At 36.4% G+C, this 59,994-nt stretch overlaps 1 protein-coding gene across 4 annotated transcripts; it reads left to right on the forward strand.

Moving 5' to 3' along the window:
• Nucleotides 1-1,549: 1,549 nt before the first annotated feature.
• On the forward strand, nt 1,550-59,695 carry Scaf4 (SR-related CTD associated factor 4). Of its 4 annotated transcripts, none has more exons than XM_076868140.1 (20): nt 1,550-1,978; nt 23,993-24,076; nt 24,922-24,966; nt 26,371-26,532; nt 28,131-28,266; nt 28,875-29,014; nt 29,561-29,737; nt 33,704-33,903; nt 34,234-34,342; nt 35,987-36,154; nt 36,761-36,846; nt 37,427-37,617; nt 38,373-38,473; nt 38,823-38,936; nt 39,978-40,134; nt 41,518-41,675; nt 43,301-43,466; nt 43,550-43,636; nt 43,794-43,985; nt 58,394-59,695. In XM_076868140.1, exons 1-20 carry the CDS (start codon nt 1,949-1,951, stop codon nt 59,329-59,331), a joined length of 3,441 nt encoding a protein of 1,146 aa, XP_076724255.1. In that variant the 5' UTR covers nt 1,550-1,948; the 3' UTR covers nt 59,332-59,695. The 4 variants fall into 4 exon arrangements, with proteins under 4 accessions (XP_076724255.1, XP_076724257.1, XP_076724256.1 ...); XM_076868142.1 differs by having other exon boundaries at nt 43,860-43,985; XM_076868141.1 differs by having other exon boundaries at nt 36,761-36,834.
• The last annotated feature ends 299 nt before the right edge of the window (nt 59,696-59,994 follow it).

Genomic DNA, 59,994 nt, shown 5'->3' on the forward strand with positions numbered 1-59,994 from the left:
TCACTTATTTGTCCCAGAGGCAGCTCAAATGCCACAGGTCTGAAGCAGAAATCATCCAGCTGTGTGACCTTGGGCACTTCAGTTAACTGCACTGGGCATTACTTCTACAACAAAGGCATTACTGATAGCCACCTGACAGAGAAGTCTGTTATAAGATTAAATAAAACAACAGAATTCTACATCAGGTACCCTGGCACACAATAGGTGACCTACAAATGTTAACCATTTTCTCTCAATCCTACTCCTTCCCATAAATTCTAGATGTCTCATAAACCTCTCATCCTGCCATTTGTTAAGCCAGAACCCTGGGCATCCTCTTTTACATCCTCCTTTCTTCTTCTTCTTTTTTCTTCTTTTGGTGGGTGGTGGTTACTGGGGATTGAACTCAGGGGCACTTGACCACAGAGCCACATGCCAGCCCCCCCCCCTTTTTTTTGTCCCACCAAGTACCTATGTCTCTTCTCTGCTGTGCCACCACGCTTTCTCTGCCTCTGCTCTTGCTACTCTACACCATTCTTCAGAGAGAGAGCATTGCATGACACCACTCTCTTTTCAGTGGTTCCCCACCGCCTGTCTTTGGAAGGACAAAGGCTCCTCAGCACCTGGTCTTAGTCACTAAATTTCAGCTGGTCCTCCTTCATGGGAAGGTGATAACACAGTTATCAGCAGGCTCCCCTTGGCTCAGAGGGTCCTCTCCTGACGCTACCTCTCCTTTCATCATGGGTGCCACTTCCTTTAGGAAGTCTTTCTGGACTTCTAGTTGGATAAATACGTTTCTTCTCAGCTTCCCAGGCCCCCTGTGTTTTATAACACTTTCCTCACTTGCTTGTCCTTTCCACCAAACTGGAGTGTCTAGCAAACAGTAGGAGGAAAGTGAATCAGGGCAGTGTTTCCGCCGAAAAGGAAACTTGGTTTGAGGAACCAACGTCATGGTGTCCGGAATACACTCCTCCCATGGCACAAGAGGTTGCTTTATGCCTGCGTGGGTATCCAGAGCCTGCACGTCCTTCTCGGGATTTCTATCGCTCAGAATTAACCCGAGGGCAGGCACAGAGCTGCACGGGAAGAGGGTCCCCTCACCGTCCCCAGCCATGCGCACCGGAGATTGTAAATTCGGGCGAGGTTAAATTCGGAGCCCTTTGTTCGAGGCAGTGGCGAGCCGTGCCTGCCCGCCCCGGCCCAGTGCAGGACTCGCCTGGGCACAATGGCACAAAAAAACGCACCCCGTGAGCTCCGCGTCAGGCGGGGGCGCGCGCGCGCGCACCAAGGCCGGCTCAGCCAGCCTCGAAGCCCGGGAACTCGCGCTCCTCGATGCCCTCGCCAGGCCCGGCCTCGGTGCTAGGCTGCTTCCCGGGACCGCGGCCGCTGCCGGCGGGAAAGCGCCCGGCGTCCCGTGGTCACGCGCCGGCGGCTAGGCGCGCGGCGCGGGCGGGGCGGGGCGGAGCGTGGGCGGGGCCGGCGCGGGCGGGAGGGGCGGGGCGGCGCCGGGCACAGGAAGCGCTGGGAGGCCCGAGCCGTCCCAGGGTGCCCCGCGCGGCGTGGACACGGGCCGCTGCCGCCATCCCGCTGGCGAGAGGGAGAGAGAGGCCCGCCCGCTCGCCGGCTGGGCCAGTGTGGGCCACTGCGTGAGGGCGCGGGGGGCCGTGTCAGCGAGACGCAGAGCGCAGCCGCCACCCCCGAACGGACATGTTGGAGCCCAGCGCCGCCGCCGCCTCCTTTTCCTCATCCAGCAAACGGGACTGAGAAGGGGCCCGCCACCCCTCCGCCGCTGCCTCTGCTCGGCCGCTCGCCTCGCCGCCTCGACCACAGCCCCTTCCTGCCCGGCCTCGGGCTCCGCAGCTCGTCGCCTCTCCCGCCCCAGGCCCGGCCGGCTCCTCGGCCCCGCTCCGCCGCGGCGCGAGGTCTATGTGACCGGCGGGCCCGGAGCAGCCGCCGCCGCAGCGCGAACATGGACGCCGTCAACGCCTTCAACCAGGAGGTGAGAGCTGCTCGGGGCAGGGGTGCGGGCCCGCTGCGGGAGCCGGGGCCCGCTTCTCCCGCCGCCGAGGTTTGAAGCTTTGGTCGGGGTGGGGACGCTTCCTGCCCGGGTTCCGGGGCAGCGGGGCCTGCGCGGAGCGGCCTGGCCCGGGAGAGGTCGCGGCCACACCACGGGAGCTGACCCACACCCCTCCCCCACCGCCCACCCGGCGGCGACCCGAGCTGCCCCCTCGCCCCCTTCCGGCCTGCCCGGCCGACGTCGGCCCGCTGCCTCCAACTTCGCCCGCTTTGGTATCCCGGCGTTCTGGCTCCCGGCTCCCAGACCCGTTATCGGCTGCGCGGTGCCGGGAGCCCGTAAGGGTCTAAGAAAGAAGCGCGGGCGGCCGTGTGGGCTTGGGGGCGGGGGAGCTGGAGCTTCTGCCCGTCTGGAGCTGGCGGAGCGGCGGCCTCGGCCCTCCTGTTGCTCAGGCCGCGGCACGTTGGCGGCTGGACTCTGATCCCGGGTCGGGAGGATTTGGAGAGGGTGCTCGTCCCCCTCCTCCGAATGTCACACACTTGGGAAAGGGAGTTAATAAGTGGAGAGGGGGTGGCCTCTTACCTTTTCGAGTCTTTAACATACCCGTCTTATAGGCTCTATGGCCCCAAAGTGACACCCAGAAAGTTGAATGGGAGAGCAGAGTATTTGCTCCGCCTTAGTCCGCTTGAAAGCCGGTGTTGGCCTCTAGTTCCCCCACGCTCGCACCCGCCTCCCGAGGTAGTTAATCCTCTGCTCTCTCCTGCGGGAAAATTTACATCTGAAAACCTCCCCAAACTAGGAACAAAGCTGACTGCCCCTTAAAGCTCTTTAGTTGTATCTCCAATCATCATCCCAGGTGCTCTTTTGGCCAATGGAGTTCACTTCACGAAGTGTATCAGAATGGATTTGGGAGGAAGGGTACTTGACCATTGATGCTTTCAAATGCAACTACAGAATAGAAACTATTGTCGCGGATTGATTTGGATTTTCTTTCTTTTTCAAACTACAACCAACATCGAGGAAATACGATGTAGTAGTACTAGATGTGTTAATGTGGCTTTAAAAACTTGCTGCATCTATCTCACGATAAGATTTTGGTAGTTCATTTGTTGGTTATTATTAACAGATAAATTATTTTCCTATTTGTAGTGCAATAATTTGAGACCTTCTAGTTAACACTCTTTAACACTCAGGTCGAGACCATTTATTGCCATGCAAATTATCCTAAAAAATATTTTCCTTCACCTAATGGATACATAAAATGTTTTAACTACAGTAGTTGCAATTAGGATTGGGCAGTGCCTTGGAAAAGTTTAGTAGTGATGATTTTCAAAATAATATATTATTTACAAATTTTTGGTTGCCAGATAATTTAGGATAATGCTCCAGATATTTCAAGGTTGGACATTAACTTTGTTTCCTGAAGGTAAAATTCCCTGGAATGTTGGCTCCATGAGGACAGGTGGTTTCTGTTCTTTTCCCTCTTTACCTCCCCCACCATAGCAGATGCCTGACAAATACTTACCTTACACAAATGGCAAAATAGTTGTTAAATGATTTTAAGCCCATTTTTTTTCCCAAGATAAAAACTTAACTATTGGATGTTTTTAATGAAAAGGAGGACTATTTTGAGTGTATTCTTAGGATTAGAAGTATTTAATACTACAAATCCCAACATTAAGGACAATTATAATGCATCAATAAAAAATGTGGGGGGTAAAGCATTTCTAATTTCAAGTATTTATGGAAGTTGGCATCAAGCATATTAAACACAGTATATTAACCCTAAAAAAGTGCAGTCAGTAGTTGTTGCCTTGGAAAGCCAAAATAACATAGTATTGACTCCTTGAAAGGGGGAAATGGTATTGCAACCTTTTAAATGTGCTAAATAAGCATTTGCTTATCATTGTTTATTTTCCTTTATAAATTTTCATTTCAGTTCCTAGTCTTTATTAACTACAGATTGCATTTATGTTAGGTGTATGTTGTCGGTGTCAACTCTTTTCTGCTAAATGGCAACTTCTACTGAAATTTATCTGACTTTAAAAATTCATATTTTTTGGGCTGGGGATGTGGCTCAAGTGGTAGCGTGCTCGCCTGGCATGCGTGCGGCCCGGGTTCGATCCTCAGCACCACATACAAAGATGTTGTGTCTGCCAATAACTAAAAAATAAATATTAAAAAAAAATTCATATTTTTGTGCCCAATGTGTAGTGCTTTCAACTGTTTCTCCTCGTTTATGAAGTGTTAATAATTAGTTCCTAGTAATCTCAAATCTCCCAATTTAATCTTCATTTGACAAGCATTCAAGTGCCTGTTCAGCTGTGTCTGAAATAGTGTGAGAAGGTCTCTGTCATCTAAGTTTAATAGAAGTCACAAGACTTAGATAAGTTTAATCTGTGGTAAAATAGCTGCAAAATGGCCATGGATGATCAGTGAAGGCTTGGGAAGAGAAGAATCCTCAGTTTAGGATATCAGAAGGTATAGGAAAGTCATCAGAGGGCAATGGGGCTGAGAAATAGGTGAGTAGAAATTTGGCTCTGGAAGCTTTTAAAAAGTAGGGTTCCTAAAGTAGTTTGGGGTCTGACTTATGTCTGTCTAATGTTTAAGAATTTCATTTTTAGGGTATGAGTAAACATTGAAGATTTTAAAATAGTGGAATGATACAATCAGAATTGTGCTTGATTTGTGGTGATATGTGTTGTAGGAAGCAAAGACTTGGGAAAGATTGACGGGTTGAATACCAAAGTAGGAGAGGTAAATAAAATCTGAACTTGGAAAATTTAGTTCAGAATAGGAGGGAAGAATGTTGGCTAAAGTAATCCAGGAACTTTTATAAGTACCTTTTGCCTCTGCATTCTACAAAGCTGACAGTAATGGTACCGTTAATAGTAGAGTAAAACGTTGGAGAAGATGTATTTGGTATTTTTTTTTAATATTAGTTGGAGATGAATACACAGTATCTTTATTCATTTTTATGTAGTGCTGGGGATTGAACCCAGTGCCTCACACATGTGAGGAAAGCACTTTACCACTGAGCTACATCCTCAGCCCCTGTGTTTGGTTTTTGAAGAGGTTGAGTTTGAATTGTGTGTGGAACAGTTACGTGGATATTTTTGGCAAGCAGTTGGACATATAGGACTCAAATTTGGATGCAACGAAGAGATAGAGATTTCAGTTAATCACTCTCAGATGTGCCCTGGAGAAAATTTAGAGGGGGAGAGGAAAAAAAAGAATCCTTAATATGCCTCTGTGGCATGTCAGGCACTTTATACATTCATATCTAATTTAATAGGTATGGATGTCTACAGCCATTTACAGATAGTTACAAATTAGAAAAACAATTTTTGAAGAAGTTAAGTAATAATTTACCCCAGGGCATATGGCTAACTAACAACAGAGCTGGGATTTGAATGCAGATCTCTCCAACTTAATTGGTGCCTGAAGATAATATTTTGTACAATTCCAGGGAAGTGGTCATCACAGGTTAAAGACTATAAAAGGTTGCTAATTTTTTTTAGGGTAATAGGATTGGAAGCTTAGGGTTGAATGATGATGAGAGGTAAGGCAATAAGAGGTAGAAAATGTAATCTTTTAGAGGTTTGGTTTTAAGAATGGAAAAGTTGCTCTAAGGATGCAGAGAAAGAAGGTCAGTTAACAGTGTACAAAGCACTGCTACTAGTCAGTTTGTATGTTCATTGAGACTAGGTTTAGCCTTAGTAAGTGATGTTCAGACCATTGCTTCTGTGAGATGAAAGTGGAGTCTAAGTATTTTCAGCAAAGGGAATGTAGAAAAGCATAGTTCAAAGCAACAAGAGGCAATGGTTAACTTAAAGCAAAATTGTGTATGAAAGAAAAAGGACAGATTGGAAGTATAGATAAAATGTCTATCTCTGATATAGAAGGACAAGATGAGGAGAGTGAGATTATTAGAAACCCATTTAACAGGATATTTAGAGAACTTTATGTCAGGACACTATAAAGTGCGTGAAAAAGAATCAGTTATGGCCAATACTTAATTGTATTTTGCTGTGTTTAGGCATTTCTTAATGTGAAGAGTTGGATGTTGTTGAAATGTTTTGAATGAATGGATAAAAGCTATAAATTAAAACAGTTGATGATTGTTCTATTTTTGTATTTTAAAAAGTTGTGAATTCCTCTTTCATGCCTACTCCAACCCTTCTTACTGTCAGAGGCAATCAAAATAATGATTTGGTGTTAATCTCTCTATGACATATACTTATTTATATAGTAACTTTTCCCTTCTTAGAACCATATAATGCTGCTTTGCAGTGTAATTGCTAAAATGTGCTTTTTTAAAATCAAACATTAATGACTGTAAAGATTTACTTTATTTTTGCTGATAGACTGCAAAGGACTTTCTTATGTACTTTCTGTAGGACAGCTTTTATCATTCTTTTTGGCTTTTGACCCTTTTAAGTTCATAAAAATTAAGGACCACAGAGAGGTTTTTTTTTTTTGTATCTGTGATTATCTATTGATATTTACCACATTAGAAATTTAAGCTGAGAAATGTGTTTATTAAAAAATTAATCATTACATATTAATATAGGTAACATTTAAAAAGCATTTTTTTTTACTTGTAGGATAGGCATAATACCTTTATTTTATTTATTTTTATGTTGTGCTGAGGATCAAACCAGTGCCTCACACTTGCTAGACAAGCGCTCTGACACTGAGCTGCAACCCCATCCCTTAGTATAGGTAACATTTTTAATAAAAAAATAACATTACCCATCCAAAAATGAAAAGTGGCTTTATTTGACCTTTTTTTGTTAAACTTTGGTTTAACAAAACCTGCATCCTTGTATCTCCTTTTTTATTCATTCTCTTGGAATAATACATCAGTTAGCCTTCTGAAAACACTGCTGTATACTAGTGAGAAAATTGATGAAAAAGACATGAAATGTCTTAGTATTAATGTGAAAAAATCTTTTGACCTCCAAGACCCCAGGGGTCTTTTTGAGATCTGCTCTGAGATACAGTGCATATAATGCTGCTCTGCAGTGTAGGAAGAAAATTAGTTAATATTCCTTTTTTGTCTTTGAAATCATATAAATTAAGTTTTGTGAATACTTATATTAAGTATATTAAGTATACTTATATTAAGTATATTAATTGATTTGGGTCTACTTTTTCATTTTGGGCTCTCAGTCTTGACCCATGTTATCCTGAAGGAAGAGTTGAGTTCTACTTCTCAGTGGGGAGTTTGCTGCCTCTTCCCTTTTTTCCCCCACTATAAATTGTTCCGTGTGACTATTTATATTTTGCCTGTTGATTACTAAGTGTGATTGTCTTCTAGAAATTTAGACCTTCTCATGAGGATGATTCGGTTTGTTGGTTGGTTTATTTATTTATTTTTGTGGTGCTAGGGATTGAACCCAGGTCCTTGTGCATGTGAGGCAAGAACTTTGCCAACCGAGCTATATCACCAGCCCCAGTTTTTTTTTTTTAATTTGTTATATTAATCTTTAGTCTTTTTGTTCTCTGAGCACTATTTCTAAAGACATTTAACAAAGGGTTCAAATGAAGTTGTCAGTGTGTGGAGGAAATACATAGAACTAGATCAGTGATTAAAATAAAATTAGAGGTTTATCTAACTACATTTGACCATATTGTACCATGACCATGGGCTTTTGAATACCAAAAGTTAAGTTTTCTCCTTTTGTTCTTTCTTGTCTCTCAGGGAATTCTTAATCTCTGTCAACACAATGAGGGATAGATTACCTAATAATATGAAGTTGACAAAATGGTAGGGATAGACTACCTAATAATATGAAATTGACAAAACCAGACACAAATTGTAGGTTGTTTATCAGTGTAGTCTCCTATAGTGACAAGTGCCTTGAACCTGGTCTACTGGCCAGCGCATGTCTGCTTTTGCACAGACATGATCTTCAAAACTTCATCCTGGAGTGATTATGACTCGATCATGCTCTTGACCAGGTGGCTGAGCTTGATGACAGGGATCCACGCCTTGGCCTTGCTTCCATGAGTTCCACAGAGAAGCCTGCTGAAGCCTCTGCAAGAAGCTGGCACACCCTCTGGGCCCTCCCACTGTACCAGTATCATCTGCCATTTGTTGTTTTCCCAAAGAAGCTGGTTAATACTTATAAATTGCACTAATATGTATATTTTTAAGATGGAAAACTTACCTGTGAATTGGTCTGTCATGAAACTGAATATCGGTATTCCTGTTTCAAGTCTTAGGTTTGTCAATGCATGCACATTAAACTTGATTCTCACATATTTGTGTTAGTAGACAGCCACATTTGTCAGTCTGTACCCATAATTAAAGAGCCTTTTTAAAAAATATTTATATATTTATTTAGTTAGTTTTAGGCGGACACAACATCTTTTTTTGTATGTGGTGCTGAGGATCGAACCTGGGCTGCACGCATGCCAGGCGAGTGCGCTACCGCTTGAGCCACATCCCCAGCCCAAAGAGCCTTTTTTAAAGTTAATTTCAATTACAAAAAAAATGTACACAAAGCAGCAAATAAGAAATCTTGTATTTGATAGGGATTTATAAAAAAACATTTCATAATGACCCCCACCCCACCCCCCAATATGCTGGGGATTGAACCCAGGCCCTTGCACATGCTAGGCAAGTGCTCTACCACTAAGCCATATCTCCAACCCCACAGTGACATCTGGCCATCATAATTCTGAATGTGTCCATGTTTACCATTGCTTCTAGTGACTTTTAGATAACTTTTTGGTCAAATTGTTTCATTAGAATGGTTTTTTACCCCCCCCCCCCCAAAATGTAAATTTCGACTATATTTTGTAAACACTTTGAAATTCTGTGTAAATTTCTACTTCTTTACACTTAATTGCTTAGTAATGGTGTTCTCCATAATTCCTGTTCACAAGTCTTCAGTTTTAAAGCTTTGTTTTCCGTTAGATACTTGTTCAATACTGAGTCTTTGTAAATATTTCTGTCAGAAAAAAGAGGTATCTCAGCAAAGAAAAACTGCGTAGATGTCATGTTTTCATGTATTATTCAAGCACAGAAGTATGTATAGGTGCCTCAGGATTAGAAACTGAACCTGAAGGAAGCTCATCTGTCCTTAGACTTTTTGTACTTAACTCCTCACATGAATAAGGACAGTGAATCTGGTTGTATTGGAACTGACAATGTAACTAAGGGGTTTCCTAATAGTCTTGATTGCTTTTTAAGGGCTACATAATAAAAACATGCAGATTTGACATTTATATGTTAAAAACTCAATAGTAACCACAGAAACAGTTTACAACATAGAACAGGGTGGATATTTTATTCTTGATTATTTAGAATTGCCAGTGCCTAATAATAATAATAAACAAGTCTGAGAGTTTTATTCTTGTACTTAGAGTATTGAGCTAGTTTGCCCCCAGACTGCCTACACCTGGGTGCCATTGCCCCACTCTAAATATGCTTTTGCATTAGAAAGTAATAGTTGATCAACCTTGTAGTCTGTAATCTTCCTCTACAATATCTCCAGTATATCTTTATTCACTTGTTATGAGTTTACCACATTTTTTTCCTTGAGACTGTCAGAATGAAGTTTTACTGAACTAGAATTACAATGCCTTGTATAAAAGAATCTTACAGTACAGAAACTTCCTGTAATGTTCCTTGTAACCCTTTAGGAAGCACAGTATTCTTCAAACTTTAATGATTATACAGCACCCAATTTAACTTAATTAAGAAATATTAAGTGATAAATCACTTTAGAAAGGACATCCAGGTTTGGGATTTAATCAAGAGATGTGTCCAAATCTTTATGAAGGCCTTTCACTATTATCTAATAAATATAGGGATATTGTATAAAATTATATATATAATTATATAAAATTATGGAACTGGAGAACATCGTGCAAAGTGAAATAAGCCAGATCCAAAAAGTCAAGGGTCAAATGTTTTCTCTGATATGTAGAAGCTAGAGCAAAATAAGGAAAAGATTGGTGGTGGGGCTGGGGGTGCTCATCCCATGAAAATAGAAGGGAGATTAGTGAAGGTAGAGGAAGGGAATTGAGGGGGAAAGAGGTGGAACATGAAAAGAAAGGAACTGAGGAATGAAATTGACCAAATTATGTTATTATGTACATATATGAACATAGCACAGAGAATTTCACCTTTATATCAATAAAGCACCGATTTAAAAGACAATAAATAGAATAACAGTGGTAAATAGAATAACAGTGGAAGAAGGAGAACGGTGGTGAGAAGGGAAGGAAAAAGCTTTAAGATTTGTGTGTTTATATTTTTTTATCTAATTTATACTCAGAACTTTAAATTGATTTGGGACTTTATAAATGCTAACTGTTATTTTTCTTCCAATCAAATGATTTTTATATCCTGGAAATATTTTTTATTGCTCCTATTGAAGTCTGTGAAGAAATATTTATTTCATAAAAATGTTTATGAGTCAACTTGGAGGGGACACAAAGTTCACTAGCGAGGTGCAATACAAGTGATCTTGAAATCTGGCATCTGTGTAAGAAGTAGAGCAGTGGCATGAATAGAATACTGAGATTTCCTAAAATCACCTCTCTGCATATTTCTTGAGCAGTTAAAGAGGGAATACATTGCAAGTTGATTCATAGTGGAGTATCCAAAATAGAGTAAGGAATAGAAAGTGACCCTTTGTGATAAGCTGGAGCAGAGTGGATTACAAGCCCTGGTTAGGGAAGAACAGCTTGGCTATAAAGTGAAAAGACTTGAGTGAAGAGTAAATCTTTGGAAATTACAGGGGAGATAGTCTAAAATGAAAAGTTAGGGCATACTTTATAGGGGAAGTCATTAGAAATTAACTACTTAGAAAAATTACTCTTCCCCACCCCCACTAGAGATTGAACCTTTGGGCACTGAATTACTGAGGCTAGCCTCAAACTAGCAGTCTCCTGTCTGAGCCTCCTGAGTTGCTGGGATGATAGACATGTACCACTGCATCCTACTAGAAAATTTATTCTGACAGCATCAAATGGTAACAGAAATATGGCTTGGTGATGAGAAGTGATGCAGATGAAGTTTTAACTATATTTTGCTATTACTATCCCTATTTTAGTGCACATAGAAATATGTAACGGAAATGTCAGGAATGATGTACACGTGCAAGATAATGTTGGTGTCCAAAGAGGATCCTTTTTTCCTTATCTGATTAGTACAGTTAATGTTCCAAGAGTAAAAAATGGTTGTCTTACAGTTTAGATTGTGAGATGGCAAAACTGATTTTTTCAACTATGACCTGCATGAGATAAGTACCCTAGGAAGTCTTTAGAGTCTCATTTGTTCCAAACTTATTTGAAGCTGAGCTATGAGTTTGGGGTTTTATTTGTTTCCTCTTTAGTTTGGACAGGTGGGGGGGGTAGGGAGAAAGGATTTTGTACATGGAAATGGAAATTCTTTTTTTTTTTTTTTTTTAATGTTGACAGGGACTTTTATCTTTTTTTTTTTTTTTTCCAGAGAGAGAGAGAATTTTTTAATATTTATTTTTTAGTTTTCGGCGGGCACAACATTGTAGTTTGTATGTGGTGCTGAGGATCAAACCCGGGCCCGCACGCATGCCAGGCGAGCGCGCTACCACTTGAGCAACATCCCCAGCCCGGAAATGGAAATTCTTTATGGTTTAAAGCAAATGTCCCACTGAAAGCAATTCAGATATCAACAGAATTATATCAGGTTAAAATAGAAAAAAAAATAATTAACCTGAAAACATTTTCATTTTTAATATTAACTAATTTTGTACTTACACATGTTTATTTTGTAAAACATTTCTCTAAATTCTGAAGCTAGGAGAAAAGTTGGCGAGTTTGTGGAATAATGTGCTTAAAGAAAAAGAAATTTAGGAAAAAGCATGAGGATTTTTTAAAAAATTGACTTTGAGAGTATGTGCAACTTTGTTGCATTTGGAAAATATCTGGTTTGGAATCTTTAGAAATCTGAAGTAGATTTTATGGAGAAGAAACTATTTTTGTTGTGTTTACATCAAACTAAAGACTGCTCAGTAGTAGCAAGGAAACTGCAATTTATTTTCCCCAACTCTTTAGAAAGCTCTGAAATTTTCTGCACTTTGGGAGTATTTCCTATTAATGCTAGATCTGTCTTGTGTTCATATTTTCCTCTAAGCAATGTGAAGATACCAAAGGGTTTGATTCTTGTAAAAGTTAAACGATTTACAATATGTATCTGTAATAATAAGTGTGCTTTCTTTAGTGCATAGATAGCAACAACAATATTTAAAGTACATTTAAAAGAGTGGTCTCCTAGATTTGGATTTCATATGTACAAGAGTTTCAGTTATGTAAGGACTATCAGGAGGAATTTTATTAATTTTAAATTTTTTATAATAATTGTAAAATGTTTTATTAAAGATTTACTAGTGACATAGTGACTGTTAGCTTCAAAGATGATTTATTCCATGGAAAGGTCATTTCTGATCTTCTATATAATCATTTATATGTTCTGTATGGTTAAATTACATTTATAACCAAAGGTTGAAGCTACTTTTTTTTTTTTTTTTTTTTTTTTTTGGTCTTAGACACTTTGAAGTTCATTTTAAATCCGTGAATTTTAATATATTTCATCTTAAAATTAATGCAAATAGGTATGTTTAAACTTGAAAATGAAAAAGATACCATAATCCCATCAAATTCTGTGCCATTCACAGTTTAGAGTATTTCAGTATTCATTACCTTTCTGCATCTATTCGGAATTTTTTTGTTTTGTTTTGGAAGTGGAGTCACCTTGTTACCTAGGCTGGCTTCAAACTCCTGGGCTCTAGCCATCTATCCTCCTGAGTAGATTGGATTGCAGGTATACCGTTGCACACCAGCCTTGTGTTTGAAAATTTTTATTTATTTGCTTATATATACACGGTACTGAGGATTGCACCCGGGGCCTCACATGCCAGGCAAGTGCTGTACCATTGAGCAAACAACTCCAGTCCCTACCAAGTTTTTTTAATAACATGAAATTATTCTGTTTATTATTTTCTGAAGTCATTGTGGAAATTTTAAGAACTATTATTGCCTTAGATACATTTCTAGGAGAAGTAGAATTATTAAAAGGTATGGGGATGTGGCTCAAGCGGTAGCGCGCTCGCCTGGCATGCGTGGTGCGCTGGGTTCGATCCTTAGCACCACATAAAAATAAAATAAAGATGTTGTGTCCACCAAAAACTAAAAAGTAAATATTAAAAAAAAAGATATGAAGGCCTGGGGTTGTGACTCAGTGGTAGAGAACTTGCCTAGCATGCGTGAGGCCCTGAGTTCAGTTCTCAGCACTGCATATAAATAAATACATACATAAATAAGTAAAAGATCTGTTGACAACTAACTAAAAATATTGTTTTAAGAAACAGTATGGACATTTAAAAAATTCTTGTTAGATGCTTTTAGATTTCTTTCTAGAATTAAAATTTGCCACTAGGTGCAGTGGCACACACCTAAAAGGCTGAGACAGGTGTGTCACAAGTTCAAAGCCAGCCTCAGGCACTAAGCAACTCATTGAGATCCTGTCTCTAAATAACAGGGCTGCAGATGTGGCTCAGTGGTTGAGCCTCCAAGTTTAATCCCTGGTACCAAAAAAATTTTTTTTTTGCCCACTAGGTCTCATCAGTTTGCTTTATGGCAATCAACATTCATGTCAGATAAATGAAGAATTATCTCTTTGTTTTAATTTGCACTTGTTTGACTATTGATTAGTAGATTTGAATTTTTCTTCTATGTTCACTGTTTTAACTATTGGGATTTCCTTTGTTAATTGAGTTGTCCTGTATACATTTTTCAGTTTCTTTGTATCTTATATTATCTGTTCATGCTGTTGGTTAACACAGGGAATTCTACTTTCATGTGGAATGGCATGGTAGTACTTGTTTAACAAATGATTGTCCTTCCGTCTTCCCCCTACTATATACTACATTGCATTGTCCTTTTTCTGTCTTTTTTTGGGGGGGAGGGGTTTGGGGGGTAACAGGTAATTTAACCCAGAGGTGCTCTGCTACTGAGCTACATCCCCAGCCCTTTTTATTCTATATTTTGAGATATGGTCTCACTAGATTGCTGAAGCTGGTCTCAAAGTTGATGATCCTCCTGCCTCAGCCTCCTAAGATGCTGGCATTATAAGCATGTACCACGGTACCCAGCTGCATTGTCCAGTATTAAGAAAGGATTTACTCAATAACACACTTTTGGTAAATTACACACTAAGAGCGTAAAACGAAATGCTACGTTAAGAGGGGACTGTAAACTATCCCTTACCCAATACAATAAAATAAGTATTTTATGAAGTTATCTTTAAGTTGTAATTAGATGGGTAAAGCATCTTTTCAGAAAAGATAGACATCTTTTATTAAGAAGTTTAGTGTGTCTTTTATAAAGTGTTTTTATGTTACTAGTAATTATTAATAATTGGGTTAGTTTTAACTCTTGGTTTGGATTAAGCCAGTGTATCTGTATATATAAAGTCAAATGAACAAAAAAGGAGAAGAGAGTATAGAATTAAGCATTGATACCTGTATCAAACAGGAGGGAGGCTTGAGTGTCCATCACTGTGAAGTATTTTAATTTCTTTTGGGAAGCATTCCTATTTTTTAATTAAATTTTATACATTATTAATAACAGGAGCTTAAAGAAAATATTTTACCATCTTGAAGGTCATAATTGCAAAGGAATGAATACTACAATATAATCAGTAAAATTCTTTCCAAAATAAATTGGAGGAAAACATTTTTTTAAAGTTTCAGGGAAAAGATGGGGTTAGTATCCATTGAGAGAAATTCAGGACGAAAATTATTGATTGAGGTAATTAAAGTTAAGAAAAATTAACTTGAACTAAAGTGTAACCTTCCAATTCTTTTCATTGCCTTGATAGCTTAATTTCAAAAAGTAGGAAAAGGTGTATTCTAGAAATTGTAAACTCTATGCCAGTTCACCGTTATCCCTGCCAATTGTATTAGAGATTTGTTTTATTCATTCCTAGAAATTGCTAATCACTAATAGCCAGAACAGATTCACTAATAATTCATAACAAATTAAACTTCTTCCTTTTTAAAAGTGTGCTTTGTCTAGTGAAGACTGTATGCCAGTTTTTTTTTTTTTTTCAGAAAGATTGGCTATGACTGCAGTGAATAAATTAGAAAAACATAGGCAGGCTGTTGTTCAGTGGGTTTTAGCTGTCAGAAAATCTGATTATTAGTTAAGGTCATCCCACAACTTTTATTCTTTTGATATTTTAAGAACTATTGACTTAGAGTAAGGAATACTAAGTAAATTTATGAAATTTAGCTGATTAGGCTAGATTCAACATCAAATAGAAACTGATTTTCATGCTAACTAGATAGGTTGAAAGGACTGTCAAATACCAAAACAGACAGCATGAAAATCTAGTTTTGATAGAGATCATATTGAAAACAGTTTGAGGGATTCAGTTGATTACAGTTAACAATGAATGGAACACTACTTTAAAAAGGTAATGAACAGGGATGGGTTAGGGTTAGGGTTTTAGGGTTAGGGTTAGGGTTAGGGAAGATGTGATTAAGTTAAGGATCTCAATATGGATTGATTGTACTGGATTATCTGAGAGGTCCCAGGGTCCTTACATAAAACGAGCAGGAACAGAGAAAGAAATAAAGGAAATGCAAGAAGATGCTATGCTGCTGGCTTTAAAGGTAGAGTAGAGGCCATAAGCTAAAGGAACGCAGGCACCCTGACTGTGACTGGGTGGAAAACTGGAAAGAGCAAGAAATACATTTTCCCCTAGAGCCTCCAGAATAGTTCTGCCTGACCCCTGATTTTAGACTGGTGAGAGACTGGTATCAAAGTGAAGGATAATAAATCTGTGATGTTTTAGGCCACTAAATGTGTGGTGATTTTTTTTTTTAACTGTAGTACTATGAAATTAATACAAAATCCAATTCACTATTTGATCCCATTAACAAAGGAATACATCTGAATCCTGTGCATTTGGAATATACTATTAAAAGGAATTAACTTGGACAGTCAAATCTAGAAACGCTATCATTTGGCATTACAGTTAAAGAAGAGAAAGAAACATAATAGTTATCTCCAAATATTTTATCACATGAGAAGGATCCCTATTATGTGCTACAGGGACAGAACTAGAACGGGAAAGGGATAATACCAGAAGGGGGATTTGAGGTCAGTACAAAGAATATTGCTGTTAACTATTGGATTGGTTAGGGAATTAAGATTGTTTTACTAGATGGAATCTGTCAGATGTAATTTAAAAGCAGGTTTGAATTTGGTATAACTATAGATTAGATACAAAGATTCCATAGAACTTTTACAAATCTTTGATACAATTGTATTTTCATCATCAAGAAAGTTTTTCTAAGCATCATTTAAATAGTAGATGCAACACAAAAAAAGATATTGGTAAGAAAACAAAAAGACCTTGGCCCTTGGGTATGGTTTAAGATTCCTAGGACAGTATATTGCTCAATTATTTATTGAGCACTTACATATCAAGTATTGTGCCGTGTCAAGTACTGGGCCAAGAGATTTGTATACATTATCTGACAACTTTATGAGATGGGGTGAGTACTAGTCACTGTTTTTTTCAAAATTTAAGAAATGCCTGAAGCTTAGAAAGGTTAAATTTTGTATGGTATGAATGTGTTTCCCCGAAGTTCAAGTATCAGAAACTTAATCCCCAGTGCATAAAGGTTCAGAGGTAGGATCTAATAAGAGGTGATTAGGTCTGCCTTCATGAATGGATTACTGTCATTCTTGAGAAAGTTGGCTAATAGAAAAGAAAGTTTGACCCCCACCCCCTCTTTTTCTCTAGTTCTTGACCTTTCTTTCTTTCTTTCTTTCTTTCTGCCATTTGCCATGCATGGGGTGACAGCACAAAGGCCTTCACCAGATATTGGTATTTTGACATTGTACTTACCAGCTCCAGAGTTGTAAGAAACAAATTTCTATAAAACTTACGTAGTCTTCTGTACAGCAACACAGAACTAAGTAACACTTGTCAGTGTTTATGTTATTGGTAAATAGAGTACCATGTTCCTTTGATTAATCCCTAAACACTTAGTTCTGCAAGTGTCACAGAGTAAATATCCTTGTTCCTTATCTTCTCTTGGAACTATTGGAATAAGAGATTGGGATGAGTATTTCTTCACCATGTTTAAAATATTTTGTATCTCAAGTTTCTATATGTCTTAAGCAGGACAATCGTCATGTTTAAATGTTCTTGTAGTCATTGAGCTAGCAACAAAACAAAGAACCAAACTCAGATTTGCTGCTAGCAAATAAGCTTTTTTTGTAGTGTATTTACACCTTAAAAGGGGGTCTTGTACCTTTTGGGAGTGGCAGCTGCTGCTGTTACTCTGTGTAGACAAGACTTCATGATTCTTTGACTGATTTGATCCCCCCCCATTGACAGATGAATTACAAATTCAGGCTATAATGGTGAGGGGAGTGCTATATCATAATAATGTTTATCCAACACTTGTGATTCTAGTCATCATTCCAAGTGGGAAACCTCATTTAATTCTTACCTGAAATTGATACCTTGATGCCTATCAAGTAGATGTTAATATACTCTTTTTACACGTGACAGCTGACTCAGAGAGGTTAAGTTATTTGCTCAGAATCATCTATATGGCTGGCCCATACTCAGAAGCAGGTCTTTGTGAAACCTCTTCACAATACCACAGTGTCTGGTATTTTTTCACTAATAGATTGTATTGGAATACTGTGGTTTTTATACTTGATTATAAAGCCAAAAATTAATTGAATAATATGGTTTTTATACTTGATGTATAAAGCCAAAACTTATTTGAAAAACATGACCTTTTTTTCTGACTTGATGATGCATTTATTTAAAAAAAAAAAAAAAACAACTTTGTCCATAAGAAATGTACTTTGGGCCTTATTTTCCTCATTTGTAAAACAAAAATTTTTTCCTGTGGGTCATCATTCGCTTGCTTTCTTCTTCTTCTTCTTCTTCCTCTTCCTCCTCTTCCTCCTCTTCCTCCTCCTCCTCCTCCTCCTCTTCTTCCTCTTCTTCTTCTTCCTCCTCCTCCTCCTCTTCTTGTTCTTCTTCTTCTTCTTCTTGTTCTTCTTCTTCTTGTTCTTCTTCTTGTTCTTCTTCTTCTTGTTCTTCTTCTTCTTCTTGTTCTTCTTCTTCGTGATGGTGCTGGGGATTGAACTCAGAGCCTTGGGCATGCAAGGCAAGCGCTGTTCCAACTGAGGTATATCTCCAGCCCGGCTTTCCTATTTTTTTTAACCACAATCCAACCAAGTAAGAATTTACATCTTAAATTCAGACTCAGGTTCTTGTGCATATGTAACCACAACTAAAACAAACAACAAAACAAAGAACCAAACTCAGATTTGCTGCTAGCAAATACGTTAAAAGAGGGGGTCTTGTATCTTTGGGGAGTGCTGCTGTTACTCTGTATGGGCAAGACTTTATGATTCTTTGGCTGATTTGAAACTGAGAGATTTCACAAAACAATGTGGTTGACTGTTCACATACACAGGTTCTACTAATCTTGAATTGAAAATATTGCGGGGCGGGGGGTGCAGTTCTAGAAAGTATAAGATTGAATTTGGCATGCAGAAGCACTACTCTAAATTCACATGAATGAAGTGTTGAACAGGCATACCCTGCTGTGGACTCTCCTTATTTCAGATTCTCTGGTTCCAAGATTGTTCCCCTGTGTCTCATTTGTGTGCTCTGTAGTTTTATGCCTGAAATGGCTGCATCCAAACATGTAGACTTCTTTTTCTTCTCATTATTCCCTAAACAATACAGTATCATATATCTTTATGTAACATTTACATTGTATTAGATATTATAAGCAACCTAAAGATTGAAAGTATCTAAGAAGTTGTATACAAATACTCTGCTATTTTGTGTAAGGGACTTGAGTATCCATATTGCAGAGATCTGCACTTAACCCTTATGTGCAGTGCTATTTTATTTTTTACTTTATTCCACTGAAAAAAGGTATGTCCCTACCCATGAAGCTGTTTTCACATTGGATGTCAACCTGTAGTTTGAAAAGCACTGCTCTGAATTATCTCCAGGATTCTCTGTTTTTTTCAAGAGAATTATGTGTTTTGCGTTGCACACTTAATTCTCTGCTAGATGCTACACTAAGTGCTTTAATATGTATTTTTTTATATTTAATTTTTGGAGTTCTTTAAGTAACTTGAGACTCTTATTATTCCCTTTTTACTTACGAAGAAATAAATTCCTATAGTCGCTAAGTGGTAAAACTAAGATTTCCCAGGCAGTTGATTATTAGGCCTATGTTCTGACTATGACACTAACAAATTTATTATAAAAATTCAGTAGCTAATCAAAATCCTAACCCCAGCACTAAATTGGATTTTATACTTGGAAGATTCCTCAGCCAATATTGGTGACTATAAGAATTTTTTTTATTGAAGATTACTGCATTGCAGATTTGTACTAGATTAAGATAAGGAAGGACTCCATAATAAATCATTTACAAATAACAAGTTCATTTTGCTTTAGAATGAGAACAATAAACTGCATTAATAACACATTGTTACAAAAAATGTAACAATGACAATATAATTGATTTGTAAAGAAACAAAAGTGGGAGGTTGGTATAATGTGAAGGAGAGTGGAAGTAAAAACCAGGAAAAGAAAGAAGTGAGCCAATATTTATTAAGCACTGTTTTAGATGCTTTCGTATGGTAATCTACTAATAATTCATAAAGATGGCAAACAGCATTTATTTTAAGGACTCAGAACCATTTGCCATAGAGGGCCCTGTCTTTAGAAATATTTGGATGAGTCTATATTCAGAAAGTAGAATTTCACTGTACAGAATGCTGGCTGTTTATGTGCTTTCTGATGCCCCAAGATAAAAATGAGATCCAAAATGTAAAAAACCATGGCTTAATAAGTCTTATAAAATTGAAATTTGATTACTTTTTTATTTAGCCCACTCTTCTGATCATCTAAACAACGTTGACAGTTGTTTTCCTGATAAGTTAGCTCATTCATTATAGGGTTTTTAAACATCACATAAAGTTCACATTAAATATTGTAACTTACATTGCCTCTAACTTGTTGCCTGAGTAGACAACATCACTTTGCCTCTATGCCATATAGTACCTTCTATTTAGATCTATATTCTATTTTGTTGTTGTTGTTTTTATTTTTTATTCAACATATCTATTTAGTCTTTATTATCTTCAGTGTCTGCACTATTCTTCTGTGCTAATGTATTTTAAATAACTCACTGATAGGTATTTCCTGGAAATAACTTGATTTGGGGGAAACAACACATTATAGATTAAGTTCGGACACTTAATTAGCCTTATGACTTTGGGCATATTCTTCAACTTCAGCGTGCCCATCTGTAAAATGGAATTAAAGCATCTACCTCACCATAATAGACTGTATTTCTGTCCAAATGATCAATGCCAGTATACATGATTACTAGGAAAGTATATGAATTTATTTCAAAGCATATCGCTTAATTTCTCAGTGTCTATATAAAATGAATACGCTGGTTTAGATAGCAGGGAACCTTTTTGTCTTATAAAATGTAGAGATAATTTGGTGAATTTGTGCTTTGAAGAAGTCAGTAAAATATCATTATTTTTTTGTTTTGTTTGTTTATTCCAGGGATTGAATCCAGGGGCATTTAACCACTGAGCCACATCCCCATCCATCCATCCATTTATTTATTTAGACAAGTTTTAATTTTTTTTTTTTTTTAAAGAGAGAGAGAGAGAGAATTTTTAATATTTATTTTCCAGTTTTTGGCGGACACAACATCTTTGTTTGTATGTGGTGCTGAGGATCGAACCCGGGCCGCACGCGTGCCAGGCGAGCGTGCTACCGCTTGATCCACATCCCCAGCCCCGACAAGTTTTAATTTTAAAAAATTATATTGGCAAATATGCCTTCAAATAAAGAGTAACAGACATCACAAATGTACCTGGGTAGTGGTTTCTCGGGAAATTTCCTAGAAAAGGGGAAAAGGAATGATCCCAAGTGCCTGGTTAGAACATCTGGAAATTCCAGTGGTTTCTAAGGTTTTGCTTTCAACAAAAGTTGGGAAAGTCTAGTCAAGTTATTAGCTGACAAAAACTAATGAAAAGAAACCAATGACAGGCCAGAATGCTGTTATTTAAGTAAAATATGTGCAAAGAATTGGCAGGCATCATAGAGCCACTTGGGGGTAGGGCTTCCTAGTGTACCTGTTGGTTCCCCTTGCCACCTGCTCGCCTCCCCTCCCCCCCCCATCCTCTTTATCCTCCTTGCTCTCCAACTCTTCTCCCTTGTTCCTCCCTTTCTCCTCCACTGTTTTTCCCTTCTCTTGCTGCCCCTCCTACCTTTTTATTTTTTACTTCAAGATAGGGTCTCACTAAGTTGCTGAGGCTGGCTTTGAACTTGCAATTTTCCTGCCTCGGCCTCCTGAGCTGCTGATATTATAGGCATGTACCACTGTGCTTAGCTCTTTGAACGTTTTTGAAGGAATTCTTTTAAGGATAAATGCCTAGAAGTAAAATTGTTGGGTTATGAAACAAAGATTTATAAGCTTTTTTACATGTGATTTTGAATGCAGTATGGTTTTCTCATTTCTGAGCCTGGCTTCTTGAGTTTTAAATAATAAATTTTTAAACCCCTATTTTTGAAACTTCTCTCTACTTGTAGTGTTTTTCTTCACAAAATATATCAAATACAAATTCACAGGTTTAATAATTTAAGAAAAAGATTGATAAAAGGGAACATAAAGGGCATTTTAAAAGAAACTTAAATGTGATGGAAACCTTATAACGCCTAATTGATAAGTGACATAAGGTTGGTCACCAATAATGCTTTTTTCTCATCTTTATGTGCTTAACTCCAGACTTGCCCCTATTTAGCACTTAGGTGCTTGTTGAATAAATGAAAAGATAGCTAGAAATACATTTCTGCTTTCTCACCATAAACTACGTAACTGATTAGAATTTGGAATCACTTTCAAAACTGAGATCACTTTTCAGCCAATTAATTGAAAAGGGAAAAAACAAAGTTTGGTTTGCATCTGACAGTGCCAGCTGCCTTGAATTTTTTTTTTTTTTTTTTTGTCTTATATCCAGCATTAGCAAACAGGCTTCTTCTAACCTATCCTTATGACTTCAGTTCGGTAACCTTTCTTTTCTAGCCTGGCCTTGTCTTAGTGTTGGAGATCCATCCTCCTGTGTTTGCCAGGATTTTCAGTAGACATCCCAAATTAAATAAGATTCATTGTTCTCCCTGTATCAATGTAATATTTAAGCAGGATATTCAGATACCTGCCTGACAGCTCCCACACCAAATTCCTTATCATAGTCTCTGTACAAATATAATCAGTAAGCCACATTGTATAAGGGTGAGAATATGAGTGTGCTTAGGAGTGTGAGCTTTAGAATCAACAAATTTTAGATCCATTTCCTGTATGTTGTGTAAAACAGACTATGTAACCTTTTTAAGCATCTTCTCAAAACAGCTATACATGATACATGGTAGGTATGCAAATATTGGTTCTTCTTTTCCCATCCTCCTTTATTTTTGGACACACTTGGACTGTCTCATAGATGATAATACCTTAACAGTTCTCTTATTTTTTGTCTGATGATTATATTGCTATATGATAGAGACTGTATGTTAATTTTTAAATAAATATGGTAATTTAAATACCAATGAGTTTTTCCTCAGAAGCTGTATTAATTTGTATGCATATTTGATTTTTTTTAAATACAGGCAGTTTCTTACTGCTAAAATGATAAAGAAGTGCTGAAATATTTAAATTTTTGTTTCTTAGTTCCTCTTTGGTTTATATAGCTTCAGTGATGACTATTTTATTTCTAATTGTTTTTCACTTAGTGTTTATTCTCCAAGAGAAATTTTTAATAATGTTGGTAAATAAAATAATGAAATTAAAAACCACAGCCTAGACAATCTCTTTTCACAAAATCCCTATGTAAATAGGGATGTTAAGCATTTCTCCCATTTGTTTAATATTTATAGAAAAATTCTACCCTTTTCTATTTAGAGTATCTGGTCTTATATCCAGCATTTCATGTCTTTTCTGAAATTATTGTCACTGATATCTGTAGCACCATTGTGTCTAGTTTTGGAAAACTGAAAATTATGAATTTTTAGGATATGCTACCAGGTAGGGCTATTTACCTTGGGGGAAAAAGACTCGACAAGGGAGATGGGCAGTACTGGGAATTGAATCCAGGGCTTCAAGCACACTAGGCAAGCACTCTACGACAGAATCTCTTTAGGCTTGCTTCTTTGCAGCGGCTAGTTAATATCCACTGGGTCCATAATTGCATATAACTTTCTTGGTTAGATTTAAATCTTCTTGGTTACATTTAAATCTTTGAGGGAAGAAGTATTAATGTGTGGTTAGATCTCATGGGAGCACTTGATTATTGTTGTAAGATTTGCTAAATTTAGGTGTTGACCTTTTAATAATGGGCTGTTGGTCTTATTGACAAAATGAAGAAATTTTGAATTACTATATTACATCACAGATTAATGGAACTTTATAATGGCATTTAAAGTTTCTTGCCTGTTTTCTCCATATGAACCTTAGAATTATTTGAAGTTCTCTAAAATCTCAAAAGAGATTTGAATTTATATTGCATTAAATATTAACAGTCCCACCATTGCCACATTTAGTCCAGGAACATGGTGTTTGTTTCTATTCAAATCATTTTTTTCATTCTTTGATAAAGTCCTATAATTTTTTCTATTACAAGTTTTGCAAATTTCTTAATATTTTTACCTCAAAATCCATGAAGTTTTTTTCTTTGTTATTTTTAATATGATATTTTTCTGTTGTATTTTCTAAGTGTTGTTATTTTTTAAGGTAGGAAACTTCATGATTTTTACTTACTAGCCAAATTGTTTAGTCCCAACAGTTTTGTATTCTCTTTGGATTGTAAATATTTTTGTAGAACAAGGGAATTGACCTCTGAATTTAATTTTTTTTATAGCTCTTTTCACTTATGGATATGAAACCTCCCATCTCTAGAGCCAAGATGATTCTCATTACTAAAGCTGCTATAAAAGCTATTAAGGTAAGAATAAAATAAATATATTTAATATAAAAGTGTTTTTGAAATTTTGAAAATGTTATCTTCATCAAAGGACACTAATATGCTTTTGCTGAAGGTTCATGATAATACTGTGTGCCTTTGAATTGTATGTTATTTCAGGTTTTTTTTTTCTTTATTTCATTTTAATCCTTGTTATAAACCAGCTATTAGCTTCTTTCTTATAAGAAAGAGAAAAAAAAAAATCAGGCTCCATGAATTTAAATGGCTTACCCAAGATCACACTTAAATGACTCATTTTATAGAAATTGCATTGCTTAGTTCTAATTCCATTGTTGTTGTTGTTCCTTTTATAAGATTGCCTAATATCCTGCTTTATGAAAGTTTATTGATTAAAAATCCAATAGAAGGCTGGGCGTAGTGATACTTGCCTGTAATCCCAGCGGTTTGGGAGGCTGAGACAGGAGGATCACAAGTTCAAAGCCAGCCTCACCAGTTAGTGAAGCCCTGAGCAACTTAGCAAAACCCTGTCTCAAAATAAAAAGGGGTGAAGATGAGCTCAGTAGTTAATTACTTCTGGATTCAATCCCTGCCCCCTCCCCTCGAAAAAATCCAATGGAAGGACCTTCTGTTTAGGGTTAATTTTTTAGTTTTTGATTTAGCTAATTCCTTTCTAATTTGTTATTTATGATTTTTTCCCCATTTGTTGCTTTCAGATTATTTCTCATGTTTTCTTTGGTATTATCTTGATAATTTTTTTAATTGTATACATTTCAAGGTTTTTTTTCTATAAATATTAAGTATTTTTGAAAACTATAGGAAATGTAGAAAGTATTAAACTTGCCAATAATTTTTTTTATTCTTTTCAGCTTTATAAGCATGTAGTTCAAATAGTAGAAAAGTTCATCAAAAAGGTAACTATTTCATTATAACTCATTTTATTTATGATGCATATTTGTAATTTACATTGTAAATTGTGATTTGAATGTTTTCTTCTAAAGCCACTGTATTTGAAAGTAGCCTTTAGATGTTCTTTTTATTCACTAGAAGTTTAAAAAATGTTTATAGCAGCATCTCAGTAAGCATTTACTGTGAACTGGGCACTCAAGTTTTTTGACGTGTCTCACAGCAAAATTTTCTGTCTTTGGGCCATGGAGCCTTATATGCCTGATGGGCCTGCTTTAACCCTTTGTTCATCTACTCTGTTGACATTATCTCACCTTCAAGTATTTCAGATGAAATGATGTTTTCCCTATTTTCATCATGATTAAGCCTTTTTTAATTTGTTCTGCATTTATGTGTTGTCTTCTAACTTGTAAGGTTAAATTAGCACACGTGTCTCTGGAAGACCTAGAATAGTCTTGGACAACTTTATCCTATCCTCTTGACCTGGAGCTGTGCAATGTAGTACATACTAATAAATGTTTTTATCAGTGGGAGCTTTTTATAGCAGCAGATAGCCACTGGGTCCTGATTACTGGAATGTTTGCATTTGAATATATTTACATTTTGTTTATGTACATGAACATTTATAAGAGAAAAATGGAGACAGATGTTGGTTGTTAACATACTTTTCCACTGAGTTTTCCTAAACATCTGCAAAATACTTCTTTGCATAATTGTTATCATGATTTACTCATCCAGTTCCCTATATCTGGATATTTAGATATTTCTGACTTTTTATAGAAAATGCTTTAATAACTAGCCTTGTGGGAAAAATATGTACATATCTCTTTTCCATAGTATAAATTCCTAGATGAGTAATTGTTGAATGATAGGCTTTGCTTTTATTACTAATTGTCTTCCATAGGGGTACCTTACGCCACTACTACTAGAAATGTGTATGGTGCCTATTTCTCTATTTTGGGGGGAGGGATGTGTTAATTTTGGATATCAAAAATTACCTTTAAACTTTTATTCCTCTAACTTTGTACTTAAGTAGAATTAAAATTGTATTATTCTTAAAGTTATAAAGTTTTTTTTTTTTTGATAATTTTAAAAGGTTGGTTTGGAATAGAGATGTTCTTAGGTGAATTTATATGAAAGTGGTTTAGGGTTTAATAAAGTAATATCAATTCTGAGAAATTGGAGGAGGGAGAGGAATCAGACACATCTAAAATCTTGGGTCTGAAGTATATAAGAATGGTATTCTCTAGGGACTGGTGGGAAATTTAACAAGTTAGCTAATAAGATGGCTGAAACATTTGAGTAGTTTCTAAATAATGATTGGATGAATATGTAAGGTTGCATAATATGAAAGTAATGAGTGATTGTGAGTTTGATTTTCTTGTACTGACTTTACATTCTTACCCTTGCAGTGTAAACCAGAGTACAAGGTTCCAGGATTATATGTAATTGACTCAATTGTGCGACAGTCTCGTCATCAGTTTGGAACTGATAAAGATGTTTTTGGGCCAAGATTCTCTAAAAACATAACTGCCACATTCCAATATTTATATCTTTGTCCTTCTGAAGATAAGGTATAGTTAATAATTCTTAAATTAAAAACTTGGATTTTTGTTGGATTTGTTATTTTTATGTTTATTTAATTGTGTGTTATATATTTAAAGCCTACTATGTTATTAGATAAAATTTCCATGTAGTGATCTTTGTAAGTTTGAAGCCAAACCCCAGTGTTTTCTGCAGTGGTCATTTCATATTTGTTTTCTTGTGAAATTCTTCAGGAATGTAGTATTGTTTAAATATGAAAGGAACCAAATTTACAGAACAAATGATTGCTGGAGAAAGAGGGGAAAAGGGAGTTGCTAATTAACAGGTCTAATTTTTTTTAGCTAAGCTCAAGTAAATTCTAGAGATTTGTTGAATAGCGTGGTACCTTAAAAATTTGTTAGGAGAATAGATCTTGTATTAAAAGTGTTCCTTACCCCAATAAAATAAACTTCAAAAAAATATGCTCTAGAAACATAATCTTGCTTTTAAAAAAAATACTGCTGGGAAGATAGGCTTTGTATAGTTGTGATGAAGAAATTCTGTAATAAAAGAAGTGTTTATCTCAGATTACTGCTTAGAAGGAAAGGGCCAATAGTTAATAGTCTTTCCCAGCATATAGAAATGCTAGAGTAGCTGGTGTTTATTTATTAGCAATTAGATAATAGTATTTGGTTCCTTTTACATATATAGTTGGTTTTACAATGTATTGTTGAAAAACATTTACAGATACAATAAGTGGATAATAAATTGGTGGAAGAAATTACACTGGTAAACATACTCAGTAATGAAGAATTGAGACATTTATAATAAATCACATATAAATTTGGGTGTGAAAATATTGTTTTTATTCTTTTTTGAGAGAAAGGAAAAAGACAATCGATTTACTACTTTGCTAGTAAAGTAGAAACACAGGGGACTCTTGTCCCAGAGGCTGTGATTCTGCCTCTTAAAAGAGGAGTGCTCTTGGGGAGTTGGGGATGTATTAAATAATAAAAACAGGAATAATTCCTTGAGTGGAAGATAAAAATTGTGCGTATGAATAACACATCTGGATCTCCTTCAGTTTACTTGGTCACAGAAGAATTTACTTCTCATTTATAGGCCAATTTCTAAAATAATTAACTGTTATTCTAAAGAAATTTCTTTTTTATTTACTTCTCTTTTTTTCGGTCCATGGTGGAATTTCTTTGAAACTATAAATAAAACACAGTTAAGGGTTGGGACTGTAGGTCAGTGGCAGAGCGCTTGCCTAACATGTAATGAGGCACTGGGTTCAATCCTAAGCATCACATAAAAATAAAAGCATTCTGTCCATTTACAGCTACAAAAATAAAAAAAGATTAAACAGGAACAACAACCCCAAAAAAGGTGAAAACCTCAAATAATATATTTTTTTTTATAATCCCTGTCTGGATATTCTGTCTTCCTAGATTATCCCCATCAAAGAAAAGGCCTGATTAGTGTAGTTTAATTGAATTATAATTGATGGGGTTGTTCCTGCTTATGAAACAGACTTAGCAATGGAAATGTTAGCCATAGGTGGTCTTTCTCCTTTTTTGTAAAAAAGAAATATAACGAATTATTTATGCAAATATTTATCACATTCGTGTTTTCTCATACATTACAGAGTAAAATAGTTCGTGTGCTGAACCTTTGGCAGAAAAATGGAGTGTTCAAAATTGAAATTATCCAGCCTCTTTTGGACATGGCAGCTGGAACCAGTAATGCTGCCCCTGTAGCAGAAAATGTTACCAACAATGAAGGTAGAGTCATATGTGTCTGTGTACTTAAATAATGTTATAACTGCCTATATTGGTAAAAATTTTCCATTAAAAGGAAACTTAAGTTTACATCTTAGAAGGTAGTTTTTTTCCTTTTTTCATAATTCTATTCCTAATGAAAATATCCTTTTGTTACTTGTTACAGTATAAACCTCAGTTTTATTTTCGCAAAGAACCATAAAGGAGTTTAAAAAGAGAAAATTGTAAGGTGACTGTACCGGGAATTGAACTCAGGCATTTGACCACTGAGCCAACATCCATTACCTAACCCCCACCTTTTCCAATTTACATACAGGGTCTCACTGAGTTGCTTAGTGCCTCGCTTTTCCTGAGGCTGGCTTTGAACTGAGGATCCTCCTGCCTCAGCCTCTCAAGCTGCTGGGATTACAGTCCTGCGCCACTGAACCCAGCGACTTTTTTTTTTTTTTTTTTGAGTCAGGATCTCATTAAATTGCTGCAGCTAGCCTCAAGCTTGGTGATCCCCTGCCTCAGCCTCCTACGTTGCTGGAATTATAGGCATGCATTACTACACCTGACTGTAAGTTAGCATTTTCTTAGATTTTAATTTCCCCCTTCCCTTTTTTTTTAAGGCTCACCTCCACCTCCAGTCAAAGTTTCTTCCGAACCCCCACAAACCACCCCAAACTCCATACCTGCAGTACCACAGTTGCCCAGCTCTGATGCTTTTGCTGCTGTGGCTCAACTGTTTCAGACAACTCAAGGCCAACAGGTAAGCTACCCATTCAACGATTGAATTGTTGCATGGTTAGGTCGTGTCATCAGTTCTTGTTTTTCCGTTCTTCATTCATAAGCACATTGAAGGGAGGAAATACATCTGCTTTTCATCTAGAGAGGCCCTCACTAAGGAGATAATTACATATGATAATAAGAAAAATACAAATTTGAAAAACAAGGTAATGACAATACATCTTTGAAGACAACTTTAGAACTTCTAATTGGCCAGTGTTCTTGCTCACAATTCTAGTAGCATTTCTGATTGATTTAAAAATTGATTGGAGAGAATTTTTCCACATTTTAGAAAAACTCATTTTACCTTGTTCACAATTAAGTGTATTTCTCTTTTCTTTTACCTTCATTTTGTATCATTGAGATTGTCAGTATACATTTTTAACTTTAAGCAGTGCACACTGTAATATTTCCATTCACAAACTTAACCACTAGTAAAAGATGGATTTTTTTTTTTTTTTAAGTAAATTAACTTTTTTACTCTGATTATACTTTGTTGTGTGGTTTATCAGTTTTCCCATTCTTTAAGCTTCAGCAGATCCTTCAGACTTTTCAACAACCTCCAAAACCACAGTCTCCCGCTCTTGACAATGCTGTGATGGCTCAGGTTCAGGCTATCACGGCTCAGTTAAAGACAGCTCCTACACAACCACCTGAACAAAAAGCTGCTTTCCCCCCACCTGAACAAAAAACTGCATTTGACAAGGTACGCTTCTCTCTCAGCACTCACCTCATTGTCTGTATCACTCAGCTTGGATTGTGGGAGTTATCCTTCTGTAGCTTTGCTATGGGTTGTTCCTTTTATTGTTTGTGATTTGAGACATTTTCTGCCTACTCAACATCAAAATGTTGATTATTTTTCCTAGTTATAAATATAAGATGTGCTCATTGCAAAAGTTTTCATGGAATGAAGGAAACTGAACCCAAGAAAATTCTTCATTAAACTGCATCCTTAGAAACTACTACTGTAAAATTTTACTATATATCTTTTCAGAATGAATTTCCTGTGGATATATACTTTTCATTAACTGTTCATAATAACATACCTGCCATTTGATCTTACTCTCGTCTCACTTTATTATTGATGTTACTGCTAGTGGGTTTAAATTTACAGTTTTAAATAAATGCCGTTTAGTATATAGGATTCCATTAACTGGACCAGTCAGTTGAGCCATTCTCCTACATATATAGACTTCAAGTTACTGTGTTTGTTGTTTATAGACCCTAGTTACCATATCTATAATGTGAGGGTTTTGGTTGGTTCAGTGTCTTTCAGCTGCTGTATTGGACCTTATGGTTCCTTAAGTACATCTAAGAAGCTTTGACTAAGGACATGGGTATGCTGAACATGGACATTTCAGAGATTCCTGTGAAGTTTAACCCACAGAGCTCCACTGTTGTCTGTTTTAATTGGGTGTATGGCTATGTGAAATTTCATTTTACTTTAAAAGTTTTTGTTGCAAAACACAAAAGTTTGAAAATCATGGAACTAAATGATATCTTTGGTTTCATAATCTCTAAAACTTCTGATTCTTTTCAACATTCTAATTATAAGATAATTATAAGCTTTATTGCCAGTGTTTCCAATTAAGAACCCATGTAGTGAATGCTGGTTTTCGTTGTATCCTAGTAATTTATGAATGACTACTAATTAAAAGGTTGGATGCATTCTTTTTAAGAAAAAAGGAATACGTGCTTGTTAGAGAAAACAAAAAATATTGAAATTATAAAATATAAAGGGAAGCAATTCCATACTAGTTTGAACATATTTGTTGTATTCTTTCATATCCAGTTTAAGGCACAATGTAAATTCTTACATTGGTAGTTTTATTAGTTTTTTATTCTGTATTTTGATTCAGAAAACTCCATACCTGCACTTTAAAATAATTTATTCTTCTAGTAGCTTTTATTTTTTTGTGTCTATTTTCTTTTGAAATCTAGTTGAATCTTTATATTTTTTTGAATTGCCAGTTCTCCCTCAGTACTTTTTTAATGCACTAAAATTTCCATCTTTGTGTTCTTATCCCACTAATATATTTATTTCTGCTTCATAATCAGTTGTAACATTTTTTTTAGAGAGAATTTTCTTTTTTTTAATATTTATTTTTTCGTTTTCGGCGGACACAACAACATCTTTGTTTGTATGTGGTGCTGAGGATCAAACCCAGGCCGCACGCATACCAGGAGAGCGCGCTACCGCTTAAGCCACATCCCCAGCCCCAGTTGTAACATCTTAACATGTAAGCTAGGGATTGACCCTAGGACCTTGCCCATGCTAAGCAAACACTTTAGCACTGAAGTACACCCACAGCATGTAATATGCCAAGTTTTATTTCCAGGTGTTCCCCCTACTTTCTCAAACTTTCTTTGGCTATTCATGGTCATATGTATTATTAATCTCCAGAGAGACAACCAGTGATTATATGAATTGATGGAAAGAGATTTATCTTAAGGAATTGACTCATGCACTTAGGGCCAGAAAATTTGAATTGTCATGCAAGTCAGCAGGCTGGAAATTCAGATTAGAGTTATCATTGCAGACCCAAGCCTGAATTCTGCAAGCCTGCAGACTCAACTCAGGCAAGGTTTCTGTGTTGCAGTCTTGAGAATTCCTTCTTCGGGAAACCCCTGTTTTTCTTCTCAAGATCTTTACCTATTTGGTTAAGGTCTACTCCTTAGGAAAGGTAGTCTGCTTTACTCTATATGATTTTAGTGGTGATCTCCTCTAAAAAAATCCCTTCATCTGGATTAGAGTTTGACCTAACTAATTTAATGATACTTTCTTCATGTGACAGAAAAACTGTTGATTTTATTTTAGCTTATAAATGGTCACAGTATTAAATGCTTTAGTTTTCTAGTTGGTTCTCTTGAGTTTTCTAAGTAGCTACTAAATTTGACTTTTTCTCTCCAGTATCCATGCCTTTTTCTTTTTCTGCCAATGACTAGGCCTTCCATAAAAATATTAAGTAAAGACCCTGTTAGTAGGTGTTCTTATAATTTGACTTATAATTCCTCCAGTGTATTTTACCTTAAGTGGGTTGGCTAATGTTTGTTACATCAAATTTATAAAAAGGAATTCTGTGCTTTTTCATAAAATCGTCTATTTTTAGCTAGTCACTGAGAATTTGTCAATTTCAGTGTTTTGTGGAGCTTCAGTTAAAAGCATCAAAAATTACCTTGGGATAGATGATAGTTTTAAAGAAATATCCATCTGTGATAAAATGCAAAGATCGTAAGTTTTGTTTTTGTTAAGAGACTTAAAATCAGAATTTTAACTTTGGCTCCTATCACTATCCAGATGTGGAGTTAGATAAATGTTCAGTATTTACTAGAGTAAATTATTGATGGCAATAACTATATTTTATTGCTGTCACAGGAGTTAAATAAACTAATATGTGTAAAACAGCAAGGTACCTGGGCTTAGAGTTTATGTTTGGAAAATATGAAATATTTGTTTATAATAAGAACTTTTGATCCCCTGATGTGGGGCAGGGACACAAGTTAGCTCTGTCCCAAACACTTTATACTTGGTTTAGTCCTCCATACTGTATTGTTGAAAAGGGGGCCTTCCTTCCTTTCCTAATTTAGAAATCTGTTGTTCAATAAAGTAGAACCACAGTCTATAGGCAGAACTATCACAGAACATTAGGAGTTTTGACCTTGAAATCCATGAGTAGAATGGACACATCTTGAAGGAAAAATTTGCTTGTTGTAAGCCAAAAACTGAAGTCTTTGAAGGCCCAGTGTCTACATCCTGATTTTACCATTCATTTACATAATAATCTTGGTTATATTTCTTAATTACCTGAGGTTTAGTTTCCTTATTTATAAAAAGAACAACTAGATCCCATTGCAGGTTTTTGTTGTTGTTGGGGGATGGTACTGGCATTGAACTCAGGGACACTTAACCACTGAGCCACATCCCCAGCCCTTTTTTGTGTTTTATTTAGAGACAGGGTCTCACTGAATTGCTTAGGGCCTCAGCCTCCCAGGCCCCTGGGATTATGGGTGTGTACCACTGCATCTACCTGTTCTGATTATTTTTAATGGAAATTTATGGTAAGCTCTGAAGTTTGAAAAAGAAGCTAGTGAATAGGTGGTGAGACAACTCTGTGTCTGTATCCTGTGCCATTTTCTTTTTCATATTAGTATAAATTTTTCTTTTGACATTTTAACGATAAGAATTTATTTTCATAGATGTTGAAAAACTAATGAACTGAACAATTATCATATTAGTATAATCTTGAACAAGCAATATAGGGATATTTCACTGTGTGTGTTTATAGTGATTGGATAAGTTATCTTATACATTGACATTTGACTAAGAATGTACACTCATTTTTATGTACACAAAGTTCCAGAGGTTTTTAGTCTTAAATAAATGAATATTTTAGGAAAATAAGTACACTGCTCAGTTAATTATGAAATTAAGCAAATAGAAAATGGTCAGAAAATTTTGCGCTTATAATTGGTGAAGGAAAGCTGAATAAAAAATTCTTTTTCAAAATGTTATTTGTGTAAAAATTGTCTTTCAACCAAGATCCTCTGGGACACTTGCAAAATTAGATTATATACAACACTGTGGTGGGGTTAATGATGATGGTGAACATCTGTTGTTTAGACTGAATTCTAGTCTAAATTTTAAAATGGAATATTGGCATACCTATTCCAGAAGCTGCTTGATAGATTTGATTATGATGATGAGCCAGAAGCTGTGGAAGAATCAAAGAAAGAAGATGCTGCCGTCACCACTGCAGTACCTGCTCCTGCTGCACCTCCTGCATCTTCTGTAGCCACACCTGCTACGGCTGCTGCTGCACCCACTGCTGCTGCACCCACTGCCACCTCACCACCTCCCCCACAGACAACATTGTGAGTTTCTAAGTTGGTAATAGTTTTGAAGTATGATCTGAGTAACATTTAGCCACCACCACAACCCCCAACTTTTTTTTTTTTAATGGAGTGATTATTTTGTAAAATTGGAACATTATGGATTTTCTTTTGAACAGAAGGTATCCTGTTAGATTTAGAATTTTAAAATGGCTTTTGTGTTAGAAATAGTACTGAGAATATAGTACTAATGACTTTTGGACAACATTCAATATGTTTTTATAACATAGATGTGTCTGAGAATCTTAAGTGCTTCTAAATGAGTTAAAAGATTCTTCACCTTTTTTTTTTTTTTTTTTTTTTTTTTTTTAGTGGATTTCCTGGAGATGGCATGCAGCAGCCAGCTTATACACAGCATCCAAATATGGATCAGTTTCCACCTCGAATGATGGGAATGCAGCAAGATCCAGTACACCATCAGGTGTGGGCATTTTTCTTGCAACTGAGTTTTAATAACTCAAGATCTGTTCCTTAGAGAATGTAGTTTGCACTTCACAGACCACTGTTAACTTGTGTGGTTAAGTAATACAGCAGCTCCAATTAATAACTGTTGAGCACAAGACTGTTATAATTTTTAAAATAGTTTAGAGAGACATTACAGTTCTATTTTTTAAAAACTCACTTATTTAGTTACACAGCTCTTTCTCATTTTTCTGCATGTTGTACAGTTACATACTTTAGAGCCTTCAGCTCTCAATGTTCAGAAATATAGTTTGAAATCTGAAATTAAAGGAGCATACGTAGCATACTGGAGATTTACAGGAAGTTAGAGATTTGTTCATTGAATCTTATTCAGTAAGTCCTCTAATTCAGTTTCTTAAACTTGGCTATGCATCTGAATTATTGGAGCAAGGAGAGGGCATGTTAAAAATACAGAGCATGGCTGGGCTCACTGGCAAATGCCTATAATTCCGAAAGGCTAAGGCAGGAAGATCTTGAGTTTAGAGACAACCTTGGCAATTTAGTGAGGCCCTAAGCAACGCATTGAGATCCTGTCTCTAAATAAAATACAAAAAAGGGTTGAGGATGTAGCTCAGTGGTTGAGTGTCCTTGGGTTCATTCCCCAAATACAAAATATATATATATGCGCCACACACACACACACACACACACACACACACACACACACACACACACACACACAGTATATCCCTTCAGTACTAGAATCATTCTAGAGAATCTTGGTTTTTGATTTTCTTCTTTTCAATGCTACAGTGATTGTCTTGTTGGATTCTCTTGTACAAGCCAGCTCTGGGAAATAATACTTTATGTAGTCTTTTTAGAAAAGACGTTAAGACATCTCTTTACCCTATATTCATTCTCTTAATATGTATTTATTTCAGTTTCTTCTTCATATTTTATAATATGAAGTTAATTTTACTGACTTGTTGGTGATGTTTGGAAAGTATTTTAAAAACCTGTTTAAAATATGAATAAAACTCATGAATTACTGTATTTCCAGCAATTACTGATAAGTTTATAATAATTGGAAAGATTTTGTGACATTAGTATATTATACTTGTTGTGTTAGTGCTTGAATTGTACATGCAGAAATAATGTTAAGTTGTGGTTTGCTAAATTGGTATTATGAATAAAATGAAAAATTTTTAAATCATTATTTTATTTGAAACTCTAAGTATGTTGAAATTACTCTTAGTAAATTTAAAAAGAAGTAAACCTAGAAATCACTCTCGCAAAAGGCTTATTTGCCATGAAAGAAGTTGAAAGAAGACAATTCACAGTAGAGTGCGTTTGACTTTACGTTCAGCCTATCATGGTGCTTCCTTATGTAAATAAAGCTATGTCTTCAAATGTGTAAAGTCAAACCAGTATATTCATAATTTCGAAATGATTTGTAGGATTTTTAATCTAATACTTGAGTGTGTAACAATACTTCCAGGAAAGATTTTGCTATTGAAATTGTTAAACATTGTTGAATGTCACTGTAGCTTTTCCTTGATTGATGTTTATAGAAGGTATTTTAGTTTTATATAAAGTAACTAAGCATTTTCCAAATTGTTTTTGATAGCTTTTACTTAAAATCTAATCTAATTAAAAATTAAAGGTTCCACTTCCTCCTAATGGACAAATGCCAGGATATGGACTTCTTCCTACACCTCCATTTCCTCCCATGGCTCAGCCTGTGATTCCTCCAACTCCACCAGTACAGCAGACTTTCCAACCTCCTTTTCAGGCACAAAATGAACCACTTACACAGAAGCCACATCAGCAGGTAAAATTTTATTAGATTGCTAATTATTGTTTTGGTTGACTTAGATTTTTTTTAACTTTATGTATATTTTTTAATTCTAATTTGTTATATATGACAATGCATTTCAGTCTATATTACACATATAGACAATTTTTCATATCTCTGGTTGTACACACAGTCACAAGTTGCCTTGATTTTTATGGATGTTTCTGCTTTTCTGTTTGCCATCTTTGTTTTTTAATATGAAGAATGAAAAAAAAAACATTGTGGGCATATATTAAACCCTCACTATCTGTGCTCCATGTTTTTCACCCGGAAAGTGGACATATAATACTTCCAGTTTCCACAGGGATCTGTGAGGTTTGAGATAGAGTATAGAAGACATAATCAATGCCTAGTTTACTGTCTTAAAGTGTTATATAATGTCCAAAAATAGAGAATTGCCAAAATATGACATTTTTGTTTGTTGTTTTAAGTGATGACCACTTGTTATTAGAAATTTGGTCCCAAGTAACTAAAAAATGAAGACATAATCTCTTTGGAGCAAGAGTTTTTTAATTTAGTATTTGTTAGATTTTGGCCTAGAATTTGCACAGTTTCTTATTTTATGATGGTTTTGTTTTTAAGGAAATGGAAGTGGAACAGCCTTGTATTCCAGAAGTTAAGCGGCATATGTCTGATAGCAGAAAGTCAAGATCTAGGTCAGCATCCAGGTAATTTAGAGAAAATGTCTTACCAATCCTATATGTCTAAGAAGACATATAGGTGAAAAACAAATAAGGTTATTTTAATGAATAGCACTTTATATTCATACATGGGGTAAAGGAGAAACAAACACTGATTTTAAAAAGAAAAATCTAAGGTCTGTCATCTTACCCATGTTTTCTTCAAGTTGATCTGGTGTCTATTTATATAGAATAACATGGTATTAGAAAAAGAATATACTCAAAGTTCCTTCTCGGATTAAGTATTTAATTGCTGCAGAAAAGAAGACTTTCCTAATTAAAGTAGCTTTGCCTTAACTATGAAAATTTACTTTTTACACTATAATTTAGTTTCAGAGGAACTGAAGATGATAGATACCTTTATAGGCTGATAACCTTTCTTATTTAAATTATATGCATGCTCTCTATCCCCAAGCATACTAAAGATCTTTAAAATGAATTCCTGACTAATCTTAAATATCCAAAACATTAAATTACCTAGTTGTTTTTTTCCCCTCTAACTTAATATGAGTATGTATTTTCTATTTTTTTCTCCATGTACTATCCATCCTCCTAATGAAAATATTAGGTCACCAAAAAGGAGACGGTCTAGATCTGGTTCTAGATCTCGAAGGTCTCGTCATCGACGTTCCCGATCACGGTCCAGGGATAGACGCCGACATTCTCCTCGATCTCGATCCCAAGAAAGGCGTGATCGAGAAAAAGAGAGGGAACGGAGACAAAAAGGCCTGCCTCAAATCAAACCAGAAACTGCAAGTGGTAAATAACCCTTCATATTCAAACTTTCTGCATTATTTTTTATATGGTTGGTTTAACATGTTTTATAACGTGAGCAGAGCTATAAATGAAATATTATCACTATGTCGTTTTATTCCAAATATTGCTTTCTTGTGTCTTGTTTGAATGTAACCATTTACAGGATGTATTTACTTGCGTTTTTACCTGAATCTCATCAGATATCTTTAGAATATGTTTAATAAGGTATGCTAGATATATTCTTGTTATAAATCAGTAACTATTATAAAGGTTTTAATTCATAATAATTTCTGGGGCATATAAAATTTCTGACTCTATAAAGCTTATTGCCTAGAATACAGCATAAAAGAAAAACTGTAGACACTCAAGAGTTGGAAAAGTATATCTCCATGTAGTGAATAAAGCACTGAGTTAGTTTTTAAATGAAGAGACTTAGACTCAAGTCCTGGTTCCACTGTTTATTGGCAAGGTGACTGGGCAAATTATTGCTGCTTTGACCTCAGACTTCATTGAGATCTTTGGTCTAAGTACAAAAAGACCAGTTTTTCTAACTCTTAAAGTATGCCTTTAACTATTCTGGTTCCATTTCTAGAAGTGCTAATACAATTTTCTAAATTTAAAAAATTTTGTATAGGAATTTTCTGTGTTAAACTTTGGGTATCATAGGTGTGCTCATATATTTTATGTAACTTTTAAAAAATGTAACATGAAGTTTACTTATAATGTGAATATTTTTACAGCCATTCTTTTATTTTCAGTTTGCAGTACTACACTCTGGGTGGGACAGCTGGACAAAAGGACTACTCAACAGGACGTTGCCAGTCTATTGGAAGAGTTTGGTCCCATTGAATCAATTAATGTGAGTATTTATTTAATTATTTAATGATAGTGGAGCAGATGTGAGTAATATCATTTTACGAAATTAAGGACTTGATTTGAGTTATAATTTCCATAGACTAGTAGAAGTCTGTGGACTTGTGGCTACAAGTTTATGTGTTCTGAGTCTGTGCTCAGCACTCTGCATTTAATATTTCTTAGACTGTGAAGTTTAATTTTAAAATTTTTGCTATGAAAGTGTATTTATGGCAAGTGACTTTGGCCATGGTTTATTCTGCATTGGCTGTTGGGGTGAGGAGTGGGGCTGTTGAACCTGGTTATTATATCTTGTTGCTTTTTTTTTTTTTTGGTAATAAAATGTTTTGGAGCAGATGATTCCTCCCAGGGGCTGTGCCTATATTGTTATGGTTCATAGGCAAGATGCTTATCGTGCCCTGCAGAAACTGAGCCGTGGAAACTATAAAGTAAATCAAAAATCCATAAAGGTACAGTTTTATAATTATTTTTTATTTTAATGTGGAATTAATATGTTGCTTTTTAAAAACTAATTTGGGCTTAGTTATGACTTGAGGCATTTCAGATATGTCCTTTTAAAATTCTTAACAAAACCTATAATTTATTAAAACATAATTTTAAATGTTCAGTGCATAGTAGGAATTGAAGGGAGCTGCTGGGTATAGAACCCAGGGCCTCACAGAAGTATATCTGTAGACTATCCCCTTGTTTAAGATAGATAGTGTCATCAAATATAATTGATTGATGCCTTAAATAAAGTGTGTTTTAGCATATTTTTTTGAGATTTATTACTATCTCAAAATGAACTGTGAAAAATGATTATTAATGATATAGAAAATGATTCAGGTACAAAGCCTTTCATATCCTCCCCGTCCCCCCACCCCGAGAAATCAAAGGCATTGTTTCATCAATGTCCTAACGTTTTTATTTGTTTCAATTTGTTTTGTTTTTCAGTACTGGGCATGGACCCAGTGCACTCTACCACTGACCTACATCCCCACCCCTTTTATTTTTTTAGACAGGATTGTTCTAAGTTGCCCAGGCTGGCCTCCTTTGTCATCCTCCTGAGTAGTTGGGATTACAGATATGTCCATTCTATCTGGCTCCTAAAGTCCTGTTTTAGTTTTATTATAAAAAAGATTTTTGTCTAATGTTGATTAATTGCCAGGATTCCGTAGACTTTCAAAAATGACACCCAGCATGCCAGGCTATATAGGAAACTTTCAGTCTCTCTAATGAACTTATTTTCTATGAGCTTTACAATGGCTGGGCAGGGTAGTTGGGGTCAGGGTGAGGGTTGATAAGGAGCAGTTGCCGTTGAAATTTTCAGCTGAGGACAAAATGAAGGTATAGCCAGTTCATGTTGAGAGTAAGAGTTTGAGATCCAGAAATAACTAGTGCCAATGTTCCTTTACTTCCTACATCCAAATGAGTAGCATGATGTGGAGTAGTGAACTCCTTAAGACTTACAGTGTCCTTTTCCCTTCATATTTTCACTAATGGTGAAATAGATTGCCTGGGCCTTAAACAAAGGAATAAAAGCAGATTACAAGCAGTATTGGGATGTAGAACTTGGCGTTACCTATATTCCATGGGACAAAGTCAAGCCTGAGGAACTGGAGAGTTTTTGTGAAGGAGGAATGTTGGACAGTGATACACTTAACCCAGGTAAAACTGTAATTTCTTTTACAGTTCATTTATTTGCTTGGAAGTGTGTTTAATAAAATATCTGGTTTGTTCTTTATAAGAAAAAGTTTTAGAGATTTAACACCAACACAAGGCTCAAAAAATTTTGGATTTGGGAGGATTACACATTTAAGGTTTTTGAATTAGAGATGGTCCTGCCTGTTGGGCTGGGGTTGTGGCTCAAGTGGTAGCGTGCTTGCCTGGCATGCACGAGGCCCTGGGTTCGATCCTCAGCACCATGTACAAATAAAGATGTTGTGTCCGCCGAAAACTAAGAAATAAATATTTTTTTAAAAAAGAGAGAGATGGTCCTGCCTGTAAAATCTGCAAATATTCTGAAACATTTCTAGTCCCAGGCATTTTGGATAAGGGGTACTCAACTTGTACTCTACTTTAATGCAGTGCTTCATCACAATTTCTTTGGAAATTTTTAAATGTTCACAGAAGCAATGAAAAGAAAATGTGTAAGACTAGGAGGTTCAGTTACCTCTGGTTATTAATATTACAGATGCCAGATTGACAGCAAGATTGCAGTGGGGGAAAATAGAAAAATATATGGGTATGACCTATAGATTAATAGATAACAGGAACAAAGGGCATAAAGTGGCTTGGAAAAATAGAATGAGCATTCAAAGTAATCTTGAAGTAGGAGTGATGTTTGAGAGCCAGAATTGGGTTTAAAAAAAAAAAAAAAGGTGCTGTACTATTCCCAAACGCCACCTTATCCTTCCATAATGCATGGTGCCTTCACTTAAGGATAGAGCTTGGTTTCTGTTCAGGCAGTCAGACCTACTATCTTCCAGGTATCTGGGAGGCTCTGAACCAAAACTATAAAGGCTGGGGAAGTGGTAGTCCTGAAGCTCATACAATGGGGTTGGGGGGTTCCTTTAAGAGAAGGAGAATCTCTGATAGATTAGTGTTCTAGAGGACAGAATGGAAAGATACTTACCTATTTTTCATTTGACTAGAAGGTATGTGGAAACATGTGAGAGGATATCCGAGTTATTCTTTAATATTAGAGAAAGTTTATTTAGTATACTCTTGTGGTTAAAAACAGACTCTAGAGCAGGGTATGTCTGGGATGAATCCCCTACCACTTACTAGGAATGTGACTTTGGGCAAATTGTCTTTGCTTTCCTCATTTGTAAAATGGGAATATAATAGTAATCTACTTTAGATAGCTTTGAAAATGATAGTATACATAAGTGCTTCGGATGTGGCTAGCACATGTAAGCACTTTATTCCATGTTTTTTATTTTTTCTTAATTTAAATAATTATTGTTTATAAAATTCACATAGGAGTTTCTGTATTAATTTGGTTCTGATTTTTATAATCTCATTGTTACATTTCTTTAAATTTTATAGATTGGAAAGGAATTCCCAAGAAGCCTGAAAATGAAGTTGCTCAAAATGGAGGTGCAGAAAGCTCACATACAGAACCAGTATCACCCATACCTAAACCTTTACCTGTGCCTGTACCTCCTATTCCTGTTCCTGCACCTATAACAGTGCCACCTCCACAGGTGAGAATATTTGGGACATAGTTTAAATTTTTAAGAATCTGAAGATTCCTTTATAGATCTTATTGTAGTCGTATATCTAGATTCAGTCAGAACCACAAGTACATACATATGCATATTTTTTATATTTTGGCATATCATGTCATTTATAATCTCTATAACACTTTCTTTTCATAAATATATTGCTTTACCATCTGTTTAGATTGTTCACTGTCTTAAAATATTCTAGACATTAATTCTAATTATTAGTTTTGTAGGTACATACTCTTTTTTTTCTTATGGGTCCTTTATTCTTCAGAATATTATTTCCTGAAGGAATTTGGATACGCACCCAGTACAGTACTTTGAGGGAAGGGGAGCCTCTTAATCTTCAGTTTCAATGGTGCCATCATGAATTTTTTTTTTAACAGATATTGAAAGCTAGTTAATAAGCTGAGTGTCATTTAACATAATGAGAGGTATATTATTAGAAAAAAAAACTTTACTATCTAGTTAATTCACCTGGTGCTTCAAAAGAAAAAATGCACATTCTGATAGAATTGCATTTGAGTTCCAGCTCCATTGTTTGTACTTAGCAATGTGGCTTTGAGCAAAGCACCTAACCTTTCCTAGCTTTGGCTTTGTGTTCCTCTTAGGTCAGAGTTGTTTTGAGGAGTAAATGAGACAATGTGTGTTAAGCATTCAGCATATTTCTAGCATATAATAATAATAATGAGAAAACATTTGGGTGAAATTTATAAATACTCGATCCATAGTTCTGAATCAGATAAATCTGATCTGTCACAAAAATAGATTGTCTTGGTCTCTTGATTTTCTCTCAGTGTAAGGGGAACATTACATGTTTTGATATATAGACAGTAGCTGGCATTTGTTGGCTATTTAGTATAAAGTGTCAGGTACCAGTAATTAATGTGTATTTACTCAGTACCATAATTATGTGATATTGGCACATATCCCTTTTTTTCATATTGGGATTTGAACTCTGGGGCACTCGACCACTGAACCGTTTCCCTATCACCTGATTTTGTATTTTATTTAGAGACAGGGTCTCACTGAGTTGATTAGTGCCTCGCTTTTGCCAAGGCTAGTTTTGAACTCACAATCCTTCTGTCTCAGCCTCCCAGGCCGATGGGATTACAGGCATATATGTATCACCATGCCCGGCTGGCATGTTTCCATTTTAGAAAATTTAAATAGCTTGCTTCCCCCACATGTAGCCACCTAAGAAGAGGGTAGAGACAACTTAGCTCCAGGATTTGTGTTCTTAGCCACTTGGTGATTGCTGAGTAGCACTTCTTAGAGCTAGAGTTCCCCAAATTCTTTGAACTTTGAAACATTTTTAAAGGTATCATTTGCTTTCAGAGCACCAGTGGATGCTGATGAAATAGAGTGTGAATTTGCATTCCTGAAGGAGAAAGCAAAACTTCCCTTTTCTCTCATTTGATTTACCTTTATGTCATATTTATATAATTGTATCACAAGTTATATCTTATAACTAATTTATTGATAGAGTAAGCACAAATTTAGAAACATTTAGTTTTCCAGCAATAAAATATTTATTTCATCTAAATATACTGTGTGAGGGCAGCTAGGTGGATAATTCCATTTTTATTTTTGTTTCTTTCTAGGTCCCACCACATCAGCCGGGTCCTCCTGTAGTTGGTGCTCTCCAGCCACCCACATTCACACCTCCTTTGGGAATTCCCCCTCCAGGTTTTGGTCCTGGTGTTCCTCCACCACCTCCTCCACCACCATTTTTGCGCCCAGGATTCAATCCAATGCATTTACCACCAGGTACACTAAGTTGTTTGAGAAGACATTCTTTTAGAATCTGAAATGAAGTGATACAAAAGTTGACATTATTTTTCTTACTTTAGGTTTTCTTCCTCCTGGACCCCCACCTCCTATAACTCCACCAGTATCCATTCCTCCTCCTCACACTCCACCAATAAGCATCCCAAACTGTAAGCATGTTTTTCTGTTGTGTTCACTTGACCTTTTCAAGCTGGGGGTAGAAGGGAGAATGAACCAGTAATAGGATCTATAGTGTGGCAGAAGAATGTTGACCAGGAAGATAATTAATTATTCAGCTTCACATGTTGATGTAATTATATTCCTTAGCTACTATCGCTGGTATAAATGAAGACACTACAAAAGACTTATCTATTGGAAATCCCATTCCAACAGTGGTGTCTGGGGCTAGAGGAAATGCCGAGTCTGGTGACAGTGTGAAAATGTATGGCTCTGCTGTGCCACCTGCTGCACCCACGAATCTGCCTACCCCTCCTGTAACCCAGCCTGTTTCACTTCTTGGTAAGTTATTTTTTTTTTTATCATTAGTTTCCCCACCCAAGTTAGGTATCTTAAAAATAATGTGAATTTTGGAGAAGTGGTCTCTGAGGCTAGTTTTCTTTGAGGAAAATCGTCTTAAATCAAATGTGTGTTTATAAGAAACCTCAAAGGTGGCATCATGCTTATTTGTCTTGAATAAATGTTTGGATTTCCACATCTTAGTTTGGTACAAAAAATGATTAATTTCCTATGTAAAAGAAATTGTTACAGAATTCATGATTAACATACCTTCTTACTCTTCCAGTTTCAGAAAAATGTTTCTTTGATGATATAGGTTTTTCTTTGTCTGCATCAATTTTTATCCATCTGAAACCTCTGAACTTTGATAGCATTTTTTGTAGGATGGCAAATCATCTTTGCTACATTGCAATAAAATGACTGGTTTCTGAGTAATAGTTTCAGCTCCTGAGGAACCACTTTCCCTCTGACTCCTCAGTTTTCTCCTGATGGAGTTTATATTCTTTATCTACAACCTCACTACTGCAATTAAGAAAGGTATGCCTTAATTTTTTTACATCTTTAGGAGGGCTTAGTCTGGCTGGCTTAAATTATAAAAATATGTCACAGTTAATTTCAGTAGACCATCTTTTAAATTAATATATTTTTATATTTGAAGTAGTTATTGCCAAGTATAGCTAACATTTTATTCTCCTAATGGGAAGATAATGCTTACTGCCTGAATGTTATAGTATTGTAGAACTGTGAGCCCACTATGTTTGTAGAGGTGTGTGTGTACACATTTGCTTTTATCATCTTAGTTTTTTTTTTGTTTTTTTTTTTTTTAAGGGAAAAACCATTGGTTACCTCTGAAATAGGTGTAGGACTATGGGACATCAGTTTATGATGTCGGATTTTTATGCTTTCACTTATTCCTTTGGTATTTTTGTAAATTTTGATATAAATATGCATATACACACACAGATGTATATACACACACATTTATAGTAGAAGCCAATGGCATTCTGTGTATTCTGGCCTCTTCAAGACTGAGCTCAGGCCCACAGTCAACTTGATTTTTTATTTCCCTTAGGATACAGATTGGGAAATAATAAAAGACGATTTGAGACTAAAATTTATCACAAATAATTTAGCAGTATTTATCATAATGATGGAAAGTGATTTGTTTTAATAAGAAGGTTGCTTAAGAGATCTACATTGTAATGAAAATTGTAGTGAAAGCAACATCACACAGGAACCAAAGAACCTTAACATCTTTGTGGCTTGTTGTCATGCTTAAAAATATATATGTATTTTAGTTGTAGTTAGACACAATACCTTTATTTTACTTATTTATTTTTATGTGGTACTGAAGAACAAACCCAGGCCCTCGAACATGCTAGGCAAATGCTCTACTGCTGAGCCAGAACCCTAGCCCTAAAGCCTTTTTTTTTTCCTTTTTTCATATTTATAAGATGGTTGCACCAGGGTCACAGAATCTGAATCATAGAATTTTCCGATCAACCCCTTCTCTCCATATTCTCTCTACCCACATACACCTTCAGTTATGAATTCATTTTGAAATGAAATTTTGTCTGTGGTCCTTGAATAGTAGGTCATTCTGGACTGTTTACAAAATTATGTGCATTTGTGTTTTTCTCTGGGCTTAGTAAATTCATTGAATGAGTGGAAAGATTTCATGATCTCCAAGAGTTTAATAACTACTGCTTTCAAACAACCCTGAAGAGTAAGTACCTGCCTTTGATTTAACATTAGATCTTGAAAACCTATTTATTTACTTACTTTGGTACTGGGGATTAAACCCAGGGACATTTAACCACTGAGCCACAACCTGAGTCCTGTTTTGTATTTTATTTAGAGACAAGGTTTCACTGAGTTGCTCAGGCCCTTGCTGAGTTGCTGAGGCTGGCTTTGAACTCACGAACCTGCCTCAGCTTCCTGAGCCACTGGGATTACAGGTGTGCACCACTGCACCCAGGCTGGCCCTTTTTTCCTTACCACTACTGAATAGACCGTTTAGCCTCTGCATCCAACATGTGAAACAAAATATAACACAGGAAAAAAAAAAGAAAAGCTAGTAAAGTTGAAAAGTAAACTTAGTAAGCTCAGTGCCACAATACAGATAATTAAACTTTAAATCTTTCTTCACATTTCTATTATTTTTATCTGGCTTATCAGACCCCCCCCCCCCACTGAATAAAATTTCCATGAGAAAGGGATACTCATTCATTGCAGGGCTATTGATATTTCACCTCTGCTGATTACTTTTGACTGTAACTTTTAAAGTGGAATTTTAAAAATTGAAGGCCCTTTCAAAGTGCTTTAACTAAAATGCAGTTTAGTTCTAGTTGTGAGGAAAAAAGGCCTTCGGTTTTTAATCAGAAATCTTGAAAATAATGTCACATAAATTTTGACCTATTAAAAGAGAAATAAGATTTTTAAAACTATTACAAAAGTTTATTTAAATAAGAAAATGCACTTGACCTAATTTTTACATCATGGTAAAAGCAGGCTTTTTGGAGAAGGGACATGGATTTTTCTTCTGAATAGCTATCATTTATACTCATTCTAAGGCTTCTGACATAATACTATTTCCTCATTACCACCTATTGTTCTCTTGCCCACTGGTTGCCATCTTCACAGAGTCATCTGTTGTAAGATTCATAAAAGGATTACATTCCCACAGTATTTCTTGAATGTGTCTACCAATATTTAATTTTAATGATAAATTCTTGTCCATCCTTTTTTTTACTTGAAAAGGTAAGCTTTACTCTTGGTGTATACTTGGGAGGTTCAAAACTGCTTTTTCAAAATAAGATTCTTAATATGTCTGCAAATAAAGAAGGGAGTGGTTAAAACAGACTAACCATAGTCCCATCATTTTGATGAAGGAATGCAGTAATCACATTGCAGTATTGCAGTACTAAAGGATCAGTGATTTCAGTAGAGATATTACTGGTATGCTCCAGGTGTGGAGTATTGGAGCTGATGCTTCTGGTTTTCTCTTGGTGCTCTAATGTTTTCTTATAAGTTCATAAAAGGAAATGCTATGCTGACCAGAAAACTTGTAAGCCTAGAAGTTGACACTGAACTCTCATTTCCTCACCTGTAAAGGGGAGTAAAAGTGACATTGACACACCAAGGTGTCATAATTATTCAATGGGGGTAAAACATCCGCCACAGGGTAGGCATTTAGTGAACAGTGGGTGTTATTACAGGTAAGAAATGATGTTTAGAACACTTAGGGAATATTTATACTTTGAAATCCTAAAATTCCTTTGGTTGTAATTCTTTCTAAATTCTCTGTTGGCAAACAGGAAAATAACTTATTAGGGGGAAGTATATCTTGACATAGTTGCCTCAGATATTTTCAAGGTAGATTAGACCATATCTTAAGTTCACACACTAAAAATTTATTTGGCTTACTGAGAAAATGTGTGTGTTAAATCATCGTGGTGTTCATTTAAATAGCATAACTTGCTATCTAAATTGATTCCATTGATGATATCCAATAGTTATCTTATAATGGAAGATAAATGTGTCATTGAGACTTAACTGAGCTCTTAGATCATAATTTCTAAAATATGCTAATAAAGTAGCAGGGGCCAAACAAATGTTCAAGATATCTCCAAACAGTCTGTTTTGAGGCTTGATTATAATGGGAAGAGGCATTAGGATGCCTTAAGGATAATTTGGTTTAAGAATTTTCTGTATTATCAGACTTCAGTATGGGCATTAGTTTGGAGTGACTGCTGGTCTCTGGATCTAGGCTGAGGTAGTTCGCCTGACCCCTGCTACTATATATGAAGAGAATTAAATTCCCATCATCAGAGATGATTCTTTTGGTGATACTGGAAATAGAAAAATACCAGATATACAATAATAATTTATTACTAATTGATTTTTAAAGAAATCTGTACTTAATAGCTCACAAGCCAAAGTAATTAGCACAGGGCTGGTTTCATAAAAGCTAAAGACAACATTGTGCAGTTGTTGGTCATTTAGGAGAGGAGAAAAATTAAAAGATCACAGCAATTCAGTTCATTCTCTTGACTGTATCTGTGTTTACTTTTCTCAAAAACTTTTGTATAATGATGTATCTTTAACATGATGTACAGCATATTTTTATTAAAAAGTTCATTGTAAATGTGAAGTTTGGGTTACTTTGGTGTTCCAAACAATAAAAAAAATACACAAAAAAAAATGTTTGTTTGTGTTACCTATCTCTACCGTGTTACCAGGCTATCCAGAATGTTTTCAAGCAAAAACTAATGTCGGTTGAATTCATTCCTTTGTGGATAATTAAAGCCTTTTGTCAAATACATTTATTCAGTAATCATTAATATAAAGAGAACCTCTCACCATTTTTGTTGCACTACTGCAAATGATGGTAAAGTAAGAATTGAGTATTTGTAAGATCCTTTTTTACTTATAACTTTTGTAGCCAGAGGTTTTAAAGAGTCACAAATTATTGGCCTATTAGGCTGAATTGCTAGGCAAGTGTTGTGATAAACTCATTCCCTGTGTAGCCTCAGTAGATATTTGACTTTATCCTAAACTTGGGCACCTTGAGAAATATGGAGACAAAATTGATTTGTGAATTATTAAACACTTGTGTTTGCTTTTGTGCAATAGTTATGATCCCTAAAACTGCCTAGGAGGCAAATGATTTTACCAGCCATTTCAGAAATTCCTTTAAGATAGGTATTTAATTGATGATGATTTCACTTAGCTTTGGATTTCTTTGCCTAGTCTCTAAAATTTTGAGGTTTTTTAGAGCTAGTAATTTTTAACAATATTTAAATTAGAACATTAGAGCACCAATCTTTTAGTAATGTATTAAGTCATTAACGTTGAAAGAAAACCTGGAGAAGATTCTAGAAATTAGGAGTTTTAAAAACATAATACAACCTAATTTTAAAGAACAGTTTTTGCACTTTAATATTTATTTTGAACTTTAGTATATGATTTGATTACATTAAATTATAAGGCAGAAAGTATGATAGATATTTGATTTGGTACCCTCACAATCTAATGACTTCATCCTGTTCTTCAAGAGCTTTTAAACATTTTATTTATTTTATTTTTATGTGGTGCTGAGGATAGAACCCAGGGCTCACACGTGCTAGGTGAGTACTCTACCACTGAGCCACAACCCCAGCCTCAGGAGATTTAAAATATTTGAATTGGTATTTCACTTGTGTTACAGAATAGAAATAGTTCTTAAATATGCATTACAATGTCCTCAACTCAGTATATGACATTATTTCGTGCATAAAGTAGTGATTTTTCCACAACAAATATTGAACTTGGAATATGAATTTATGCATGAATATACACTATATATTCTCCAAGAAGACTCAGCACTTCAAGCAAAACACGAGTAGTCATGTGCAAAAAATCCAGAGCACTTTTACATTCTCTCTCTTCATGTCACCCTGGGCTCTCTAGGCTGGTGTAGAATACTAGCCTGAAGACTATCTTTAAACTTAAATATCTCTCTGAGAGACATCTTGAGAAAGGTGGGAGAGCAGAAACTTTGGACTCTAGGTTGATTTTGGCAGACAAATATTGCTGTGAAGAATTTCAGGTAAGATTTTACCAGGTTCACATTAAAAATAAAATTGCCTATGGACAATCACATTTATGATAGGTTAACTGTATATTTCAAACTTACTTTCTCTAATAGTGAAATTCTTAACTCTTAAGTTGTAGCTGTTAGCCTTTGTCAATTTTTATAAAATTCTTAGCAATTAATATGCAAGTTGAAATTCTAAAACACAAATATAAGTGATGTGCAGGAAAAAAATGAGCATTCAAAGTCTACTATACATTATTTTGCAGAAAATCCAGGGGTTTTTTGTTTTTTGTGTTTTTTTTTTTTTTTCCTACCAGGGATTGAACTCGGGCACTCAACCACTGATCCACATCCCCAGCCCTATTTCATATTTTATTTAGACACAGGGTCTCGCTGAATTGCTAAGAGCCTCACCATTGCTGAGGCTGGCTTTGAACTCATGATATTCCTGTCTCAGCCTCCTGAGCCTCTGGGATTACAGGTGTGCACCACCATGTCCAGCCATGGAGTCTTTTTTAAAAGATGGTAATCAGTCTGATTTGAGAGGGTTTTTTCCCCCCTTATTGTAGATGTTGTGGAAACATTGCTTAATATTCCCTTATGCTAAAAATGAATGAGCTATCTCAATATACCTAAAATATATATTGCTGAAAACTGAAGTTTCTCTTAAAGATCTTCCTAGTATTCTAAGGAAAAAAATTGTTTATATAAATCTTAATATCATACAATCTAAATGAAATATGCTTCTCTCATTCTTGAAACCTGGCTCCTTGTTCTTCATTCTCAGCTGTCAGAACACAATGCCTACTGTAAGAATCAACTGGGAGTGTCTTCAAAATAAACGTACCTTAGTACATTAATTGGTGAATCTAGGCAAAGGAAATATATGTGTCAGTTGTACTGTTGTTGCAGTTTTCTGAAGGTCTGAAATCATAAAAGGAAAACACTTTTGTTCATTAAATAAATGTTTACATATTTTTATATTTGCCTAGAGGCATTGGTGGAAGAGATAAGAGTGGTTGATACATTTTTTTCCTTCATGCATGTGAAATTCCATTTTAACCTCATGTAAAATGCCACCACGACTGTCATAGTGTTGAGATCAAATTTTAAAAAGGTAGAATAGCTTGGAACAGAAAAGGAAATTCATAGAAAAACACATCCTTTTTCAAAAGTCCAGGTTTTCCTAAGGTTATGCAGAAATAATTCTCACCTTCCAAGGGTCATTTTCCTAGACCTGTTGCCTGTTTTTATCCCAAGAGATAACCTTCTCTTTGACATTGGGCATCACCTTTGCAACTAGCATTATTGTGTGCCAGGCACCCTCCCAGGTGCTAACAATACCATCATGAACAAAATGAAACCTACTTTCTTGGAGTTTATATTTAGTAGGGACTTGGATAACAAGTAAACTAATAGCTGTACAAGGAGATATTCCTGTGAAGATAGACTGTTAGAGGATTTGAGGGTATCACATAGATGTGCCATTTTCAATTGTATGAGAAAACAATAACCTGAATAGTAAGCTACGTAAATACAGACAAAAGGCATTTCAGGTAGAGAGGTAAGAATAAAGAGGAATCTTAATTAAGAGGGAACTTGATTTGTTTGAGGGACCATAAGGGGCTGGTACAGCTGGAGCAGGTTAAGCCCCAAGTAAAGAGTGACAAGAGGTGAGTGCAGACAAGTGCAATACGAAGTGGTACAGAGTTTTTGGCTTGCGTTGTGATCTCATTTACATTTTTCAAGGGATGATTGCAGCTATAGAGAACAAATAATAATAGAAGTTGGTAAAAGTAGAATGAATGGTGTGTTTGGATTCTGGTGCAGTGAAGGGATAAGGGTTTGCATTCAAAGTGTTTTGAAGACAACCTTTAGAATTGCCTCATTACTTAAATATAATTCGTAAAAGAAGTCAAGAGTAACAAGATTTTTACCTAAGCAATTTGTAAAGTGTTTACTGCCATTCCCGAGATACACAAACGTGTAGGATTTTGGGAAGTGGGTATTAAATTTGAATGTTGGCTGTTTAACTTTGATACACAGGTACAAATGTCAAGTAAACCAACTTAAATCTAGAGATGTTAATCCTGGTGATGAAGATCATATTTAAAGACATGGGGCCTATAAGGGTTATGTAGGGAGAAAATATGAATAGAGAAGTGGCAAGAGGACAAAGTCAAAGAATCCTTCAACATTTAGCCTTTGAGAACACAGCACCGAGCTAAAACATACATAGTTTCACCTGCCAGGAACTCCTCCAAGCAGTTGGTATATGGTCATCATTTAAGCCTTAGAATCCTATGAGATGAACCCCATTTTATAATTGAGAAAACTACAACCAGTAGGCAAGGGTGCGTAAGAAGGAAACATTTTGGAGACCATGGGAAAAGCCTTCATAGGAAAGAGGGAGAAATGAACTGCCAGATGGCATTGATGATTCAAGATGCTGAGCTTTGCCAGCTGGAAGGCTCCTGGTGACCTGGAGAAAGAGATTTTCCTGAATGATGGTTCAAAAACCCAATGACAGCTGGTCAGAAGAAAATGGGAGTTGAAGACAAGGGTACAATTGTGACTTTGAACATTCCTGAGGTTTGCCATGTAGGGGAGCAATAAAATGGAGTGGTAGCTGAAAATATACAGGATGGGGAAGTTAGTTTTGTTTTCCTAAAAATGCAAATAATGTTAGCTTACTGATTATTCAGCATCGATAGGAGAATTTTGGCACAAGAAACAAATGCTAGGTTGATAGGTAAGAGGAGGTGGATCCAGGATAGAAACAAAAGGCTTCGTCTTTGAAATATGGATGGTCATAGACCGAAGGAATAACTTCACTGGTAGGTAGATGAAAGTCCTTTGCTAAAGGACTTTTTTTTTTTTTTTTTTAAGGTAAACTAGGATAAAATGAAAGATGGTGTGTCCATATAATGGACTGTTACTTGGTAATAAAATGAAGTACATGCATAGGGTGCTATACACCATGGATGAACCTTGGAAAGGTGCCAGGTGATAAAGGAAGCCAGCCATAATAATAGTCCATGTGTATGAAGTGTTGAGACTAGGCAAGTCCATAGAGACAGGAAATAGGTTATGTGTTTGCCTATATGGGCAGGGGTGAAAGGAGGAGGAGTGATGGCTAAAGAATGCAGGGTTTCTTTGGGGGATAATGAAAATCTTCTAACATTGATTTTGATGGTTGCCAATTCTGTGAATACACTAAAAGGCATTAAATTGCATGCTTTATGTGGGTAAGTTGCAGATTACATGAATTTTATCTTATGTGAAGTTTTTATGGAATAAACAAGCTAGGAATAGACCGAAAATGAAGGAGAAACAACATGAAATAGGTAGGACATGAATGTGTAAATTGACTAGAAAATGTTGAGATTGCTCACCAGAATTAGGGGCAAACTTGGGGTTGTAGTTATAAAATTTGTGAATGACCCCAGTCAGCGTGCTAGGGTTGGTGTGACCCTCAGCCATGTTTAGTGTAGATTAGGTAGAATAATTGCATTTAAAACAAACGTTGGGTTCCTCCAGGCAGCTGTGGTGAGGGAGGGCCGTGGACCTGGAAGCAGGTAAGGAGAGACATAAGGGTATTGTCTGATAAGGTTGAAGATTGAGGAATGGAGTCCCAGAGAGAATGACCTGGAAGGAGGAGGATCAGAAGGGGGACTACCTGAAATGAGAATTGAGCAATAATGAAGTTCTTGGTGATGAAACTTTCATTACCTTCCAGAGGTGGTGGCTGCAGTAGAAAGGAAGCCAAGGTCATTGGCTGAGAAGATATGGAGGAACAGACTGCTTTATTCACTCTGCCCTTTCTCCCTAACCTTCCTTGAACCTCCTCCCTCACATTTTCACGTAGGAGATCTGTACTTTAAATATATACACACACACACACACACACACGCGCGCGCGCGGCGCGCGCACCATATATTCTACTTAAATTTTGCATCAGCTAATGCGGTTGGTCTCTCCACAGTATTTAAATGAGACCTTTTGTATTAAACATTTTATGTGTCTCTCCCCAGTAGGTACACTGTAGTCTTAGGCAGAAAACCATCCTATTTAGTGTTGTACCTTTTGCATACATTGTTTACATTCTACTGCGATTGCCCTAATTGGTCATGAGAGTGATCTCCCACTTCCCCCACCTCCCCTTTAGTCTTTTCATATACTTTTTCCTTTTTTTTATTTTCCCACATAATAGCAGTGGTGTCTCCCCTTTGTTTTTAGTTGTGCGATAACCATTTTTTGATTATCATGGGAAGTATGCAGTTTTGTTACTTAGAGTTGAGCTCCAGTGATTTCTTGTCAACATTGAATACTGACTTTCAGGGCTTTGGTCTGTCCTGAACCCTTGCATTAGAAATTCCTGTGCCTAATATAATGTTTTGTCAGGTCTGATCTATTATTCCCTTGTTTCTTTTGCCTATAATAATACTGTGACTCTATTCTTCTAAGTTCTAGATATGCACATAATCAGCTTCTTAAGCACATTTCCACTGAGGTATTCCAGACCCTCTGACTCAGTGTGTTAGTACCATAAGAAACATGTTAATTTGTATTCAAACACTGTCCTGGTCTTGCATCAAAACTCCACCCACTCTATAAGTCATTCATAGCAAGAACTCTGTTCCACTAAATATCTTAAATTTGTCTCAGCTTTAGCACCCTTTCTTGGGGTTCAGTCTCTCATCACCATCTACTAGATTCTTGGAACGAGAACCCGAATACTCTGCAGTATCCTCCTCCTCTTTGCTTTCCTATACACAAATTTCCTGAAGAATCTTTATAACAAAGTGTCAGACCAGGTGCAGTGGTCCACACTTGTAATCCCAACAGCTGAGGCAGGAGGATAACTTATTCAGAGCCAGCCTCAGCAAAAAGCAAAGCACTAAGCAACTCAGTGAGATCCTGTCTCTAAATAAAATATGAAATAGGGCTGGGGATGTGGCTCAGGGTTTGAGTGCTCCTGAGTTCAATCCCTGGTATTCCCCCCCCCCCCCCCAAAAAAAAAAGGATCATTTATCCCTGTTTGGAATTACTCTCTGGGTTCCTTATGGCATGTAAGGCCTCTGAATTGCCCTGGCTCATTTGATAGGCTTCAAAAACCTCATCTCCTATGTTTTCTCAGTTTTCATCAAGTTGTTTTGTTTCATTCTCTGAACAGAGCACTTGGGTGCATCACTTTGTTGTAAGCCTTTTCAAAAACTATTCCTTTTTTGACCAGTAGTGTCCTTCCTTACATTGGCATTGTATGTGCTCTACTTCCATTGAGACCCAAACCAGACAGTCCCCTTAATTCCCACTCAGATCCACACATCGTCTTTATCAGTTCCACCTTTGTTATCACCATACTAGTTTCTGTCATCTACAAAAATTAAGGTTTGTTTGAACTAGACTGTCCCTTTGAAGAAAGGGAAGATATTATTTATATTCCCAGCCTGTTAGACAAGTTAATAATATAAAGTTCAGATGTTCACTAAGTGTGTGAATGAATTTATGATTTTTCATCTGTAACTCTAGGAACATATCTTAGTGTACAGCGTACTTCCAGATAAAGTGAATTATTGCTCTTCATGCTCTTTTGACCTGGAAACTCAATATGTATTCCACTGGTATGAACAGAATGTCAGCTTTCCTAATAAAGATTGCCTAATAAAACTTGAAGTTCAGATCGCATATCTACCTTTTGCCACCTCATGTATTTTTAATTAAATATCTTTTATTATAAAAGTAATATGTGCTCACTGCAGAAGAGGAAAGGAAACTACAGCTAATCCAATAAAAAAATCTACCATCTACTTTTGGTCCAAAGGCCATTTGGGTCTACAGGCTTAAAAGGAAATCCAGCTTGACACATCTTCCTAACACTATTTACAAAGTAGGGAGAGATTTGGAGTATGATCTTTTAAGCAAATCCCAAGCACAAATACCCATATGGGTAAAATAGATGAATTGCGATTTTTTTCTTTATAAAAATTGTGTTGTATAGGAGGTTTTAAGTATTGATTGTCATGTATGTGTTGACCTTGTTAACAGTCTGTATACCCTCAAATGCATGCTATAAAGGACTTAAGAGGTGCAGTCCTAGAGCCTCAGATTTGTTTTATATAGAATTGTTTCCAGTTTTCTATTTCCTGAACAAGGTTGAGGTCGTTTTGCATTCTTTGGCCACTCTCAGATTGGTAATTCAGAAAACCAAGTCATGATGAGGAAATTAAGAATGGGACCTTTCCATTGCCCTGTAAGAGTCACCATTTGCTTTTGAAGAATACTGAATTTAATTCTTTTGTCATAATAGGTATTTTGAAACCCTCTCCCATTTTCTAGCATTTAAAAATTTTGCCTTTGCCCTTTGAAGCTTATAGAAATATGCTGGAGTATACACACTGACCTTCAGAACAGTAAACATTGGTCCTTTCAGTCCTTGAAAACAGAACTTTTCATATAAAGCTGGTGGAAAAAAATAAAGTTTGGTTGCTTTAAAATGGTTCTGTGTAATGAGATCTCTATTAAAAGAAGCTTTAACTGAGTATGTACATTTTATGTTGCTTTGAACTAAAGGCCACAGATCTAGAAAATAACACTATCCATTTAGAATGAGAGGAAGGACATACCTTAGGTACTTTTGTTTTTATGATGTATATTCAATTATATTTACTTAAAATGCTAAGAAGAATGTTTCGGTCTGCCACTAGATCTCATTTGAGTCTGAAATACAGTCTAGGTGGTGGTCCTATGTGTATTCGTTGTCCAGGATTTTCCTTACTACAGTCTGAGGGGACAGATTAAAATCTGTCTTTTTGCTGTTACTCAGTATACTTAAAATTTCCCCAGCCACCAAACTTGACTTCAAATCATGCTGGGTATTGAGGGAACAGGAAGAATTGATTAAGATCGTAATTATCAGAAATGATAAAACTGCTCTTTTTGTAAATCAAATATCTAGTGTTAGGACTATCTAAATAAGATGTATGGAATAGTAACTTCAGTAGTTAATAGAGAGGCACTGAACCCATTCTTAACTTCATTTGATGTTAAGTAGAAGTGACAGATATCACTGCTATGCCTATTTTATAAACCTGAATACTGGGGCTGGGGTTGTGGCTTAGGGGTAGAGCTCTCGCCTAGCATGTGTGAGGCACTGGGTTCCATCCTCAGCAGCACATAAAAATAAAACGGTATTGCATCCATCTACAACCAAAAAATAAATGTTAAAAACAAAAAACAAGGGTATGTGTCCAAGATCACTCCCGAGAAACTTTATATTGCATAAGTGTATTTCTGTTTAAGCATTTAGAGGGCATTTTAGTAAGTGCCAAAACTGGGCAGCGTTCATGTCAAAATAGTTATTATAATGAGTATGGCTCAGTGGTAGACACTTGCCTCGAGTACATGAGGCCCTGAGTTCAAACCCCAGCACCACCCCAAAATAGAAAAGTTATAAACTAGGTATCTACGTACACGTTTCAGGTTCACTTCAGTGGTTAAGCCTGACGAAAATTGGATCATGTTATGAATAACACAAACTGAAGAAGAAATTCTCATTTATTACATTAATTTTTTTTATACAGAAATTGTAGAAACATGGAAAGACTTTAGTTTGCAAGTTATAACCTAAAATAACATGATGGGGGTGGTGGGGAGAAGCTGAAAAACTAGTACTAAAGTATGGAGTCATTTTTCTATTAATTACACAAGCATTTCTATTGCCATTACCAGCTCATAGCATAAACCATAACTTGCTCAAGTATTTTCTGCAGTACAGTGGTAAATACCATGTTCTGACAATATCTGGAGCACTTTTCCATTATCAAAGTAACTCCTGGGGCTGGGATTGTGGCTCAGCAGTAGAGCGCTCGCCTAGCCCAGGCAGGACCCAGGTTCGATCCTTAGTACCACATAAAAATAAAGATGCTGTTTCCACCGAATAATAAATATTTAAATAATAAATATTTAAAAAATTCTCTCCCCCCCCCTTTGGGAGTATTTACCTTATATTTGAAAGAAAGAAATTGAGAGAGATTTGGTGCCTATTCTGTAAGTGGAGAACCAAAACAAATCCTTACTTCTTTTCACTATGATTATAGATGTTGAATCATTGAATTTGTGTGCTCTCAGACTAGAATGAGAAGCCCTCATGTAAATGAGAAAGTGAAACTAGTAAGTCATTGTTACTATAACAGCATCAGTTTATTCGTCTTGGAAGAATGAACACCTAGCATTATTCAGCAGTCTTGGCGACCTGGCAGGATACACATTGTGCTGTTCTATGAGGTATTTTAAGACTATAGACTGTAGCATAGAATCATTTTCTCACTGGATTTTCTAGGTCAGTGGCCTCATTTTTTCCTAATCTAGTAGTTATGTTTAGTTAAGACTTAAACTGTGAGATTTTGTTAAGGGTACACGTGAAATACCCTTTGCTTGGCTTCAGTAGTTATTGCTGGTGAATGCAATCCTTTCTCTCATTAGGTTTTAAAACATGTTTCTCTAATGTATTTGGAGTGGTGAAACAGCTTCTACTGAAGCCTGCCGAAGATTTTGACCTATTCTTCAAAAATTGGTGTATTTGTTTTCTTTTCCAGCTTACTTTTGTCTCCATCTATATACTAGTTACTTACAAAATGAGTCATTAATAGATTCCTTGCTTTAGGTACTGGCCTCTCACAATGGATGCGGGATACATTGGTACAGATTGATACATAGCATGAAAATTAAGATTCTAGATTGAATTTCATTTTGCCTTTAACTCCACAGATAACAGCTAAAATTAGAAGGCTGTCTTCTGTGGCATTTACATTTTTTATTTTTGTTGTTTTAGGCACTCAAGGAGTCACTCCTGGTCCTGTAATTGGGCTCCAGGCACCATCTACTGGTCTTCTGGGTGCACGACCTGGCCTCATCCCACTCCAGCGCCCTCCAGGAATGCCTCCACCTCATTTACAGAGATTCCCTCTGATGCCACCCCGCCCCATGCCACCGCACATGATGCACAGAGGTCCACCACCAGGACCAGGGGGCTTTGCAATGCCTCCACCACATGGAATGAAAGGGCCCTTCCCACCACATGGCCCTTTTGTTAGGCCTGGTGGAATGCCAGGGTTGGGGGGCCCGGGGCCAGGCCCAGGGGGTCCCGAAGACAGAGATGGAAGGCAGCAACAATCGCAGCCACAGCCACAGCAGCCACCTCCACCACAGCCACAGCCGCAGCAGCCACCACCATCACAGCAGCCACCACCAGCCCAGCAGCAGCCACAGCAGTTTAGAAATGATAGCAGGCAGCAGTTCAATTCAGGTAGAGACCAAGAAAGGTTTGGAAGAAGATCTTTCGGAAATAGGGTGGAAAATGACCGGGAACGGTATGGGAACCGTAATGATGATAGAGATAATAGTAATCGTGAAAGGAGAGAGTGGGGAAGGAGGAGCCCTGACCGGGACAGGCACAGAGACTTGGAAGAGAGAAATAGACGCTCTAGTGGGCATCGAGACAGAGAGAGAGATTCTAGAGATAGAGAGTCTCGTAGAGAGAAGGAAGAAAACCGAGGAAAGGAAAAGCCTGAGGTGACAGACAGGGCAGGTGGTAACAAAACCGTTGAACCTCCCATTAGCCAAGTTGGAAATGTAGACACTGTTTCAGAACTTGCTAAGGGGGAGGCCGAGGCCACAGTGGTGAAACCTTCCGAAGAGTTACCTGCTGAGGCTACCTCATCCGTTGAACCCGAAAAGGATTCTGGCTCAGCAGCAGAGGCTCCTCGTTAGAGACTGGAATTTGTCCCAATGTGACAGTGACACTTCTGGAGTGTAGAGCTTGAGGTGTACAGATGCTGTATTATATTTGCTCCTGCTATATCACAGCCCCGCAGTAGTTGGTGGGGAATTGTAAAGCAATTTGATTGCTTCCCTTCTATTTAAAAATAGCCACAAAATAACAAAAAATACTGAAGATATGAATAAATATTACCCTTTTTGCTGTAACTTTTTAAAAGTTTTGACTTTAAAAAGTTTACAAATCGTAATTAGAAGTGCTCTCTATTTTTTTTTTTTTTTAATTTAAGACAAGGTAACGGTGAAAGCTCCTCAAAACAATAGGGATGTTTTTAATAAACTCTATTTTCGTAACAAACTTTAATGTGTGCTATTCTTCCTACACTGCATTAAGGTAGAAAAGGATTGTTCACCATCAAAGTTTGAGCTCTTATGTATTGGAGTCTAAATTAGACTTGTTTGATGGAAATACAATTTTATGTAGTTACTCTCAAACACTATCATTTGTAATTTTTTTATTTTTAGCATTTTAATCATAAGTTTAGCGGTTTGTTATTTGAAAAGCTTGTTAGTGTTTGCAGTTCAATCAAGGTTTTTGTTTTTTTCCATTGGCTTTGTGGTAATGTCCTAATTAATTTGTAAAAACATTTTATTTGG

Source organism: Callospermophilus lateralis, chromosome 10 (assembly GCF_048772815.1).
Source record: "Callospermophilus lateralis isolate mCalLat2 chromosome 10, mCalLat2.hap1, whole genome shotgun sequence".
In the NCBI taxonomy this organism is placed as follows: Eukaryota; Metazoa; Chordata; class Mammalia; order Rodentia; family Sciuridae; genus Callospermophilus; species Callospermophilus lateralis.

What these genes read in the sequence shown, in the direction of transcription:
- Scaf4 (XM_076868140.1), top strand. Translation starts at nt 1,949, where the DNA reads ATGGACGCCGTCAACGCCTTCAACCAGGAG. An exon ending in CCTCCCCCACAGACAACATT is followed by an intron (nt 33,904 to 34,233) that starts GTGAGTTTCTAA and finishes TTTTTTTTTTAG; the next exon opens with TGGATTTCCTGGAGATGGCA. An exon ending in CAAACCAGAAACTGCAAGTG is followed by an intron (nt 37,618 to 38,372) that starts GTAAATAACCCT and finishes TTTTATTTTCAG; the next exon opens with TTTGCAGTACTACACTCTGG.